Source organism: Tachypleus tridentatus, chromosome 9 (genome assembly GCF_004210375.1).
Source record: "Tachypleus tridentatus isolate NWPU-2018 chromosome 9, ASM421037v1, whole genome shotgun sequence".
Lineage (NCBI taxonomy): Eukaryota > Metazoa > Arthropoda > Merostomata > Xiphosura > Limulidae > Tachypleus > Tachypleus tridentatus.
In genome coordinates this window covers 139129147-139201235 of record NC_134833.1, presented here as the reverse complement: position 1 = coordinate 139201235, position 72089 = coordinate 139129147, and the positions used below count along the sequence as shown (strand labels likewise).

Genomic DNA, 72089 nt, shown 5'->3' with positions numbered 1-72089 from the left:
AAGTAAGACTTTAATTTTGATCAAAAACACAACATAACCATTGAAAACACTCAAATACGAAATAAACAAACGCAAATTTAGTCTTGCTTATTCAACAACTCCAAGCCCAAAATAAACTACTAAAGGAAGACCTTTATATATATACCTATCCAACATCTAAACCCTATACATTCCTATACTCGGTTACACAACCTCCTTCAAACATGTGGTCAGCTGTCGAACAGTTACCTCCTTTCTTTCTTTGAACCTGATGATGATCAAAATGTCGAAACGTTGTTCGCTCCTCTACATACAAATTTTCCCAACCCAAACCAGCCGTTTTAACATTTTTCTCTACAAGTGAGTTTTCTTGTCATCACTGATAATTAGTTTAGTAATTTCAAGATGGGTAACTCGCTGAAAACTGCGGTTGGACCTACTGCAACACAAGTTGTCCACATTCATATTCACTGTAAAGCACGAAATACGTGCTCCAGTGCTCTGTTTCAAATGCTGTTTAAATTTTGTAGGAAAAAGATGCTTTCTCACATACGTGCTACCCACAGAACGTCATTTTAAGTAAAATCCCTCGTATTTGGTTACTTTTAAGAAAGAATTAATGAATAACGTTCCTAGCTGAGCTTGAGGCGAGGAATTCGCCCACTTCTAACTAGCACAATGCCGTCTGATATTTCGTATCTGTATTAAGTGTGTGAGTAACCTGAAGCTTAGTTTCATCGCGTTTTTATGTTTTTTCGAGAAGAATTTTCGGCTTTCGCATAAATTCACCGAAATATATTTTTTAAAAAAAAAAACAAAAAAAACCGTCGGATCAGTTTGGCCTTAAATCGAGAGATGTCACTGTAAGCCGTCTTTTCTTTGTAAATTCGTCTTCAGGGTATTTAAACATTCTTTGTTCATTAAGAAATCACGAACTTAAACTAATATCAATAAGACTTGTTTTCAAAACAGTTCCATCTTGCTCCCGATGGAAACAATCTCTCCCGAGGCTTAAATCTGACCAAATATTTCTCCAATTAACCCCCAAACGAACATTTTCTGTAAAAATTAACTAAACATTTGTCAACCATTTATTCATTTATAGGGTTTTTAGCTCGTTGTGAATGTCTACTCCTTTTGTAGTTCCGTGGAATATTGTTACCTGTAACGGCTCTTCTGAAGAACAAAATCTAAGTTTTTGCTGTATTTTGTAGCTTTCACAGAAATATTAGCAACAGGCTGGTATCAGTGAAAACTGTTTCGATTTTTATTCAGCACTTTTCATTACTCGCAGTTCGAGACATTTTTATTTAATTGTCCCTCATAAAATCTCTTGTCTGAAGAAAATGATATTGTCACTTGTACACTTTGACTAGCAACTGTCGTAAACAAGTTGTATGTTCGTTTAATATTGCTTCTCAAGACTTTCACAATTAGTTAATTTTACTATATACTTGTATATATGTCTAAAATAAAAAGATGCACCTCTCTGTAAACGTATTAGATATTGTGATTTACCTCTTGTGCAAAATTCCTTAACTTGCAATAAATAACTCTGAAGGACTGGCAGAAGGTATTGCATTAGCAATGTCACGTAGACCTAATATAGTGGGAACTATTCGAAATGACACTTTGATCATTTTTTGACTATTGAAATATTGTTATCATAATAACTTTGTACAAGTGAATTGCATATACTAACGTGTTTTTATTACAATACAGTTTATGAGCATCCAATAGCGGCTCCATTAAAAACAATGGCCAGGCGGTAAAAGCCCTCGACTTGTAATCCGAAGATCACGGATTCGAATCCCCATCACACTAAATATGTTCGCAGTTTCACCCGTGGGGGCATTATAAGGGACGATCAATCCCTTATTCGTTGGTAATAGTTCAAAAGCTGGCGGTGGGTAGTGATGACTAGCTGACTTCCCTCTAACCTTACACCCCTAAATTAGGGACAACTAACGCAGATAGCCCTCGAGTAGCATTGTGCGAAATTCAAAACAGCAGAGAAAGAATTTCACGGACTCTCCTGGGTCCTCAATCACCTAAAAACCCCAGTACTTCGGTCAATTGGTGAAGGACAGGGCAGTTTTCAACTGGAAAGTTAAATTAAGGAAATTTTCAACAGCACAAGTTCCTAATGACATTGAAATAGCGTGTTATGTCTAGTTTATTTTATATTGCTAGACTATAGATTGCTTTTGGAGTTCCACCACCACTAATAGACGTAATTTTTTAAAATATCGGCCCACGTTTAACGTTAAATACTTGAGTGTGCCAGGCGCTTCTTAAACCTGCCTGTGATTCTGGCACATTTCTGACTCACTGTCCTGCTAATTTTAGAAAAACGTTTTCGCTAATTCCATTTTTGGCGCGGCATGTCTCAAAACAGCTGTTAAGAAAAACTGAAATGGAACGAATATTTTTAGAATAAATGCGTGTTTTTTGTTTTTATCAACAATTAAAATGGCAGATCCTGAGGCATGTACGACTTTCCATTGAAATGAGTTTACTATAATATTCTTGTTCGTATTACTTTGAACAGGAAATGCATTTCTGCCGTATCTGCAAATTAATAACCATGCGGTGTTTCTTTTACGTAGGTCATCCTTGGACATAAACTTGTGTACAATATAAGATATTGCTTCACGCAACTAGAAGCAAGTTAACCAACAATATTCAATATTGTTTATCTACAAACAATATCAAATGGAGGAAAATATTAAAAGCGAAGCATTTAAGTAAATATTGTTTTTGGAGTTAATTAAAACCTTGTTTAGAAACGGTCTACCATAAGATCTGTTTTAAAACTCGAAATATTCGCTTTATGAGAACTAATGGTTCAAGATCGAAACTACCAGAACAAAAATGGGTGAATTTTGAGTGAAATACAAGATGTCTGATTTCAGGTTGTTGAACTGATATTATCCAATATGCTGATGAATGTGACAATTGTTTTTACCAATAAACACGCGTATGGGAACTGCAAGACCTCCAAAACAAATATTAAGTTTAACCTAATGAGTAGAAGGTTTCTAAAGACAAACTTGTTTGGAAGGTATGGTACATCCATATTCTAGGTAGGGTATGGTTTATGACACTGGAAGTTAACAAAACGTGTGCGCACGCACGAATTCTATTCATTTTTTGTGTGAAATGTATTGACTGTGGCTTTTATGAATTTAATTGAATATTCAGAATCTCTTAATGTAATTTAATCGACCCTTTGTATTAGGCCAACAATGTCAATCTTCAACTTTATATGTTCTCAAATTTATATTAAATATTAGAACCAATATTATTAACGAAACTAACTTCAAATAAAGTTGAACTCATTACGTAAAATAATTAGTCGTTAATTTCATCAAGTGATGATCATTGTTCCAAAGATTCAATGTTCGAAGCCCAGGCAACTAGCACTCCTGGAAAGTGTAGTGGCGGGCATTCTTTGCTAGGAAATATTTAAACTCTGCTGTATTATGTAATGTATCGGAGTATTCCGGGTAAACGGTATACTGTCTTTTACGCGCGTTATTCTAAAGTTGTTTTTATAGTCCGTTAATGTTTCACGTGTATGGTAATCACGCTGTCAAACGATATACGAAATAAACGGGAATTGCATTAATGTGCAGTATGCTCTAAATACCCTTGTATACATAAGGTGAAGCGCAATTGGTGTAATTACGTGAAAGGCAGTAACGGTAGAATTTGGGACTTACGAACAAAATAGAATATCAAACTAACTCTGATTCGTATAGCTTGCGTAACACAAACCGTAAAACTAAAAGAAACGAGGTTACAGTAAAAGCTTAGTGTAAATGAAATCCAAAGTAACTTTCTCCCAGTGCCTACTATTGTTGCATATCTTAAACTATTGATTACATTAATTGTTAATAGGCGATTAATAAACACCATAAAATAATGAATTAAGTATCTCTACCGGTATCAGTCCAGGTCGTCAATTTATTGTCGTAAATGATATCAGATGTGTTGAGGATATTCCTGTCAGCCAAGATCCAAACGCTGATGTCAGTTTCGTTAGCCGTGATTGTTTTTTGAACTTTACGCAAAGCTACACGAGGGCTAACTGCGCCAGCCGTCTCTAATTTCAGTGTAAGAATAGACGGAAGGCAACTAGTCATTACCACCCACCGCGAACTCTCTTTACCAACGAATAGTGGGATTTACCGTCACATCATAGCGCCCTCACGGCTAAAAGGACGAGCATGCTTGTTACGGGGATTTGAGCCCGCGACCCTAGGGTTACGAGTCGGGTGCCCTTTCCATCTGGCCATCAGAAAAAATCGAATGAGGGATACGAATCTGAGTATTTACACCCGTAGCGTCTCAGCTTCTGCTGTTTTTCACTGTTAATAGCTAGTTTGGGAACTGTTTTTTAAGGGTAACCAGCTGCACGCGGTGAAAAGCAGTAGGATTTTTGAAACGTTGTAAATGCAAATACTTCATAATCGATTTATTTGTAATTATCGGTTGGTTAGTTTAACATCAGTATTTGAATTGTCTAGTAGATTTGATGTATCCAGTGCACTTGTGGAGCTATTACCATAGCCAAAATCCATTTGTCTTACGATGACAGATTCTAAATCCGTTTTGAATCTCAAATTAAGTGTTTCACTGCCTTCTCGACAATCTTGTTCAATTTTTTTTTTAAACTGTGGCGTAATTACCCCTCCGTAGTTGAGGGGGTGGAGGAGCAAAAGAGGGCCCCAAGGGCCTGAAAAATTTATAAATGGATTGAGCCCTATTATTGCTTGCTTATTCGCTCTCATCCTTTGTAATTACGCCAATGTCTTATCTGAAACATTAACGTTTTTCAGGTATCCTCCACAATGCCTTTCAAGCCTGTAGAACAACCTAAGTGTCCAAAATGCAGCAAGTCCGTGTACGCTGCTGAGGAAATGTTGGCAGCTGGCCAAAAGTGGCACAAGAATTGTTTCAAGTGTGGTGAGTGTTCTTTAAGGCCTCTTTTATTAGTTGAAATAAGCAATTTGACAAGATCACAACCTATCTTTGCACACGTACAGATTAACTATATGTGCATACAGGGTGGATGAAGTCTGGATCTTCCTTAAATTAAGATAGTGTACATGGAATAAATAATTGTATATTGAAATATTTCGATATCTCGTATGACACACTAAGTGAAGGTTTGATTAACAGTCTAAAATGCCGGCTTTCATTTTCGTGACACATAATGATACGTCATGTTTTAAGTGACATATCTGACATACTAGGGGGTAACCTTGGTGAAACTTGCAGTTTTTCATGGTATTAATAGTTTCCTACAGTTTCTTTGCCACAATGTGTTTTGATAAAATCTCACTAAAACGCAAACCAAATTAACATCCTCCTTATGTAAGGAGATACCATCGTTTTTGTCCCTCCTCCTGTATATCATGTATGTAATGATGAACAAAATTAGTAGTGATTCCGTGTGATTCAGGAATTCACTGGTGATTCGTGAGGGTCGTAAAGGTGGTTATCGGGTTGGTCCAAAATTTAAATCGCTGACGTGCGACGCCACAACAAAGGCCACATGATAAAGCAGTTGGGGTGACATCTACAGCTAGTTCGCCGAATCTTCTGTCCCGCCGAAATGGTTCGCGGAAGAAAACTTAATCACTAGTTTAAAAACATGACAACGGTTATTTTAATCCTGAAGAGATTAATTTGTAGCTTAGTTTAACTCTTATTACATGTAATTAAAGTCAAGAAATAGATTATCGTTGTGGCTTCGTGGGTATACACTTTACCCACGCACGTGTGATGTGTATGTAATACCGTCTTTCTTCCGTCCTCTGGTCAACGGATCAAAGCAAGCGATAGTTGTTTCTAATTTTCGAGACCTTTGGACTTTACCTCGCGAGTTAAGTTCGGAGTGATGCTACGTTACTATTTTCTCACTTTTAATAATCTGACGCAAAATGAACTTTTAACTCTTAACTATGTTTATCACCTATCATCGCATTTATTTTTATTCCTATCTGTCAATGACTTGGTATCGATATAACCTACATCTTTACAACACAAACTGATTGTTGAACATACATTTCTAAACACATACTGCCAGTTATACCATTTTACTTTTGGTTATTTATTTCTCAGTTTTTGAAGTTTTTCTTAGTTATGACATCCAAAATCTAATTGTGAAAGTAATACTCTATAAAATGTTCATTTACTTAACAGGCCTTTGCCACAAAAGTTTGGACAGTACAAATGCCACAGAACACGGAGGCGAGTTGTACTGCAAGCAGTGTTATGGCAGAAAATTTGGGCCTAAAGGATACGGTTTTGGTGGAGGAGCCGGCACTCTTAGCATGGACACAGGAGCACATCTAGGCAATACGGAAACCTCAATGAGGTAAATCTTATTAAAAACATGCCGTTTTAGAAGGTGTAGTATTTTCGTACATCACAATAATAGATTCTACAGTTAAATTATTACTTAAAAACAAATACTTAAAGAAGGTTGTCTTGAATCGGGAAACGTTCCGAAAGAAGCAGTTGTGGATTTCTTTAAGTTGTTGTATAAGAAAGGCTTCTTTAATTTTGCGTTTGTTTATGTTTGTTTCTTTATTTAGTATTTGAGTGTTTTCTATGGTTATGTTGTGTTTATTTGACTTGCAGTATAAAACCTTTATACCTATATTAAATATAATAAAATAAAGTTGTGGATTTAATAATACAACTTCCTTATTAAGTTGTACAAAATAAATAATTTAACTGATTTCCTTTACCTTGTTAAATCAAGTATTTTTAAAATGTTACAATACAGCCAGCACTACTTCTTGGTTATATTGATTGTTATTAATTTCATTTTTTAGCAACAAACCAAGCGACCCATACTACGGTTAAAACCCTGGAGTTCTTAACATTTTCTCCACTAGAGAACAACTATTCAAGTGACATCAGTAGGGTACGATTGATTGAGGGGACAATTTCTTTATTTTAAATATTTATTTAAACGTTTGTTTAATCACTTATCTCGACATGTGATAACTTGCACTTTAGGTATCGGAATGAGTTTTGGGAAAACAAAAATAATCAAATTAATCTGCCACCAGAACTACGAACCATCAATAACCTTATTCTCTTCTTTCAATTAGTGCCAGAACAGAAGCTTTGATTGTCACGCTAGAAAGCTGTTAAATCTGATTTTTGTATTTTTTCTGTCTTTCTTGCTGTATTTATTGTGTATAATACTTTATTTAACTGGATGGTGTGTCGTTCCTATTGGTTGTGCCATGGTTCAGTGACTGGAATAACCAGTGAAAGAAATATTAAATAAAACTAGTAATCTTAGTCAACTTTGTCTTCTGTTCAAAAGTTTGATTTGTTAAGTGTACAACTCTATTTATTAAATAATTGTTTACATACCTTTATCAATTTGTCCTGGTTTTTTCAGATCAACATTTCCATATTATAAGATCGTATTTATTCATCACTGAAACAAATTCTTAAAATTATTAACTAAATGACTAGGAGGTAAACATTTCTCACCTACAACTAAAACTAGTAGATATTCGAACCATGCTTAATACTAACAAGCAGTACATGAGCTAATCTTTCGCTGAAAGCGATGAGCACATAGTTACATGTATATGGGAAGTTGTATAACGTTCTTCATTTAGATGATGGTAATACTCGGTCCATAAGTAACGTGATCGTAACTTTAACATTTTCTTTTAACTTAACCCTTTGTTAATTTGTAATAAGTTTGTTTCATGTTCTTATGACTTGTAAACTACAGTACTTGGAAAACTTGTGAAGTTTCCGAACGAAACAAAAACCCATGACTGCCGTGTAATTTTATCTTCATGTTTAAATGTTTTCCGAGAAATACAAACTTTTAAACATAAATTCTCTTTCATAAAGGTTAAACAAAATATAACTAACGAAGCTAAAACTTTCTACAAATCTCTGTAGAAGAGACTGAAGTGCTGTTCTGGACTATTCATCATATTGTAAAACACGTTGTTTATTAGTTTATCCAGGAACTACACAATACATGGTGGGAATTTCTATGCGAGGTCTTAACTTTTTACCCACCTCGAGATGGAAGTGGGGGCTGTACTCGAATACTTTTTGGTTAAAGTTGACATGGCAGATATGTAGTTCACCCCCTCCCCCAAAAAAAGTTAGGAAGAGGCTAGAGAACACTGAATTTTCCCCTCAATTTTGTTCCCTCAAAATCAGTTTCCCTCTGAGCGTATCGGGCAACTTTTTTTATATATGGCGGTATCGGGCAACTTTTTTTATATATGGCGGTATCGGGCAACTTTTTTTATATATGGCGGTATCGGGCAACTTTTTTTATATATGGCGGTATCGGGCAACTTTTTTTATATATGGCGGTATCGGGCAACTGGCGCTTTTTTTTTATATATGGCGCATCCCCTCTAATAGCTGGGGAAAGGGAGCTGTATATCCACTTGTAGAACCTACTGGAGTATTGAGGATAAGTTTTCGGAGTCACTTACTCCACATCTGGCATCAGTTTTGTGTTCACTGGTATTTTGTACCATCCCAGTCATCGTGTTTGAAACTTGTATTTATACCCGTAAACTACCTGGACCGAAGGTGGAACACCTGTTTTAAGGGTTGGTTTACGGCTGCACGTATAAACCTAGTTGCTTCTTTTCTAAGCATAAACTTGTTCCAATGGATCGAATCTGGTAAATAGCAACCAACGCGTAATTCATAGTTTGTTGTGGTGACGGCTGAAAACCCGGAGAAACTACGTAACGTACAAAAAGTTCGTAAGACATTAACTTAAGACAGACATGAGTTATTCACTTTAAATTTGATAACTGTCATATTGGCTATCAATTTTGTGTATTGGTAACCGACCACTGTTGTATATCATATTACCTTTCAGCTTTTATGCGATACAGTGGCTACTAGTTTTCGTTACCCGTTTCTCTTCATACGGAGAAAAGATTCTACCATTATCAGCTAATCGTGTGACTAACTTGCTTTAACTTCGCTTTATCAGTTACTTGTACATCACAATCGCTGCATTTGCAATTTATCAGTTACACAAATGACCAGTGCCTTTTATTGAAAGTATTTACTCAGATGCTCATTCGACAAATGTTGCTTTTATTAAATGTTTTATCAACTATAGGGTTTTCTGATTTACTTTGTAGATAAGAACAGTAAACTAGTGTACAAAGTACATGATTCCACCCATCACTTTCTATGACATTTAGAAATACTGAAAAAAAATCTTTAGTTTAACGTGATAACGGTGGTAAGGTGTGGAAGTTATCATTTGTGGGTTTTCTCGCATTTTTTTCCTCTACGGTTTGAGTTTAGTTGATGCGTAAGTTGTGCTTGGCGTGCGATCTTTGCGAACAAGTGTTGACTTTACGTGAAGAGAGAAAGTTAATTTGTTTAAGCCTAGTGTTATTTTTACATATTGTTTCGTAGTTGAAGTACTCATCCTATTAGTTGATGGGAGTTAACCACTACTATAAAAATTACCACCACCCCAGTTTTATCGGACGTTATCCTGTTGAAGCCAGTTGATAATCATTGTTTATAACTTTAAGTTGGAGTTTGGCAGAAAGTGTGTTGGGTTTCTGTCAGCTGATTTATAAGGAGTAGGACCTTGCTAAGCATTTTTGTAGAAAATTCTAGCATCAGAAGTGCTTAATCAGCCTAAATTCTTTTGGCCAAAAGATGATGGTTTTTTCGTGTTACAACTACAAAGTGCTACAAGATCACATTTGAGATAAAATGTATCAAAATAACTCTACTGTTCAACTGTTATTACTCCACACATACGGGTACTTGTAGAATTGTCAGTACCAAGTGTCTTCTGTGAACAACCCTGTTTAGGAGTCTGTCTTAAAGAGCAGCGGTCTCCACTGTACCATTACCACAGCTTCTACACGTATGATCATCATATGGTTGCTACCATAGACAGCCATGGTCCATTTGTGAAGGAAACGATAGAATTGTAACTACGGATTTTTACGGAGGTAGCTAAAACCAGGCTAGCAAGTGTAACGTCTACCTTCTTACTATGGGTATCTATTAACACACTTTAATTTGATATGATTACACTCTGATACAAACACTTTGTTCGAATCGACTAGAAAGTAGTGCTGTCCAAATGTCGTTCGTTTTACCTGGGGGTAAAACCATCAGAGTTCAAAACTAGTGTGATATAAATGCATCTTATACTACAACAAACGTTAAACTAATCAGTGAAACAATGGTTATAAAATATTTCTAACTCAAGCACTTTCGAAAAGATGACTCTTCAGAAGAATAAATAGTTTAAATGTACGTTAGCATCAGTGTCTATATATTTCATTATATTCGTTAAACATAACCTCTTATCCTCCTGACAAAGAATGGTCAACTATTCGAAAGTGTTCGACTTTTGAGTCCAGTTTGAAAACGTTAGTTTTTGTATGTGATTCTATGTGCTAACGTCTGTCAGAATTTGATATATTTCAGTATACACGATTTAACAAACATTGGAAACTCCAAATTTATTTTCGAAATGACACGACGTATATACAGACTATTTCCTATAGATGACTTCAATGACTTAAACATGTTTTAATCGATTTCTATCGAAATTATTTTTCACTGCTATCATTAAAATCATGCAGCAGAATCTCGTATTTTCTCCTACGTAATGAAAATGTAACCTATTTGTTTCACAAGTTTGTAATCAGTTTGCTTTATACGTCAACATCTTTAACGTTCGGAACCAATCGTTTGCTATACTATCTTTATTTCAGAGACCAACTCCTTTTTACTTTTTATGGGTTTAAATGCACGACTTCAATGTTCGATGTCCGTGTTGCAGGATACATGTATGACAACGTACTTATGTAAATATAGTACATATGGACGTCACGGAAGTGTTATAGTTTACACTGACTACTCACAGCGTATGCTGTGCCTACAGCAGTTACTATACGTAACAGTTGCTATCAATTTCTTCATGGTACCGTCATCTGAACTTTTTAATTTATTTTCTCTGCGTCGCAAAATAAATCAACAATGGCAAAACTCGGCCGAACTGAAACTAAAGTTCATTCAACTAGGACTAGTAGTTGTGTTGTCCGCTAGAGCATCCATCAATACACATTACAACCAACTCAGACTAAATAAAATATTAAACTGTAAAATACATTTAACTCTCTTATTTTATTTTAGTATCCTAATTTATCGTATGATTTACGTAATGAGCGCACTGGAGGTCGGGTACTATTGAGTTTTGTAGATCTGTTGTGTTTTTTAATTCTAATTTTTGTTTTTTCGATGTACTGGAATCTACATTCACAGGGGCTTCTCCATTGGATCTTTACGTGATTGTGTGTATTAACTACTCTAGTACAGTGTTATATCATCCTTAATATTGTTCCATTCACATATCTTCCATGTTTTCAAAGAAATTTTTGCTACAGAGGATTATAGCTGTCTGTGTTATTTCCTTGTTTGTTCTCGGTGTTTTATATATTTTATGAAGTGTTTCGCGTGTAGTAATTTGCTCTTCCTTATTTTCATCAGTATTAGAAATGTTATTCATTCTGGAAATCAGGCGGGTTATAACACTTGCTTGTATTAGCATTGTTAATGGTTTCGATTCGTAGTCGAGGTATTTGTTAGTATCTGTGAATCGCTTATAAACTCGTGGAATATTGAGTTATACAACTTGGTAACTACCAGGTGAAGGAATGAATTTTTATCTATTGCTATGTAACCTTTCAGTAACATTAAAGGACTGCATAAAAAGATGCACCGAATTAAATATGAATATCTGACTAAACTAAACTTAGTGTAAATATGAATCTCTCTATACCTGATGTTGAAGAAAATGGTAAAATAAAATATCAAACAGTCTTTAGTTAATATAAAAACAACTAAGGTGACGAGTGGCGCGCGCGCACACACACACACACACACACAGTACAGATATTCTTCAAATGAAGCGAACTCTCTCATTTCACAAATAAACACCTACACAAAGTTTAAATAATATTGGCAGAGTACCACAACTATATATAAAACGTCATTATTCGTAGAACTAATGTATCGTGCAATTCGTTGGACATTCCAACAGCAAAAACAGTGTATAATAAGGGTGAATTGGGGATTAGAAATGGTTGGGGAATATTAGTTTTATAGTGGCCCCCCGATGAGGCTAACGGAGATTAATTCTTGAAAAACTGAGTGGCATTGATACCCAAACGCCGACGTGGTAATGGCACTCGACTCGTAATCCGAGGGTCTAGTGTTGGAATCCCCGTCGCACCAAACATGCTCGCTCTTCAAGCCGTGGAGGCATTATAATGTCACGGTCAATCCCACTATTGGTAAGAGTAGTCCAAGAGTTGGCGGGGGGTGGTGATGACTAGCTGCCTTCTCTCTAGTCTTACATTGCTAAATTAAGGATGGCTAACGCGGATAGCCCTGGTGTACCTTTGCGCGAAATTCGAAACAAATCAAACCAAACGCAAACACTGTATAGCCTATATTTTGAACTAATCTAAACAAATTACTTACGACGGATTATTGGTCCAATCCGCCGTGTGATATATCTTTTAACACCAGCCACGTAGTCAAAGTGCTACAATAACTACGTAGTATTACAAATCAATATCATTCAACAGAAGCCTCTTTCATGAGAAAGCTTTAAACGACGTCAAAAAGAGGATGAACCATAACAATAAGTAACCAAGGCAACCATACGTGTAGTCGCATATCAGAACGGATCTCTGTTGTTAAACCTATAGGTTTGCTTTTATAGGTGCGTTTGTGTACAGGTTTGAAAATGTTAGGTGAGCAGAAAATGCTTGCTAACATAAATAAAAAAGAAAACTAATATGCTAATAATGATATTCGATCCGGGCACTGTTTGTCTCATAAGTTCGTTTTTGTGTCATATACACCGAATTTAACTTTTATTAGTTTATGTACAAAACAACACATTTCTTAATTAACAATTACTTCCGACCAAAACCACCTAATCACGAAGTTCAAAACTGAACATGTTTCCTTCTAATGAACGTATCTAAGTAAGTAGTGTTCAAACTATGTTACTTATAAGAATTAGAAATCCGAGTTTCATCAGTTGGGTACATCCTGCTGGTAAAAGTATTTTGCGGTGTAAAGCCAGTAATATCTCGTAAGGTTCGACCAACCATTAGTTTTCAGGGACAACTTGATTAACATATAACGGTTTGTTTCTGAATTTCGCGCTAAGCTACACGAGGGCTATCTGCGCTAGTCGTTCCTAATTTAGCAGTGTAAGACAAGAGGGAAGACAGCTAGTCATCACCACCCACCGCCAACTCTTGGGCTACTCTTTTACCAACGAATAGTGGGATTGACCGTCACATAATAACGCCCCCACGGCTGAAAGGGCGAGCATGTTTGGTGTGACGGGGATTCGAATCTGCGACCCTCAGATTACAAGTCGAGCGCCATAAGCAGCTGGCTATGCCGGGTCTAATAGATTGCACTTATAGAGCTTCAACTAGTTTTGAATTATTGCGTGAATGTAATGTTAAGAAATTCTTAAATAAGAATGGAGGTACGATCTATTTGATAAAGAGAACAGTTTACCTCTTTTTCGAATAAACGAAAGTCTCGAAACAACAATGTGTGAAATTATCAAGTGTGCGGTCTTTACAACTTTGATAAACACACTATCTATTATAAAAGCTGCGTATCCCCCATCTTCTCAGAGTGTATCCCCACATTTAATTAAGGTTTATGTTTAAAGTAAGATCTCTGTTACAATTTCTTTATTTCATTTTGTTTTAAATCTAGAAACAGGATGCTTCCACTTGAGGAATAAAACATAATTTATAGGGTTATCTGTCCTTGTTCTAAACAAGGTTTGTTGCATCCACCAGGAGGTGGCTCTAAACAAGTGTAAAAGAGCATGAACAGTTAAAAATACTGAATAGATTGAGGGTATTACGTCACGCCTTTAATGACCATGACTTGGTTTGGGTTTTTATCAAATTAAGCACAAAGCTGCACAACGATCTATCTGTGCTCTGCCCACTACGGGTACAGAAATTCAGTTTCTAATTGTGGGGGTCTGCAGTCATACCGTTGTGTCATTGGGGGATGACCATGATTAACTCTTTCATTCATATTACTTTAAAGTCGTAAGTTAGACCAGTGACTAATAGTTTCCATATAAAAGTTAGCACACGAATTCCTAGTAGATTAGTGTCAAAACAAAATCACTTCTAATGCGCAATCCAAATTAATTATGTTTTCTCTGTTACTCAAAGTGCATCTTGTTCATGACAAGTTAATGATACCAAAACCTTTTGTCAAAATATCTCATCAGAACTTTTCAAGTGTAAATATAAGCTATTGTTTCACATTACCACAGAGTAATAAGCACCCCCTGTGTGGTCGCAATATAAGTAATGTTTAGTAAACAATTGTGTTAGTATCTAAATAAAACGAACTTGAAATATCTTTACTTTAATGTGATTTTTGTGTTTTTATTATTGAATCATCTGAATTAGTGGAGATAAATACACTTTTTAACAACATTTCTATTGGTTGTGTTTCATATGATAATATCGATGGTGTAAGTATTATACATTACGTCAAAACAAAACTAAGGTCAACCCTTTCCTCTTTCTACTGTCAAGTGGGATCTTTTGTCCAGAAATAACTTCAAAGTTACTGAACGGACATTAATTGCGATGTTTGTAGTTCACAATTTATTTTAAAACTAGATTGTTCAAAAATCACAACTAGCTTTTAAAACGTCTTTTCATGTCAGTGTATGAGGATAAGTATATTTGATAACTTTTTCTTGTGGAACAATCATGAGCAGGAAAGATTCTTTTTAAAAAAACATCATGTTGAATGTTGCTGTCTTAATTGACGAGATAAAAAACCTAATGTTCGTTTGTAGTATTATGCTACAGGGTGTTGTATAATAATAATAATTATTATATATATATATATATTTGCATATGTATTTTCTCAAAATAAATTAGAAACCTAAATGGATCAGTAAAAACATGAATCGCATATCAAAGGCCTTCAAAAGCAGATCACATATGAAAGGCCTTCAAGAGCAGAAAAGGTCAATTTGAGTATTGATTTGGATATTTGTAATAAGTATCATAAGAAAGTTACTCACAGAACCAAAGCTTTATTTGTACGCTTCAAGAGCATTAAAGAAATTTAAAAATACAGTAACGTAATTTTGTACAGTAGAAAAATTCTGATTTTAATACTTAACAGGGTTTCGATCCACAGTATCGAGTCATCATCAGGTAAGGATTACATTTAAACTTACATATTTACATGTTTTACAGTAGTTGCCTATTGTAAAAGTTGATGTTATTGTATTTTGTTAATTCATTACCCAGACCAGTGGGTTTCTTAATAATATTAAATAAACAAAATGATTAAGATATAAAGCTAGATACTTTACCAGCAGGAACATATGCTAAACAAACATATTATTGCTAAAACTGTTATCAATTATCACTGGGGTAGTTAAAAATATATCGTCTAATAATATACTGAATTAACACTTTAATTAATGAAACTTTGTAACATAAAATATTCTGTAAATTAATTACATTATGTTACTAACTTAAAAATTGATGGATTATTTTCATACAACAAAAACTACTCATTATATTGATAAACAAATATTAGTAATCGATGTGAAGTAATTATTAGTTTTCTTCTTTTTTATTGTGAGCTTTATTTTATTGAAATATTTCTCGTTATTTTGTTCCAAAAATATATTCACACGAAAGAGGTATATTAATTTTGGTTTACACCATGATAGAAGTTTCACTGTGTCGGTATTTGGGTATTGATGTTAAATACCCAGGAGGGTCAGGTACATTTGACCTCTTCCTCCCTCCCGAACGATTATAGCGTCTGTCTTTAGGGTTTTTTGTTTGTTTTTTTAGCTTTGGGCCAGAGTAAAAGTATAACATCATACTCAGGCCCATTTCAGGGCTCAGTCCATGCATGGACGAACAAGAAGTTTTTCTTTTTTCCTTTTATTATTTCTCTTGTGTTTTTTTCTTCATTTTTTATTTTTTTGTTTTTTCATATATATATTTTTTTGTATTTTTCTCCTTTTTCTTCATAGAGAGAATGCTACTACTACTTGTAGTAACACACACACACACACACACAAAGTAATAATAATAATTTTATTCAATACTTGAATAATAATTCAATAAGAGAAAAAAAAAGTAATAATGATTTAAAAAAAAGAAAAATAATAATAATAATAAAAAAGAAACAAGGACTAAGTGTCTAGTGCATAGTGGCCAGCTTGTGTTACATTTCTTAAATATATGTTAAAGGGGGAGAGGTATTTAGGACTATTTATATCATGTACGTGATATCTGTCGAGATCACACATTAAGTCATTTTTATGCCAATTCTTATTGAAATATTTTAGAGAATTATGCAAGAGTCTTTCAGATATTGTGTCTATGTTTGCATACTTGTGTATGAATGTGATTGAGGTGCTACGTGGTACTTTATATGCTGAAGTTAGTACTGAATTTTGTATACGTTGAAGTTTCTGTACATGTTTGGGTGCTATGTTAATCCAGGCAGGTGATGCATATTCTATTGTTGGTCTAATGTACGTTTTGTAGATTTTAAGTATGTTGTCTGGTGATGTTCCTTGGATTTTACCTGAAAGACTTCTTGCATAGTTTGCTCTTTTCCAGATTCGTATCAGTATATTTTTAATATGTGGTAACCACGTTAATTTTGAATCATAGGTTAGACCTAGAAATTTAGCAGAAGTAGCAGTCAGTAAAAGTGATCCATTCATACAGAGTTTTGGTGGATCTTTTTTCAGCTTATTCAGTCTGCTGAATAATATGACTTGGGTTTTTTGGAATATTGATTTTGATTCTGTATTTCTGGCAGTATTCTTCGATGTTATTTAGGACTGGTTGTGGGTTCGTTGCTGCTATTGACGGAGTGGGGGCACTTTTCCAGACTGCTACATCGTCAGCGAACTGTGATGCATAACCTAAATTTAAGTCCGACAGAGGCATATTACTCACGTACATGATAAATAATATAGGGCTAACAACCCCTCCCTGCGGGACTCCTGCTTCGGGTGAAAAGGACCCTGAGTGGGCCCCATTTACATTTACTTTACACATTCTGTTTTCCAGGAAGTTGGACAGCCAGCGAATAGTTTCCTGGGGTAATGCCATTTCAAGTAATCTATGACGTAAGCCATTATGCCACACTTTGTCAAAAGCTTTCTCAATGTCGAGAAAGCAAGCTACAGTGCATTCGTTTTTGTTGAAGCTGTCGGTAATTGATTCTGTTAGTCGAATCAGGTGATCTGTAGTTTGGCGGTTTTTTTCGAAATCCGTTTTGAATTTCTGGTAACTTTGAATTTTCTTCTAAGTAAACTGACAGACGATTACTAATTATCCTCTCTAATACTTTGCCAATACAACTGGTTAAGCTAATCGGGCGGTAGTTGTTTGGTTTATTCGCTGGCTTTCCTTCTTTCTGGAACATTAATATTATTGATTCCTTCCAAGAAACGAGGATATATCCTGCTGATAGTGATAGATTAAATAACGCTGTTAGGTCTTCATATAATCTCTGAGTGCCTTGTTTTAGGAGGATAGCTTGAATACCATCTTCTCCAGGGGCTTTGTTTTTTGTGTTGTTAATAGCAGTTACGACTTCTGTTACAGTGATATGTTTTATCAGTAGGCGTTTGCGTATTGTTGAAGTTTGAAATTTGAACAATGTGACGTAAAGGCCTACTGCTTTATTTGATTGGACTGCAGTTTCGCGTATTGAAGACTCGTCATCACAGCTTGAGCTGACAAATCAAAGAAATACAGTTAGGCCTGTTACGACAGTAATTTGTATAGAACATTAATTAGGTATCTTTGTCTTTAACAATTATCAGTAACATAATGTAAAATAGTTTATGTATTTGAATAGCTTTAAAATTGTACTGATATTTATGCCTATTCTATGAATTCAAGTTTAAAAAAAGAATATAAAATAGAATAATACTTCGACGTGTTTCGTTGTGTATTTGCTCAAAACAATTTCAGATGCCTAGATGTAATACCTATCTGAATAATTTTTATGTGTTCCATTGTAATTTACTATAAATAATTTCAAATGCCTATATTCACACCTATCTGAATGATACTTGGTGTATTCTTTTGTATATTTCCTACAAACAATTTTAGATGCCTAGATGTAACACCTATTTTAATAATACTAAGTGTGTTTCATTGTATATTTACTACAAATAATTTTAGATGCTTAGATATAAATTGTTACCCAGGGTGTGTGCCGCCCTAAGAAAATTATTAAGTTATACTATTGTAGTTACATAGAATAAATAGTTTATACATTGCTATATCACGATCCATCGTCGTATGTAGGTTCACTTTATTGTTATATTTAATGGAAATAATTTCAGCTAATTTATTTGTATAACGCATCATTGCAATTGTAGATTTACAAATTTTTAAAACATAATTACGAAGATAAAATATATTAAAAGAAAATGCGATTAAAATACTCTGGAGCAGCTATTTTTCTTTGTGGTGCATTACACATTTTGTTGACGTTACCCAAAACTAGAGGGAGATTGATGTGACATAAAATGTAAGATGATAGATCTTGTACAAACTGTATAAACAAGTGACTAAAGCCGATATAAATAAGTAACTAAAAACGATATAAATTAATTATTAATGTATTTTTTGAATACTAATCATTGTTGGTACCAAATAAAGGCGGTAATTTTGTTTTGGAACAAAGTGAATGAATGTAAATTTAACAGAAATATAGACCTTATTGAGGAAGGAGACAAAGGTGAAAAGAGATGTGAAGTTGTAGTTTCATATAACAAAAACACGTCATCAATAAAACGATACCAAAGTGTGGATGTCTGGTTGGTTTTAGTTTTCATCATGTGCGAGAAAGTTCCTCCAACAACTACATAAAAATTACAATAAAAACAACAGCTGCGTTGTTACCCATAGCAACACTCTGCGTTTGTTTACAGTTTTCAGTCGATTCGAAAATAGTTATTGCTCAGAGTATAACGCAATGTTCTCTCAATTAAAGTAATACATATATCACAAGGTTAGAATAGTAAGTGATGTTTTATTACGGCTTGTATACCTTCATAAAGACAATTGTTTGGTACGTTTTTATTGAATTTCGCACAAAGCTACTTGAAGGCTACCTGCGCTAGCTGTTCTAAATTTGAAGTGATAGAGAAGAAAGCTAGCAAGCAACACCCGCCGCTAATACTTTGGGTACTTTTTACTAACGAATGATTGGATTGACTGTCACATTATATCGCCTCTCACGGCTGTAAAGACGAACATGTTCGGTGATAAGATTGGAAACCACCACCCGAAGATTGTGAGACAAGTACCCTAAGAACCGGGACATGTCAGACCTCTCTAGGGAATAATAATTATAAAGTATGTCCAGGGTAAAAAGAGAATGGTATGTGAGAATTAACGAAGTGACTTCTTCAACTTTGAAATAAAGTCAGTATTCATATTAAGTAGTTTTATAACTCCATTTAAAAAAAGGTTTCGTATTAAAAACAGGCTTAAATCTGAACTTATTTTTCTCGTATCCAAATAAGCGATTTTCAATTGAGATTTATAAATAATTTTCACTTTAAAATTAGTCCAGGCTTCAGTTTGGGTTTACTTTCACACTGCATAATAGACAGTTTTTAATTTAGAGCAATGAAAGCCTGTAGTTTAAAGTTCTTATGTTTCATATCCTACATATAGGGTTGAACGTGTATAATAAATATGAGGTAAAATCACACGAGTCCTACTAAGTGTAGGAAACTTGAGATACTCGTTATAAAAAAATACAGTACTGTTACAGGTAATAATTATTATTTTGAATCCGTTGTTTTTAATATGTCTCGATATACATCAGAATTGAAAGGCAAATGTCGCCATTGTCACTTGCAGCATTTTATATCTATTATATCATGTTTATTTATCTTTATTCAGTGTAGCTAAAATATATATAAACACAAGCTACACTCTGGCAGCCTTAGTATCAAATTTTTAGTAGGACGTAAATAAACTACATGTAAATAATAATGAAATATTTATCAAGATTATCGAATGCATATCTATACTGTACTATGAGAAATAAAAAATATAAAGGAATAACTTGATAAATGTTCGATTATTAATCGTTTAGTAAAACATTCTGTACCATATCCTGCTTACGTTACGTCATACCGAATATAGTCTTCAAATACTGTGTTATACCAACACACTTCAATATAAAAAGGTTTTAAGAAACACTTTTAAACATTCGTCATGATATAATTTATGTTCTGTAGGAAATATTTTCTACGTACGTCACGAAACAGACTGTTATACGATGTTACATCTTTCTACATACAAGTCAATGTAATGCGGAAAAGAATTTATAGGTACTTCACGAAACACAGACTGTATTCTACAGACATTATGTCGTTTCACATGTGACCCAACGTAAGTCTGTGCTAGGTTAGTCACGAAATAGAAACTGTGCTCTATAGACATTATGTCTTTCTATGTAAGACACAACACAAGTTTGTGCTTGGTAAGTCACGAACCACAAACTGTATTCTATAGACATGATGTTTTTCTACATATGACACAAGTTTGTGCTAGGTAAGTTACGAACCACAAACTGTATTCTATAAACATGATGTTTTTCTACATATGACACAAGTCTGTGCTAGGTTAGTCACGAACCACAAACTGTATTCTATAGACATGATGTTTTTCTACCTATGACACAAGTCTGTGCTAGGTTAGTTACGAACCACAAACTGTATTCTATAGACATGATGTTTTTCTACATATGACACAAGTCTGTGCTAGGTTAGTTACGAACCACAAACTGTATTCTATAGACATGATGTTTTTCTACATATGACACAAGTCTGTGCTAGGTTAGTCACGAACCACAAACTGTATTCTATAGACATGATGTTTTTCTACATATGACACAAGTCTGTGCTAGGTTAGTTACGAACCACAAACTGCATTCTATAGACATTGTGATATCCAGTAAACTTTTTTCTGTCCGGACGATTTGTTTGTATGTTTAAGTAATTTCGCGCAAATCTACTCTAGGATTATCTTCACTGGCGGCCCCTAATTTAGAAGTAATAGACTTGAGAGAAGACAAAAGTCAACGCCACCTACCGCCAACTTTTAGCTTTGGCTACTCTCTATTAACAAATAGTGAGTTGCCGTCACGTTATAATACCTCACGACCAAAAGGAAAAACATTTTTCGGTGACAAGGTTCAATCACGCGACCCCTAGGCTGCGAGTCAAGCGCCCTAACCACTAGACCATGTCAGGACGAACAAACAATGTCCTAAAAATTCTACTTCAAATACACTACGACGAGGAACCAAAAACAATAGAAAACATTGTATATTAATATACATTAACATATATATATATATATAGAAAATATTTTTAAAATTAGTGTTACCGTGTGGCTCTAAATTTTTCATGTTGCAGTAAACCTTTCAAACCAATCATTCTTTTTTGTCTGCATTTTGTAATATTTCCTGTACTTCGCTTGTACTTATTTTCAGGTATATAGTTGTTACAATGATATGACATCATTAAGACTTTACATAAAACAAAAACACAACCAAAAATATATAAAACTGTTACAAAGGGGTACGTACGTTATATCAAAAAATTATGAATATGCAATTCAGTAACTCACGTAATAACCTTAGCCAGTATGACGTCACGATGAACAGAAATGTATCGAACGTCATAATATTGTTTTGCGGTTAGTTAGTTAGTTTGTTTGTTTTTGAATTTCGCACAAAGCTACTCGAGGGCTATCTGTGCTAGCCGTCCCTAATTTAGCAGTGTAAGACTAGAGGGAAGGCAGCTAGAAATCACCACCCACCGTCAACTCTTGAGCTACTCTTTTACCAACGAATAGTGGGATTGACCGTCACATTATAATGCCTCCACTGCTCGCCAAGCATGCTCGCCCGCGACCCTCATATTACAAGTCGCACGTCTTAACACACTTGGCCATGCCGGGCATTTGCGGTTAGTTATGATGCCACTCAAACTTAATAGATTTTAGTATTTGTTTGAAATTAAGCACAAAGCTACACAGTGAAGTAACGGTATCGAAACCCGTGTACTAACGTTGTAAGTCCGCAGACATACCGTTGTGTCACTGGAGGGCAATCAAGTTTAGTAATTTGCATAGTAACCTATCTCGACATTAATTTTTCATACACTCAGATCATAAATATGAGCTTAGCTCGGGGATTCGAAATTTACTAGACATTGATATCCCTTACACTTACTAGTATTAGAAAACTTATGGATCAAATTGGGTACCAAAGACCATTCAGAAAAGGATATTCAATAAGTCGTATTTAGGAGTTATAAGCAAAGTGTGACGTATTGTAGCAGGTGGAAAACTACGAACATAATGATCAGTGATAAAAGCTGACCACGTGCCCAGGCAACAGTACGCAAGGTAATCGAAAAGGATTTCCATCTGGAAAAGCGGCATAAGTCAAGAGTAAACATGTTGCTTCCACAACATATCGATTCAACTTTTGCATCTGTCAAGCAGCCTTAGAATGAGTCTGGTATTCCAGCTATTTCGTACGAAGACATATCGGTCATGTTGCTGGACCCAGTGCCAATGCACTTCTGTACGCTTACATTTCGAATGTTATTTGTCAAGCAAGCAGCAGATAATGTACATAGTTTGTATTATTGTCAAGCACCTGTGAAAGAGCCTTGTTATTAGTACAATAAACGTATCGCTTATAAGGGAAATATTAGGTGTATGGTTAATATTGTTAAAAGTAATGTTTGTCAATTACTTTGTTTAATTTGAATTGTTATAATAAAAGTATAACAGTATATGTAGTTAGTAGTCACATATATATGTTTAAAATGCTGCTTATGAATACGTGCCAAAGCAAATCGATGTCAGGGAGACTGACTGTATATTATTATTATTTTAAAAGTATTGTTTATATCTCATTAAGTCCTCTTCTTGCCGATAGCTTGGAGGATTTTCAGTACTTTTCTGTCTGGAGCCTGTCGTCAAGTGGTTCAAGATCAGGTTCTATTATTTCAATTCTGTCTCTATTGTCCTTCTCATGGTCACTCACTCGTTTAACAGGATTACAGTGCCGAGTCCCTCAAAGTCCTTGAAAGCGATTTTCAAAGGCCAGAAGAATATCGTTGTGTGTGAATTTGTCCGCGAACTCATGCAACAGTTTTGGAACTAGCAGGACAGGCAGTCGGTGTCAGGGTGACAGGGGTTGTCCTTATGTGTATGGTGTAGACTCCTACAAAGTAAGATAATTCATTAGGGTTGTTGATCCCGCGTCAGGTATCAGGATTTTGTGTTCCTGATTTCTCTAAGGACTTCGGAAGCTCAATGGTTAAATTATATTCGTTACTTTAGCACACCTGCTCACACACCAGAAACGGTTGTCATAAAGGGGTGTCACAGAATTAAATGAAAATAATGGAGGAGTTTCATCTCTGTTAATAATGAGAGAGTTTGAACCCTGCAAGGGTGTATTTCAAATTTGAAACAACTCAATCATTGTGAGCTAATAAACAGAACAACATGAGTAATGCATAATCTCTGTGTTGGATTTTGCAATAATTTGGAAACATTTGTTTGTTTGTTTTTGAATTTCACACAAAGCTACTCGAGGGCTATCTGCGCTAGCCGTTCCTAATTTAGTAATGTAAGACTAGAGGGAAGGCAGCTAGTCATCACCACCCACTGCCAACTCTTGGACTACTCTTTTACCAACGAATAGTGGGATTGCTCGTTACATTATAACGCCCCCACGGCTGAAAGGGCGAGCATGTTTGGCGCGACGGGGATGCGAACCCGCGACCCTGAGATTACGAGTCGCACGCCTTAACGCGCTTGGCCATGCCGGGCCTAATTTGGAAACAATTCCTATGAATTTGTTTTTCACTAACAACTGTATCCTTTCGTTATCAGTCTGGTTGGCTGAAAAAAAAATTGAATTAGCTGAAAACTTGGGCCCGGCATGGCCAGATGATTAAGGTAATCGACTCGTAATCCGATGGTTGCGGGTTCGAATCCCCGTCACACCAAATATGCTCGCCTTTCAGCTGTAGGGGCGTTATAATGTGACAATCAATCCCAGTATTCGTTGGTAAAAGAGTAGCCCAAGAATTGGCGGCGGGTGGTGGTGACTAGCTGCCTTTCCTCTAGTATTACACTGCTAAATTAGGGACGGCTAGCGCAGATAGCCCTGGTGTAGCTTTGCACGAAATTCAAAACAAATCAAACCTTTATGTAACCATCTAGTAAAACTCGAGACTTGATACAGTAAATCTATTGATGAAAACATCACAAAAATATAGTATCTGATCAAAACCAATCTACAAACATTATGTTGAAGTTTGTTATAGGTTTACCATATTTGCTCAAAACACCTGTCATTAGTGGCTTATTACGTCTTCTGTAATGAGTGTTATTTTACGATGAAAAGCCTTACTTTTGAGTTGTATTCATGGTTCGCCTCTAACGTATCATTGTTATTTCCTGACTATAACTGTAATTTGTAGATCGTGACTGGCACATATAGAAATTATTCTTAACGGTTTTCGATTTGGACGTCTGTAACGTATATTTTAATACAACTTTAGCTTACAAGCTTTCAGACTGTACCTGGTTTGTATGTTTTCTTATATCAAAGCTCCCATCGGGCTACGTGCTGAGTCCACCGAGGAGAATCGAACCCCTGATTTTAGCGTTGTAAATTCGTAGACGAATTGGTTTGTCTGTAAAGTACTTTCATTTCATCTCCCGATAGGACAGCGGCAAGTATTCGGACTTACAACGCTAAAAGGAGGGGTTCGATTTCCTCGGTAGATATAGCAGAGAGCACTTTTCAATTTGCCATTGAACGTGAGCTTAATCTTGCAGTGTATTCTGTTGTACTATATATATTTTGAAAGTACTCCTGTTCACTTACGTTTACACTAAATCCGCAAACTAAATTATTACAAAGGATAACTGCAACATCCATCATGCTTATGTTAGTGGACATAATTACATATTACTGTCCGCAACACAATTTTCATTGTAGCAAATTTCTGCTAAAGACGGTGAGACCTGTTTTAGTTCTCAAATTATGACGCGTTTTTTTTTTCAATAGATTGTCCTAGACCACGTTTAGAAAGTGGTAAACCACAGCAGCCGTGTGATACGGATGGGTTTCCAGTCTCTTAGGACATTGTTCTCATATAAACAATCCTTGATTTTGATGCATGACTGAAAGTTTATAACTATTGTGATCCATCGTCAGCTTTAAGTCCTTTACTATTATATTACTAACTTTGAAAGAACGTATGACTAGCTTCATCGCAATGTCTTTTTCGGATCGTAAGATTTGCAGCCTGTATCGAGCTGTAGTCTGAGATCCAGATCTGAACCAGAAGGTTTACAAATAATGGCTTTTCTAAGTAAGTGGACTACTTTTTTCGATAACACTGAAGACTTAGATGTCACATGTGTCTCTTGCCTCTGTATAGTTTGTATGAAATTATATTTAAAAAAAATCTTTCCATATCATTTACACACTGAGAGTACCCATAAAAGAGCTGTACTGTCGAGTGATGGGTAACTCGCTGTAAACCAGATACAGATGAACAGGCGCTAAAGACGATCGCAGGTACAGCGCACATATCACTTCGCGCATAAAAATAAGTCCTTCTTATAAAGAACAATTACTAGTTCAATTGCTGTGATTCTTCGACTATAAATTATCCTATTTGGATTATAACCGGTTCGTCTGTTAAGCAGTTTTATTATTTTTCACTATAGCAGTTTGATATTGTAGCTGGTTCGCCTTTAACTTATTACTGTTATTTTTGAACAGTTACTGTTATTTAAGGATTATAACCGGATGGTCTGTAAGGTTTTATTGCTATTTTTCGATCACAATTGCTTATTTTGGGTTGTAACCTGAAATGTTTTAAGTTCTACTTTTATTTGTGGATGATAACTAATTCGCCTGCACGGTTTTATTTTTATTGTCATACACTAACTGTTACCTCTAGACTGTAGTTCCTTTTCCTATAAAATATTGATATTTTTTGAAGATTATAACCTTTTAGCTTTTATAGCGTTATACTTGAGTTTTGTCCGTAATTATTACTTCCGGATTTTAACCGCTTCAACTATATAATATATATTATTGTTATTTTTCGATATTTTCACTTCAAGAATGTAACTGGAACTCTATATAAGTTCCCCTTTTCCGTATATATACCACAAAGCTGTTGTAACGTGTTCTATCACTTGTGTCTTTCAGCGGTTTTTTTTTTTTAGAATACTTGGTGAAAATAATGTTCGTAACAAATTATATTATTCTTTTTGTAACTTTTCGAAAGGACATGTTTACTTGAACACAGCTGCAGACCTGACAGCACAAATAACAGTTCAACATTAACACCACAACAAAAATTACGACTAATTTTAAATATAACATTTAAATATAAAATGTGAAGAAGTACGGTTGATTTACCTAATTTAGCCTTGATTAATAGACAAGTAATTAAGGAAGAAACTAAATCACAAAGCAGACGCGGTAACTCCTCATTAACGTTTGTTTGTTTGAAGTTAAGCACAAGCTGCACAATGAGCCATCTGTGTTCTTCTCACCACGGGTATCAAAACCCGATGTCTAGCGTTTTAAGTCCGAGACATGGCACTAGGGACAACGTTTAATTATATGCTTAAATTTCACACACACTGAACAAAATAAATGATCACTTGTATTTATAATTATTGTACCCTCTAGTCTCAGCCAAACTTATAAAATGTTAACCTTATGCGCCCTCTAGGAAACATCAAAATTAAAACATTGAAAATATATCTTACACTTTGTTTTTTTGTAATTAAACACAAATTACACAATAGTCTATGCGGTCTCTGACCACCACAGGTATCGAAATCCGGTTTTTGGAGTTATAAGTCCGCAGACATACCACTTATATCTTATAATACAGTCACGCATTGATATTTGTAGCATCGGTAATACATTAATTATCATAATGTAATAAAATAAACCTTTATTATATGTAATCAAATTAAGGAATTGGTTTCATAGAAACACGAGGATTTTTGGTTTATTCGGTAAGGCTGTATTGTTTATGTTACAAATATCGGGAAGGCTGTATTGTTTATGTTAGAAATATCGGGAAGGTTGTATTGTTCATGTTGCAAATATCGGAAAGTTTGTATTGTTTATGTTTCATTTGAAATTATTCATTTATAAAGATGTAAAATTTATTTTGGTGATATCACTATTTTATTTTACTGGGTTTTACACTTTCGAGAGTTGGGTATATGATTACAGTGTTTACTGCCGTAGGAAACAATTTTTGATGGTCAGACCATTGCCACATTGCCATTACTAGGAAAGTCTGGGGACATGCCCCCTAAAACATTTTTGAAAATTTAATTTTGTGAAAATGAATCTTTATCCACAAATATTGTATACACAGAGCATAATGTATTTAATAAAAAACAACAAGTGTTAATACATAATACACCGCCCTCAGATTTTCGTATAAACAAGTGTTTGATTTTTTTTATCTGTTAAGTTAGCCTTCCAGTAGCACAGTATGTCTGCAGACTCACACCGCTAAAAACCGCGTTTCAATACCAACGATGGGCAGAGCACTGATAGCCCACTGTACATTTCTGTGCTTAATTACAAAAACAAACAAACTATAACGCTGTAAACTAGAATAGTCTGCTTGTTAAATAAATATTATCCTAACTAACTGTTTGTTTTTAACGATTAAAGTTAAAAATTTCCGAAAGAGGAAAGCAGATAAAGGAAAGCACATAAAGCATTATGAGCTCATATACCTTTTAAAAAGCATCATTGAATATCCTATAAGCACGCTAACTTCAACTAAAGACGGTTTAAAGTGGTTGTTTAGGCCGATACAAAGAATATAGTAATTAACGTGACAGCTTCTCTTGTTATTCATAGAGCAAATTACGGGCAGTTGAACGTTTCCTTACTAAGCAGGACAACAGACGGATCGAACGGTTATTTCAGCTCCGCTCTAGCTGTGATAAATCCAAGGTGTACAGACTCAAAATAAACAACTAAACAGTAATTCCTCTCCTTCATAGTTTTGACCAAGGAAAAACTGTGTTTGCTGCATATTATAAAACTGACCGTGCAAGTAATGCAGATTTTCATCACCATAACAACACAGAGCAAAACAATCCACTATAACGTTTATAGCGGTTTTAGTTCAGGTGTCGCTCGAAGTAGGTGTCGTGTCGGTTCTTCGATTTTCGTTGAACTAATGTCACTTTAAAATATTTTACTAAATGTGTCTGAAACCAACGTAAACATGCATAAGAAGATATCTGAATCTACAGCGTTAGTTTTGCTTATTTGTGATTTAATAATATTGGGAGTTATATATCTTGAAGGTGCAATATAAAGGAGGTAAGTAACTTATAATTTTGTTACAGTGTTCCATCGGAATGGACCTGTAGAACTTTCGTAAATATAACTGGTATGCCAGCTGCTCAGTAGTGCTTTTGCGAATCAAAGTGTCAATCCATCTAACCCGTGGAGCTCTTCATGATTAGAGGGTAAAAACAGTTAACCTTTAGAGTTTTTCAGGTCGAAATGATACACTAGTTAACATGAAGAAGTTTTACGGGCGAAATAGTCAAACCAATTGACCTGTTGAACTTCTACAGGTCAAGGTGTTGAAACAACTTTAGTTTCCAACAATAAATTAAAGTTTAATAATTTCTAAGTTGTTTAAGTTGGAAAAATCGATAAAAAATATAATAAATAAGAAAATCATTTGTTATTATATCATGGCAAATGGAATGAAAAAAACATTTTTTTTCAAGGAATGGTGTAGCCTAGTAATAAGCCAAGAGAAAATATCTGTTATTACAACAGTTTTGTTCAACATATGCATTTTGAAGTCATATAGTATTTATTATAAAGTAAAAAATTAAAATATAAATTCTATACTATATCTATAGATAACATCAGTTATTACAGATAAGTTATTATACACAACATCTGTTATTACAGATAAGTTATTATAAATAACATCAGTTATTACAGATAAGTTATTATAAATAACATCAGTTATTACAGATAAGTTATTATAAATAACATCAGTTATTATGTATAACATCATTCTCAGTTATTTGTTGAAGTTTAGTCATACCATATTGTGATTCATTAAATGATCATGAAGTAGGAGTCTTGAATTTTATTATACGTTTTGAAATGATTTTAAAATAATATTAAGTACATATAAAGACATGAATGAAGCCTTTTGAGAAAAATTGCATCATATGTCACCCATTTTGTTATAAACCTACAAAGACGGGGTGATGTCGTGCTTTTGTAAAATATGACTCTCGTCAACAACGCTATGCCGCTGTATAAACCCACCTTCCTTCTAAATGCTGTATCCGTATATAAACATGTCTTCCTGGATAACGCTGTGACTTTGTATAAATTTAATTCGTGATAAATGCCATAATATTGTGTAAACTTGCTATCGTTAATAGTGTCATAAACCTGTCTTCATGAATAATACTGTACTACTCCTTGAAACTATCCTTGTTGATTACGTCACTTCATTATTTAAACTTGCTCTCACGGACAACAGTATGCCAGATAATATATATATATCCTCTTGCATAACGTCATGCCATGCTATAAACGTACCATCTTAGATAACCTCAAGTTATTCTTAATATCTGTTTGTTTATGTCTTGAATTTTGCGCAAAGCTACTGGAGAGCTATCTGCGCTAGCCGTCCCTAATTTAGCAGTGTAAGACTAGAGGGAAGGCAGCTAGTCATCAACACCCACCGCCAACTCTTGGGCTACTCCTTTACCAACAAGTATAGTGAGATTGACCGTCACATTATAATGACTTACGGCTGAAAGGGCGAGCATGTTTTGGTGTGACGGGGACTCGAACACGCAATCCTCAGATTACGAGTCGCACACCCAAACCACCTAGCCATGCCGAACCTTTTTATATCTATCTTAAGAGAAACGTTATGTAATTAAATAAATGTATTCTCTTTGGTAGTACGCTATCGATACTATAACTTTACTATTGTGAATGATAATGCCACGTTAACGCATCAGCCATATTTCGTAGATAATGTCATGTCATTTCATAAATTTATTTTCGTGAACAATATCATTTCATTCTATTAATCTATCTGTGTGAATAATGCCATGTTATTCTACCAGCCTACCCTCGTGAAAAATGTAGTTTTCATTATATAAACTTTTCTACGCGTCTATGTCATCACCCACATTAACTTCAATTAGTATGTCATCAGTAACTCTATATCATCACTATTTGCTGTTGTACCTGTCTTTTTTCCGTTGATTGTAAACAATTACTACTGGAAATGTATTGTTCACGTATTCTCGTGAAACAATAGTCGTCTTATATTGTTATTTATTATATATATATATATACACACCATCCCTATTGTAGTGGCAGCATAATTTAATTACTAAACATTTCTAGAAGTGTACAGAATGATTTGAATCATATAAAACAGGAGTTAGGCTGGAACTGATAGTTGTGAGAATACAACAGTAGATGATCGATTACTGATTGAGTTAACCGTTTTGATAGTCAATTGTCTGTTTTTGTTAGTGAATTCACTTTTGTTCATATTGAGTTTGCATTTCGACGAAGTGATAGAGATCAAAGGTAAATTTACAACTGGGTAATATTGTTGCATTACCTTCAACTTGGAATTTTGGCGAGTGAGCAGATAATTAAGTAGCTAAGTTGTCGAAGTGAAGACGTTTTCTATACTTATGTTTTTTTCTCATAATTCTTTTTATTAGTCAGTGGTTTCGAATCAGAAGTGTGTGAGAAACTAGGCATTTCAAATCCACTTGTTGTTCCTCATAAATCACTGTCCAGGGGACCTTTCTTTCGAAACATAAACTTTCCAACCAGATCTGTACAATATTCCGATGCATTGATAAGCAAACGTTTATATTTCTGACTTTAGCTACTAGATGTGAATTGTTTGCCGTTGTTAAGCACAAAGCTCCACAGTGCGCATTAAAACCTGTTTGTTTATTATTACAAATATTCAAACTTACGTTGGACAGTTGCAGGAAGTGGGGTATAATAGTTAGTAACTGAAATAACGTAATGTCCTGACAAGGTTTTGTAGACTTCAACTTGTCAATAACCATTATATTGACTGAATGTCGTTCAAACCATGATGGAAAGGTTGCATTTATTTCATTTAAGTAATTTTAATGTGAGTTTACTGTAAGAAAAGGCCCAGCATTGCCAGGTAGTTAAGGTACTAGACTCGTAATCCGAGGGTCGCCGGCTCGAATCGCCATCGCACCGAACATGCTCGCCCTTTCAGCCATGGGGGCGTTATATGTGACGGTCAATCCAACTATTCTTTGGTAAAAGAATAGCCCAAGAGTTGGCGGTGGGTGGTGATGACCAGCTGCCTTCCTCTAGTCTTACACTGCTAAATTAGGGACGACTAGCGCAGATAGTCCTAGTGTAGCTTTGCGCAAAATTCAAAACAAACCAAAACAAACTGTAAGTAAAACTAAAACTTGTCTATAATTTATAAAGACAAATTGAACGTTTGGTTTGTTTAGAGGTATTTATGCAGAGATTGCGTGAATTAAACACATTGAAAACATTTTTTATCTATCATAAAGCTTTTAAAAACTGATTTATGCATCAACTGTAATAATTCCCACTCTTAAATTACGCTCTAAGCAATCATTTCCTTGCTCAATTATTAACGCGACTCTTTCGTTCAATAAAACAGTATGTTTATGAAAGTTAGAGCTGAATCGAATAAAATACAAAGGGAGTAAATACTAACTGAAAGTTAAACAGTGTTTAGTTTCTTATGACTCTATAGTTTTACATAACTAATAGGCAACTTCAAAGTACAAGAAGTACCTTGAATAAAGTACCTTTCTTTAGTTGAAACCATTCATTATTGTACATAATCTGGAAATTACGAAGTGTCCTCATGTGAAATGTTAGATTTAAATCTTTAGACAATTTTTTTTCATTTAGACTATATGTTTAAATTGTGAAATATATTTTAAAGATATAATGTTATGGAATCTTCTTCCATGTTTTTTATTGTTTGCTTATACTGTGGAAACATTAAATGTGTTTCGAAACAGTAGTTTCACTACGTGCTGTGATCGAGCATGACCAGGTGGTTAGGGTGCTCGACTCTTAACCTAAGAGTCATGGGTTCTAATCCCCATTACATCAAACATGTTCGCTCTTTCAGTCGTGGGGACGTTATAATGTGACAGTCAAGCCCACTATTTGTTGGTAAAAGAGTAGGTGGCTGGTGATGACTAGCTGTCTTCCCTCTAGTCTTACACTGCTAAATTAGGGACGGCTAACCAAGATAGCCCTAGTAGTTTTGCACAAAATTAAAAAACAAACAAACAAGCCTTCTCCCTCTAGTTTTACACTGCTAAATTGGGGACAGTTAGCGTAGATATCCCTCGTGTAGATTTGCGCGAAATTCAAAACAAACATACAAACGTTACGTGTTTCTCTATAAAATTTTTAAAATGAACGGGAACTATAATGATAGCTTTGTTTGTTTGTCATTAAACACAAAGTTAACCAATATGCTACTTATGTTCTATTCACTGCTGGTGAGGCAACATGGGGCTACTAGAGTAGTATCAACTTTAAGACGATATGGGGTCGTTAATCGTAAAAAAAAAACACAGCAACTAGTGTCAACCTACAATCTCTTAACTGGCCATTTTTTATTGTTTTTGTAACTGCAGTTCACTACTTGTGTTTCTTGTTTTGTCGTGTGAAACATGTTAAGTTCACAAATTGTGAAATATTCCCACATGGAACAGATATATTCAAGCCGAAATATCGCTTTCCTTTTTCTCTTTGTTTGCTTCTGCTGTTGATTTATATGTAAAGGTAATAACAACTCATCTGAGAAATCAGGTGAAGTGTGTATCACCAGTAAAGGATTTGTTATATACGACAATACTGGAATTTCGATTATGATGTCATCTTTGAAACTTTTCGAAAGAAATAAAAAAAGAAGAAACCTAGAACTCAGTGTGTGTTTCATCACCCATCTTTGTCTATAATTAATTATGTACCCGTTATACAACATCATTATTAGGCCTATAATATTTCTTACACTAATTCTTTATCTATTCCGTTGAGGACTTCCAGGAATTAGAAGTGTATAATAACAGTATTTCAAACACACTATGTTCGCCATATTCATTACTGACGCCTCGTTTCGATCAATCCAGAGTTCGTCATGCAAGATGGTACACAACAAATACAGCAATGGTTGAAACTCTAGTTATATAGGCAAACAAATTGTTACAACAACAGTTATTATGATTTTAATGTATATTTCCAATTGGTCTCCTCGTCAATAGAGTTAGTTAAATTTTTCCGTTGACTTGTTTCCTCAGAAGCAGTACTGACGGTTGACCGACAGATAGTGCCACCAAAGTGGACATCGTGATTAAACCAGAGCTTCAAACGAATAAAACATATTTTATTTCACCTGTCGTTTAGCTAATTAATTTGTTTTTTAATTTATCGTGAAGCTACTCGAGGGCTATCTGCACTGGCCGTCCTTAATTTTGAAGTGATAAACTAGAGGAAAGACAACTAATCAACTTTTGGGCTGCTCTTCACCAACAAATTTTTATATATTTTGCTGATTTTACTTTTTACCGGCTGCTTGGCGCATATAGTTCAGGTGCTTTGTGTCAATAAACACTAAACAACCAATTAACCAATCAATGAATTGCGATGTTACTCGTCACTGTACAACATTGCGATGTGACCCGTCACTGTACAACATTGCGGTGTTACCCGTCACTGTACAACATTATCACGCGCGGACACGGTCAGTGACAGAATTCAATTCCGCAACCCACAGATTGCGAGTTGAGCGCCATAGCTACTAATGTCAGGCCAGGCCCTATTGTTTGGCACTGGTTCTTAGTTTTTCACACTAATAACTAACTACACCTCAGAAAATAAAACATGTAAAATTAAGTACAAATCCTAATAATCTCTTTATGTCACATTGTGCATCAATATGATGAATAGGTTTTGAAATTTAAATGAGTATTCCGACTATACATAATGCGATTTCATATGGTAACATGAAGTATCCGTGATCTGCTGCAGGGTTTACAGATCTGCCATAGGGACTTAAATGTAACGATCAGTTTCTTCAGTTATCCCCAGTTACTTGTATAAGTACCCCAAGATGGGTACTTCTGTGATCACCCTAAGTGGAGGTCAGTATGATAGCGGGGACATGAAACATCGTCAGACATGGCATCCCAGGAATACAAAATCAGAATCGGGTTCAGATTCACATCATGTGTAAGTGACATGTGCGCGTTGGAACCCCCTTAGTTGGGAGATTACTGTACATTATTAGAATCCACTCCCTGATCTATCTCGAGTCTTCCCTGCCAAGAGTAGAATTTCAATAACGAACTAGTATTACTGGTATCTTATTATCATAAACCAGTTTTGGGTGGTTTATATTTTAACTACAGAAGTTTCACATTTTACGTTTTAAAGAATAATTTCATGTTTGTGTCAGTTTATCCCAAACTTTAAGAAACAAGTATAAAACTTTTGTTTCATCTAGAATTTGTTAACACCAAGAATTATCTTGTTCCTGTGAAAAGTAAATAACCCCTCCCGCTCTCAAGTATAAGTGTTTGATGCTCATAAGTTGCATCTAGCAATAGTGTTACCATTTATCTTTAAGTTTTAAAATAAAGAAAAGTATACAGATTATTTTAAAATATACTTATTATAATCAAAAACATTTTAAAGGTGAAATATTCGACTTCAGCCCTATAACACTCATACGTTGTTTACAAACTTACACAAAAATCGTTGTAAAAAAAAATTACGTTAGACATACGATTCGCCACCTAGTGGTTTGAAAGGACATTTTTCAAGTATTCATCTATACTTCAAAAACGTGTGTAATGAGACGAATTGTTATGAAGAGTTTGTTTGTTTGTTTATATTTCAGCACAGAAACCGAAAGAACACTGGGATAAAGGATACTTTATCAACTAGACATTCGTAACTAAGCCTAAATGTACCTATTTGTCTTTTCCAACTTCCTAAAAGGGTAGGTATTAAATGAATGCTAATATGAAGATTTAACTCTTTTATAGATGTTGAACAAAATTTTACCAAAGCAAATACTGACTCAGGCTTCATACAGAAACGTTGCGCGTGTCACGCGGATTTTTTTAAAACCTGCTAATGACTTCGGTTTTAGTAGCCGCAAATGTAGATCCTGCCACAGCAATCAGAGGTCAAAAACGACCAAGTTACGATCGAGAGATGAACAAGGTTGGGAAAAACTGTATTCTGGTAACGAGTAAGACACTATTAGCGGTTTGTTGATACGTTTTTTATTAACGAAAAAGTGCTGTTTGCTTTTATGATGTGTTTGTAACAAACCGAACAAATGAAATGAACTGATAATTAAAATATATTTTCTATATTTAGAGAACATTTTCTTCCAATCTAACTAAATGCATCACAGGATTTATCGAGAATAAGTTACTGTGAGAAATAATGCCCAAGCCTATGCATTTAAGAGTGGGCCTTCTTTGACTAGGCCCGGCATGGCCAAGCGTGTTAAGGCGTGCGACTCGTAATCTCAAGGTCGCGGGTTCGCATCCCTGTCGCGCCAAACATGCTTGCCTATTCAGCCATGGGGGCGTTATAATGTTACGGTCAATCCCACTATTCGTTGGTAAAAGAGTAGCCCAAGAGTTGGCGGTGGGTGGTGATGACTAACTGCCTTCCCTCTAGTCTTACACTGCTAAATTAGGGACGGCTAGCACAGATAGCCCTCGTGTAGCTTTGTGTGAAATTCAAAAACAAACAAACAAATTCTTTGACTAAGTATCCTTGCGACACCAGTGAACGTATAACTGCTATAGAAGTTAACATACAACGTCTTGAACATTCGCGAATGTATTCTACACATGTATGGTTTAATCAACAGCGTGTTAGATTTAGATTTGAATGGTTCATTATTTATAAACATTCATAACAATGTTAGAACTTGTCATGGTTAAACAATGATTATGTTATTTTTCTATATTTATCTTTTTCAATTTTTTTTTTTTTAATTTGTAGGAGTTATGGGTTGTGGATCAAGTAAAAATTTCCGAACGGTGTCGCCTTTCAGCAAGGCACTAGTGCTGCTTCACTTGGCATGCGCAGGACCTAAATCTGATAATGAAGTTGCTGTATTAAGGAAAAAACATGAAGTCGTTGATCTCGGGATTCAAGTTGATCATGTGTTTGAGCTCATGGACTCTGTCACTCAAACAGATATCCCTTCGTGTCCCGGTAAAGACTTGGAGGAACCTTATTTCGAGGGTTTTCAAGGACATGATATATTTGATATGGAAACGCAGACACTGGCTGGAAAATTAAACGAGACAGATTTTGTAAAAAGTGTGAAAGTACAGACGGATCGTCCACAGGGTAAATTGTGTCACAGCTCTTCACAAACAAATGACAAAATAACCATTGATATCGGTATACAGGTAGTAGCTTCCACAATGAATCATTCTACACAAACGGTCCGCCAACTTTCATTGACACAGACCAATGGAATTATATCAAACCACACCTCAGAATACAAAACTGCCCTAGCCGTCAGACCATACAAATCAACTAATGTGGACTTTGTTCCAGACTCGTTAACAACAATCATTCACTCTTCTAATGTGACGTCACCTTTTGCTCATATAGAAAGAGAACTCGCCGAGTCGTTTTCGGCCACCACACACTACCTATCCAATAAAGTAAACATTCAAGAAAGCATTACAAGGTCACCAAGACAGTGTGAAGACACCTCTCGTTACGACACGTCACCTAAACACAGTTATGAACCTACAAAAAAAACAGAAACTGCTGTTCAGACTGTTAACGATCCAATTACAGACGAAGCTCCTGAATATGCTGCCCGCCCCCCACCTTGTAAGAAGAAGGAGATGGTCCCTAATCGTGACATATTTCTGGAGATAGACCAACATGCTTTGAGAGTAAGCTTTAATCCTATTTAGTGCTGCTAACTTCTAACGGTAACTAGACACTTTCAGTTTCCATAAAAATTCTCAATTCTCTGTAATATTAGAAACTTGATAAACAGTTTAACAGCCACGTAGGTCTCCAGAGGTCAGTTAATTTGTAAAATTAGTTATAAATCACTTGTAAGTCCAAGAGTTCTTTATTTTTCAAATTCTTTAATAATTTAGAGTTATATTTGTTTGAATTAGTTTCATGAAGTTGAATATTTTGAAATGTTACTGATTTGCTGTCACTAAAAGCCCGAACAGCTTGCATGGTCAGTCAAATACGAGAATAACATTTACTATACTTACAGGTATCTTAATATATATGTTTCAATGCTGAACGAAACGTCAAGAGTTAGACTGGAATATACGAAACGTTTTAATTTTTGAAAACGGTTTCTTCTCAAAACCGTTAACTCGAAGCTTTAAAGAGTTTCACTAGCTGTTTATACTGTCACTTTCTATTAAATTAGGATCTTGAGACAAAACTATTGAATAATAATAGTAGGAAGAGCAACTGTGCTCTCAGTTTCGCAATCGCTTTATATTGCGACGTCTTCAGAACATTATCCTAAAAATATTAATTTTTTCTTGCATCAAACTTTCTAATATAAAACATATTCTATACGTTACTATGATCATTTTCAAAAATGTATTCTATGAGTCCCCAAAACTCTAACGTTAGCACTTATGAACTAAGTAGTAAAGGAATACACTACATTTGCACACGTCACCCGGATGTGCGAATTTTTTTCTAGATTTTATGTAGAATTTGTTGCACCTACGACGGGTAGCACCTTCGAACTATGATAGCGTTCTTGGTTTGATATTTTGCAAAGGAAAACATAAGGCGGATAAACAACAACAAAGGCTGGTGGTTAAGAGGCTCGACTTGTAATCCGAAGTTTGCGGGTTCGAATCCCTGTCACATCAAACATACTCGCTCTTTCAGCTGTGGGGGCGTTATAATGTGATGTTCATTCCCACTATTCCTTGGTAAAAGAGTAGCCCAAGGGTTGGCGGTGGGTGGTGATGACTAGCTGCCTTCCCTCTAGTCTTACACTGCTAAATTAGGAACAGCTAGCGCAGATAACCTTCGTGTAGGTTTACGCGAAATTCAAAAACAACACAAACAAACAGAACAACAACAAACAATATGACTCCTGTTCTTTCAGAAAGCAGATGGATGTTCTTCATGGATGTATCGGAATTTAGTATAAAGGGTGAAAGCAATGAAGTTATTTTCACTGACATCGTGAGGCCTACCCTGAGAAACACGGGGCTGTTTAGATAAGATTTAAGTGAGAAACATAGGACTGTTTACGCTGGATTTAAATGAGAAACACGAAAGAATTTAGGTTGGATTTAAATGATAAAGACGAAACTGTTTAGGTCGGATGTTAATATGAAACATGAGAATGTTTAGGTTGGATTTAAATCAGAAACACGAGAATAATTTTCTGTGTATTCAAATATTGGAAGAAGGGAGGGGAGTATTAAGTGTAATGCAACTTGTGGACCATTCCTGTTCTGAATAGTTTGAAAACATATCTGGCATTTTAGGATTAATAACGGGGAAGTTCAGAATCTATTTAAGAATAAAATGTCTATAACTGTACACAGTGAAATACACAAAAATAATCAACTGGTTGTAATGAAGAACAGAAAATAAAAAACTAATAACAAGTAAAAAATCTGCATTCCGCATTTAGAAATGAAACAAAATATTTTACGTAACTTGGATTGTTTGTTTGTTTGAATTTCGCACAAAGCTACTCGCGGGCTATCTGTGCTAGCCGTCCCTAATTTAGCAGTGTAAGACTAGAGGAAAGGCAGCTAGTCATCACCACCCACCGCCAACTCTTGGGCTACTCTTTTACCAACGAATAGTGGGATTGACCGTCACATTATAACGCCCCCGCGGCTGAAAGGGCGTGCATGTTTGGCGCGATCCTCAAATTACGAGTCGCACGCTTGGCCATGCCAGGCCGACGTAACTTGGAAACACTGCATATAGTTGAATACATAGCTCAGAGCTAAACACAAAAACGAACATTATGTACGAGTAAAAACGAAACAAACTAATTTGTATTGTCAATTTACTGATAAAAAAATTAATTAAAGATGGGAAACCGCTAATTAAAGCCACAAGTTTCCAATTTTTATATTTATGAAATTTATCTAACTTGAAGTAGCATTCGTTCTAACATGTATTTATTGATTTAAAAGTTAATTTTTATGTCTCTGAGCGGGGATTTCCAACAGACACGGTTTTGTATGATCCGTGAAGGTCTATTGAAAAATAATCTACTTTTATAACATTTTTTTATTGTGAAGAAATGAAAAATTCTGACTTGCGAGGTAAAAATGCATGAAAGCTCCAACTGACATTCACAAATGATATTTCAAAATTTATTTTGCGTGCATCTGTATGTTTATTATTTATGCCTTTATAATTTCTCAGAAACGTGTGTGTTATCTTGTAGCAAAGCCACATCAAGCTGTCTGCTGAGCCCACCAAGGGGAATCGAACCGCTAATTTTAGGGTTGCAAATTCATAGACTTAACGATGTACTAGTGGGGGTCTGTACAGAAATGACTTGAAAGTAATGGCTTTTAAATTTTACCACATACACTTCGGCGAATTATACCATCATTCCCCCTGCTTGAAAAAGTGGACTCGCTCAGCTATACACTCCCTCCCCTCTGCTAGACAAAGTGAACTCGTAAATATATCTCATGAATCGAAAAATCACGAAACCATATACTGCTGTATACCATATATTCCCGACATCAGCAGACAAATAACCAACATTTGGCAAAAACTGGTAACAAAATATGACATTCCAGTTAATACCAAATTTATTTAAAAACCAGGCACAGAATTGAGGTCTATACTATGTAAAAACTACGCTGACAAACACCACACCAACATTATTTATAAAATACAATGTGATAACTGCCACGACTTCTATATTGGAAAAACAATTAGAAAAATGGAAACCAGATTCAAAGAACATAAAAAGTCACCTTCACACGTTTTCGAACACTGCAAGTCAAATAAACATAACATAACCATAGAAAACACTCAAATACTAAATAAAGAAACAATACATAAACAAACGCAAAATTAAAGAAGCCTTACTTATACAACAACTTAAACCCAAAATAAACCAATATAAAGGAACGCCTTTACACCTATATTAAATATGATAAAATAAAATTATATATTCAAACATCTAACACCGCCCTCTACATTCCGACACTGAGTTACACAACCCCTTCCAAACATGTGGTCAGCTTCTGGTCAGTTACCTCTTTCTTTCTTTCTGAACCTGACGATGACCGAAGAAGGTCGAAACGTTGTTCGCTATTCTACGTAAAATATTTTCTTAACCCAAACGAGCCGTTTTTGCATATATATTAAAGTGAACTCGCTCGGCTGGTGGCTGTTGCCAGTCTGTTCATTTGTTGTTGTGGAGGTTGATGTGTCGTAAATTATCACTGTTCAGTTTCGTGGTAAATATAAACATGAGCAAAATTTTTAAGAAACGTATGGTTGACAGTGAAAATGGAGTGTACCAGGAACGTTAGGAACTTGATTATTTAATTACAGACAATAATGTCAAGTTGCAATGTTTGGTTTGTATACAAATTATATCAGTACCCAAAGAATTTAATGTCAAAAAGCATTAATCAGTGATGTATGAAGAAGAATGTGAAAAATATGAAAGAGAAACTCGAAAAGTTCAGATTGTGGATTTCAGCAAGAAATTGAAACAAAAACGAGTATGTTTAGCAAGTTGTCAGAAAGCCAGACATCTGATTTGGGTGCTTCATACATCGTTTCTCTTGTACTTGCAAGAGCAGAGAAACTTTTTATTGATGGCAGTTAAGTAAAAAAATGTGCTGTTGAAATGGCAAAGGCGTTTGGGGATGCCAAAATTGCTGAGAAATTTGAATCAGTGCCACTTTCCAACCAAACCATACAAAGAAGGGTTACTGATATGGGAGAACAATTAGAAAACTCACTTGTTGGATTGGTTAAAAAAAGTGCTTATTTCTCGCTTTGTTGACGAAAATACTGATCAAGCAGATGTAAGCCAGCTGTTAATCTTTGTACGCATTATTCATGAAGATTTTTCAACGAAAGAGGAATTATAGAATGTATGTGCTCTTTGTGAGACCACGAAAGGAAAGGATATCTTCGAGGCAGTGAAAAATTCAGTTGATAAAATCGGAGGTTTCAATAAGTGCTCAGCAATAGTGACCGATGGCGCGCCTGTGATGATTGGAAAAATTAGGCTTTGTTGGTTTTCTTAGGGAAAATGAAGTAACTTATCCAACAATTCATTGTGTTATTCATCAAGGAGTTTTGTGTGGGAAATCAGTTAAACAAAACGAAGTTTTTTTAACGTGATAAGAGGAGGAAACAAAGCTGTTTTACATCGGCAGCTGAAGCAGTTTTTGGAGGATATTGAGGTAGAATATGGGGATTCGGTTCTTTACAACCATGTTAGGTGGCTCAGTGCCGGAAAGTATCTTGAACGATTCTTTGGAATAAGGAAAGAAATCCCTGCATTCCTCGATCGGTTTGTTTCATCAGATGCAACACAATTGGAAGAAGAGCTCAAAAGTAAGGACTTTTTGAAACAACTGGCTTTTCTCACAGACATCACCACTCACCTTAACGACCTCAGCCTGAAGCTCCAGAGGCAGAACTAGGTGGTATCAGATTTAATGGGAAACATAAATGGGTTTCAAAACAAGCTAAGAATTTTCAAAGTTTGTTTAGAAAACAACGACTTGGTCCACTCTTCAAGTTGTCAGCAATTAACAGAACAGTTCAAAGATGACGAGCCACTTGATTTTTCAGAATTTTTTGTAAATATTGAAGATATCATAGATCTGTTTAACGCAAGATTCGAATAATTTGAAATTTTATAAAACAGGATAGAGCTGCTCAATAATCCTCTTTGTGTTGACATAGAAAATCAACAAGTTGATGTTCAACCTGAATTATGTGAGTTGCAAGCTGATCCATTTCTGCAAACCAGACAAGAAAAAAGATCAGGTTTCTTTAAACTACTTTTAAAAAATCGATTTCCAAATCTGCGTGCTTTTGGACAGAAAATGACATCATTGTTTCGATTGTTTGTTTGTTTTGGAATTTCGCACAAAGCCACACGAGGGCTATCTGTGCTAGCCGTCCCTAATTTAGCAGTGTAAGACTAGAGGGAAGGCAGCTAGTCATCACCACCCACCGCCAACTCTTGGGCTACTCTTTTACCAACGAATAGTGGGATTAATTGCACATTATAACATCTCCACAGCTGAAAGGGAGAGAATGTTTGGTGCGAGGGGAATTCGAACCTGTGACCCTCAGAGCACGAATGGAGAACCCTAACCACTTGGCCATGTCGGGCTGAGAGGAGATAAGCGATCCAATCTTGCATAATAATTTCAAACTATTATTAGTGTATAGACATTTTATACCAAAGCTTGCCCAATTTAGGACCTAAATATTTTTTGCTAAATTTATATTCTGCATTTCATAAACAAAATCAAAGCTATCTCTATTGATATATTAATTTGTTGAAATTATTCGAGAAATCCAGTCAAACAAAAACTAAATAGCTAGTAAACTCACAATTATATGTAACTATACTAGAAATTTAGAGAAAAAAATCGTGTAATTTGATTTCACTGTTGTTGTTGTTTTCAATGTGTATTTTACAATTTAACAAATGTTATTACATCAGTCAAAATAGTTTCTCTTTGAGTTGTATAATCTAATGTATTCGATATAAATACACTATATTTGTTATCATATTTCATTATGAGTATTTTGTGATTTTGACTATAAAATCTTATGTGATTACTAATTATCAGTTAAAGCAATAACAGTAATTAGGGTTGATAACTTAATTACATTGTTGCAAATCAAATATCGTTATAATTTCTGCTAAAGTTGTAACAATTAGCTGGAATTATGATAATATTTGATTTGTAAATAACCTTAAAAATAAGTGATTGTTATAGCTGTTTGTACGTTTGATAATAGTATTTCTCTATGCCAAACTAATTTAAACGTAATATTTCGTATTTCAGACCCCGAAATCTGCAAAAACGTCAGTACAAAATCTTCTCAGTTATTTAACTCAAGGTGCCAAAACCGATTTACAGAGAGTCCGAGCTTTCTTTACGTGGATAGCCAGTAACATGACGTAAGTTTATGATGTCATATATCAGGGGTCACAAAACTTTTTTCACAGGGGGCCAGATTACTTGGGGAATGAGAAGCACGGGCCAAATGATCACTGTGTTTAATACTCATAAGCTAGAACGAAAGCTCTCTGTAAAAGACTTAACACTAAGTTTAGGATGCCACATTAGCCATGTGGGAGTAGCATGCAATACACACATATAATAAAAAACAAACAGATATACAACTGTTTTACAACATTTTTATTTACCAAAAGGTTATCAAAGAAGGTGACATTAGCAAAAACAATTGTCACATCATACATAGTGAGTACATATCTCGATTTCACTAAGCCGCAAAAAGTTAGTGAGATTTATGAAATTGGCGTTTGGCTTTCAAAATATCTTCAATGTTCGGTTTTGGATTGCTGCATCCAATCATTGGAATTGCTTTCAAATGTTCACCAGTCAACCTTGATCGATGTACCGACTTCACACACTTCATTTTTGAAAATGCTTGTTCACAGACATAAGTTGTTCCGAACACTGATGCCATGCCAGATGCGAACTGCTACAGCTTTGGAAAATCATCTTCAGGTAAGCAGCTGTAAAATTCAATAAGTTGCCCCTCTCTGTCATTTCCTTGCAAATCGATGACCTCCAGCTGAAGTTCCACTGACACGTCATCAATGACACAATCAAAAGGATTCTGAAAAAGGAGAATGTCACTTTCGATTCTCTCGAGATCCGAAAATCTCTCTAAAAATGCTTATTTAAATCACCAATAATCTTTGTCTGAAACTCCAGGTTGACATCTTCTGTGATTCCAGCATGAAACTCATTGAAACACTGAAAATGAAAGAGGTTTCCTCCTTCCAAATGTGCTTCAAACAATGACAGCTTTCTCCGAAATCCTTTAATGATTCTATAGAGATCACAGACAAGGTTATTCTTCCCCTGAAGTTTCAAGTTCAATTCCTTCATGTGGGATGTGATGTCAACCAAAAATGACAACTTTGACAACCAGGTTGGATCCGACAGAAGTGGATCGGCTCTATATTTCTCGATAAGAAATATATCTATTTCTCTTCTCAGCTTATAAAAATGAGACAAGACTTTACCGCAGCTGAGCCACCTCACCGCTGAGTGATAAGACAAGTCACAGAAATCCGAATCAATTTCTTCAAGAAACGCCTTGAACTGGCGAAGATTAAGTGTATGACCCCGAATGAAGTTCACTGCAGAAATGACTGGTTTCACTACGCAAGAAATATCTAAGTCTTTTCCACAGAGTGCTTGCTGATGTATGATGCAGTGTATGAACAAAGCGCTTGGGAGTTGAAGATCTTCCAACTGTTTCCTAATCAGCCCCACCAGACCCTTCTTTACTCCAGCCATGTTTTTTCCTCCATCAACTGTAACACCTCTAAGCTGATTCCACTGAAGGTTATAGTCTTGCAAAGTTTTATGCACTTCCATGAAAATGTCTTCTCCAGTTGTTCTTCCTTGCATGATGCAAACTGATGCCAACTCTTCCGTGATCTCAAAGTCCAAATTAACTCCACGAATGAATACGAGAAGTTGTGACGTACTCGAGAGATCAATAGACTCATCCAGTGCCAGAGAATACCATAGAAAATTTCTAGCTTTTTGGCGTATCTGTAATGCGATGTTCTCTCCAAGTTCTTCTGCTCTCCGTACAGGCCCGACATGGCCAGGTGGTTAAGACGCTCGACTTGCAATCTGAGGGTCGCGGGTTCGCGCCCGCGTCGCGCTAAACATGCTCGCCCTCCCAGCCGTGGGGGCGTATAATGTTACGGTCAATCCCACTATTCGTTGGTAAAAGAGTAGCCCAAGAGTTAGCGATGGGTGGTGATGACTAGCTGCCTTCCCTCTAGTCTTACACTGCAAAATTAGGGACGGCTAGCACAGTAGCCCTCGAGTAGCTTTGTGCGAAATTCCAAAAATAAACAAACAACAAACAAACAGCTCTCCGTACAACTGAAGTTGCTGAAAGGCTGATACTTTAAAAAAAATTGGCTTTTTCAGGACACAGCGCATTTGCTGCTTCCATCATACTCTCTTTGATGAAGTTGCCGTCAGTAAAAGGTTTTCCTCGCTCTGCCATCCCATGCACTATTTTGTAACTTGTAGGAGTGACAGATCCATTTTCAGCAAACTTTCTCGTGAAGAGATTCTTTTGAGATTCAAAAACAAGTTTCATGGATCCAAATTTCTCAGAATGCAACTTTCCTGAAAACTTCAAATATGTTGATAGATGTTTTGTTTCATAGTGACGCCGAAGATTGTACTCTTTCAAAACGGCAACGCTTTTGGTGCATATCACACAAGTAACTTTCTGGTTTTTTGTTTCCACAAATAAGTGCTTTTCTCCCCATTCATCATTGAAAGCACGACACTCAGAGTCCACTTTTTTTCTTTTAAAAGCAGCCATAACAATGAGTGAGGAAAAAAACAGGATCTGAAAATGAAAAACACAGAACGCTGTGAGAAAAGCATTGTACTGGTCCAAGAACGCACAAACAAGATATATTGAAACGTACGTACGTTTGCCGTGACACTTACCTAAGAACGAGTTACGAAAAGCGCATAACCCGACTTCTAAAAAAAATGAGCTTGCTGAAGCGGTAACCCTAGGCCGCTGAATTTACAAGACGAGTCGATAGGCCGAGGGTTAAGTCTGTACTTGTTTTCGAAATCCTAATACTTTTATAGACACGTGCCTCGATATGAATAAACGGGCAGCAAGGACGAAAGAAGAATTTTCCTATTGGTTACAAATGCGCGTGACAGCCTTGTTTCTTTTCACCATAACGTCTTGTGTTTGCCAGCTTAAAGCGACCATCGGTGTGATTTATTTTGTCATGAAAGTCGGACATTTGATGAAATGTCACTTCTTATTTCCAAGCGGCTAGCTGCTGGCGGGCCGGACAAAATGACCTCGAGGGCCGTAGTTTGGTGACCCCTGTCATATATTAACAAGAAAGGATCCTCAACGGCCGCGCTCGTAATTTGAGGGTTGCGGGTTCGAATCCCCGTCACACCAAACATGCTCGCCCTTTAGCGGTGAGGGTGTTATAATGTGACGGTCAAACCCACTATACGTTGGTAAAAGAGTAGCCCAAGAGTTGGCGGTGGTGGTGATGACTAGCTGCCTTTTCCTCTACTCTTACACTGCTAAATTAGGGACGGCTAACGCAGATAGCCCTCGTGTAGCTTTGTGATAAATTAAAACAAACAAACAAACAATCAACGACCACGGCATTTAAAATTATTTTATTTTTTCTTCCTTTTCATTAGCTATATTTTTATGCGCCAGTAACACCAAGCGTAGGTTGTACATATACCCGAATTGATCTTATTACTCATCAGAATCTTTACTAACCTACCCTCAAATTGAAATTATTTTAGTCAGGATTAGATTAAATTAATCTGTAGATCTTGGGCGTGGTCAAATATGTCAATCGGAAGGGTTCAACTACTAAATTCAAAAATACAATTAAATATCAAGTCGATCAAGAAATGAGATATGAGCTAAATGTTTTCACTTGTAAAGAGCACAAGAAACTCAGAACCATTCTACGAGCGAAAAATGATGACATATTTATAAAACATATTGTTTAAAAACTAATTTAGGCTGAGAAATCCTTGTTTTGAAGTAAATGCTCAGTATAATTTATTTCATATATCCTTTCCAGAACGAACGAATTTAATATACGTATTACTGTTTTATTTCTCGGTAAAGTCATTTTAAACATTTTATACAAAAATTTAACAAACTTTAGGGATTCATTCGTCGTACTTTGAAATCACAGTCGTTTGAAAAAAAAAAGGCTTATAATTAAATAAATGTTATTAGATTTTAATAAATATAAATAAATAAGGTTGTTTCTTCGTTTACACAAAGCCGATAAAAGGACTATCTTTGTTTTGTCCACAGTAGGGCTCGAACATTTAATTTTAACCATACAAATCGTCAGGCTTATAGTTGGGAAACTATGGATGGGCAAAATAGACAAGCGTTAGCAGCACTGTTATTTGTAAAACTGTAACTTAGTTTATGTAATTCAGTTTAAATCTTACGAACAAAACGATCACAGCTGTATTAACTGTACATTTGCTTAATGTCCCTAAAGTAAATGTTTTTTATAAACATGTTCCCGTATAATATTTTACTTCATTATTTTAAAACATCGCCTCTTACAACTTTGAGTTGAGTCCCCCCATCCACCGTGGCCTAATGGCCACTTATTTCTTTGTTTCTTTTAGAGAATAGCCACGTTAGATTACCTGCCATCCAAATCGCAGGAAATCGAGCCTCGTACCTTAGCATTATAATTCCGTAAACTTACCATTGTTCTTCGGAAGATTTACCGATAACTTTGAACATTTGTAACACTAAAACTCGGGGATTCGATACCTACGATAACTAATGTGCAGAGCAGCGACACAAGAATCTTCGAACAAAAATGACATTAACTGGTTGATATACACTGCTGGCCAATATCTTAAGGCCAATAAACATAAAGAAAAAATATGCATTTTGCGTTGTTACACTCAACTACTTATTTAAGTAGAGCTTCGAAAGATGAAAATAAGAAAAGGGAAAATAAAAATAAAAAAAACTTTGCCAGCATTTAATAGGGAAAATGTGAACACTATGAAATTAGCCTAAATACTAGCTGGTCAAAAGTTTAAGATCATACTGAAACGAATTGTTAATCGGTAAACACGTAACGAAATTTATTCATTTTTGTTCAAGCATCAGCGTTGTCAACACCTCCCGTTGACATCTCCTGTGTTACATTGGGTAAAAACATGGCAAAGGCTAAAAAGCTGACAGAGTTTGAACGCGGCAGAATTGTCGAGCTGCTAAAGCAAGGTTTCTCTCAACGTGCCATCGCTGGTGAGATTGGGAGTAGTAAAACTGCTGTTGCAAATTTCTTGAAAGACCCTAATGGATACGGAACGAGAATTTCAAGTGGTCGGCCCAAGATAATTTTGCCGGCGTTGAGCAGGAGGATTCTACGGGTTGTCCGGCAAGACACCAGCCGATCGTCGAACCAGGTTAAGGTCCTTACGGACGCATAATGCAGCTCAAGAACAATAAGACGGTGTCTGCGAGAGAAAGGCTTCAAAGGCCACACCTCCTTCCACACCACGAAACAGCTCGGTTAAACTTTGCTGAGAAGCACCAAACACGAGACATAGAATAGTGGACGAAGGTTTTGTTCTCTGATGAGAAAAATTTTAACCTGGATGGTCCAGATGACTTCCAACATTACTGGTACAATAACAATATCCCACTGGAGACATTTTCTACACGACACAGTGGAGGAGGTTTCCTCATGACCTGGAGTGCTTTCTCCTTCCATGGAACAATGGAGCTTCAGGTTATACAGGGGCGTCAAACAGCAGCTAGCTACATTGACATGTTGGAGAGAGCATCCTAATTGACTGAAGGCCCTAGCTTGTGTAGAAATGATTGGATCCTTCAGCAGGACAACGCTGCAATCCACGATGCCCGTTGGACAAAGGACTTTTTCATGGCGAATAACGTGATTCTTTTGGCCCATCCAGCGTGTTCGCCCGAACTGAACCCCATTGGAAATGTTTGGGGGTGGATGGCAAGGAAAGTCTATAGAAATAAACGTCAATTCTAAACAGTGCATGATCTTCGTGAAGCCATCTTCACCACTTGGAATAACATTTCAGCCAGCCTTCTGCAAACGCTTATATCGACCATGCCAAAGCGATGTTTGAAGTTATTCGCAATGACGGCCGTACAACTCACTACTGAGCCCTCTTGTTGGGCATTTCCTACCCTGTTTAGGACTTCTTTTTGGTATGGTCTTAAACTTTTGACCAGCTAGTATTTAGGCTAATTTCATAGTGTTGACATTTTCCCTATTAAATGCTAAAAAAAATTTTATTTTATCTTTTCTTATCTTCATCTTTCGAAGCTCTACTCTAATAAAAGGTTGAGTCTTGTGTGTGTTTTTTTATAGCAAAGCCACAGAGGGCTATCTACTCAGCCCACCGAGGGGAATCGAACCCATCATTTTAGCGTTGTAAATCCGGAGACATACCGCTGTACTAGCGGGGGGCAGGTTGAGTCTACCAACGCAAAATGCATATTTTTTCTTTATGTTCATTGGCCTTAAGATTTTGGCCAGCAGTGTATATGATTCGTTTTTGTGTTTTTACTCTCAACGTCGTGTAATTGAATAATGAATATTCGTGATTACGGTAAATATAAATTTAATTTGTTTTTATCTACAGATATGACTGGAAATATATGGATGTACGATTAAACCCCGAAGACGTTCTACATGTGTGTGAGGGAGTCAGTAAAGATTACTGTACTTTGTTTAGTGAGTTATGCAGGTGAGAAGACAATTCAGTACTCATTGCAACATATCTGTAGTTCATAGTTTTTATTGTTGATGGCACACGGATATCTTTTATTATTAGAAATGAACATTACTTTAGTACCTAGTTTCTATTGTTCATGGCACACAGATATCTTGTATTCACAGGAATAAACATTGTTGTAGCTTCTTGTTTTTATTGTTGATAGCACACGGATATCTTTTATTATTAGGAATGATTATTGCTTTAGTTTCTAGTGTTGGTGGCACACAGATATCTTGTATTATTAGGAATGAACATTGCTTTATTTTCTAGTTTCTAGTGTTGATGGCACACAGATATCTTGTATTCACAGGAATGAACATTGTTGTAGTTTCTTCTTTTTATTGTAGATAGCATACGGATATCTGTTATTATTAGGAATGAACATTGCTTTAGTTTCTAGTGTTGATGGCACACAGATATCTTGTATTCACAGAAACGAACATTGTTGTAGTTTCTAGTGTTTATTCATGATGACTTACGGTTATTAACTTTTCATTTCCATTTATTTTACGCAAATGATAATCAGGGCCCAAAACTTATAGCAATTTGTACATTTTTTGCTGAGCTGATTTTTCTATATATTTTGTTTCGGTTTTTATGTTGTTGTTGTTTTGCCAAGTTTAATAAAAAAAAAGTGGGATAACATTTTACAATTTATAAAATGTCTAGAGTTCATGATAAACTATGGAACTGGTTATTGTTTGCACTTGAGTCAAAATTCAACCTTAAAGACACTGACTGTACTTTATCAAATTATATGTCATACCTTTCATGTTTTGAATTTAGTTTTAGGATTCTATACAGCGATCTGCAGATGCTAATAATCACGCCAAGACTGAACGAACTTTACACATCAAGAAAACTAAAAGTGCTAAATTATATATGCACAATAGTCAAATTGCTACTTCAGAAACCTCTGTGGTTTGGGTGTAAGCCGACTGTATATGTTAAACTGTGGACCAAAAGAATCGCAACCAGTCAGAATCAGTTATCGCTTTATCTGTCTACTTTTAAACGAACTGGCACTTTGTATTTTCAATATGGCTGGTATGGTTAGATTTTGTTTACCTGAAGATGACCTAAGAAGAGCAATACGTTGTTCTGTACTTTATTATAATTAAAGGCTTAATACCCTTACCAGCCATCTTGAGGATACGTTTTTACTTCAAGTTGGTTTCTCGTCATCACGAATAGGGGGTTTGACTTTCACTCTTATAAGACATTCGCAGTTGAAAATGCGAATAGGTTTTGCTAGCGTTATGTCTTGAACCTGAGATTCTCGGTTTTTCAGTGTAATACACTAGCGAGTAAACCAAACTTAGGCTTCTTAAATAAATTTAAAGCAACTGTAGAAGAAATATATATATACGATTTTCTCCCACTTGGGGCCCTTTTCAGTGCATTAGAATTTTCACAATATAGTTTTGGCATTCGTTTCTCGGTTTGTTGCTAATTTTTTCTATAATTGTGTTTCAGGCTCGCTAATATACGTGTTAAAACGTTACAAGGGTTTGTTAAGGGCCATGACTGTCGGCCTGGTCATAACTTCAATCCTGGAGAAGATCTGATGCATGCGTGGAATGCAGTCTTCATCTTTGGGGCATGGCGTTTAATTGATACGACATGGGGAACAGGTATGGTCCTCTTACTTCTCAACTCAGTCTTCACTCTAACCAATCCCACGATAACGATTGGTTTACGGATTTCGATGCCGAAAGAGTGTAGATAGCTTATTTTGCAGCGTGGTACGAAAATAAACAAGCAGACAAGCACTCAAACCAGCACTTTTATAACATTCTTTATTGTTAATACTAACAGTTCATGAAAAATGTAAAGACAAGGTGGACTTTTTTTAAAACTTAAACGTTAATTAGCATCGTTATATATGCTTTACTTATGTGTTATTGGTCGTAGACCAGTCAATTAACCTTAACTATAATAATGAAAGGATAATGCTCAATTACGTTAAATATTGTACTTGGTGAAAATACTCCAATAAAAATACATTAAAGGTCACAACGGCTCAAATAAAAAGTTAAGTGAAAGTATTCGTAAAGCTATAAAAGGTACGAACTCACTGAAAGTTTAAGGTAAAGTTGTCTTAGAAAAGTTCTTAAAACTCCTGAAAAACGTACTAGCTGTAGTCTTAAATGGACAGCCCGACTTTATATTTAACAACCACAATACACTGATAAAGCTAAATTTGTACATGGGTGCACTTTCGTGATCTGTGTTCACTGGGAGTTGAGCTCTATGTGTATGTCACGTGCTACTTTCCCTGAAAGAATGTCGTTGCCACGTGCTATCTTCCTTGAAAGAAAGTCTGCGTTATGTATTATCTTCCTTGAAATAAAGTTTGTGTTACGTGCTGTCCTCCTTGAAAGAAAGTCTGTGTTACGTGCTATCTTCCTTGAAAGAAAGTCTGTGTTACGTGCTATCTTTCTTGAAAGAAAGTTTGTGCTACATGTTATCTTCCTTGAAAGAAAGTTTGTGTCAGTTCTATCTTCATTGAAAGAAAGTCTGTGTTACGTGCTATCTTCCTTGAAAGAAAGTTTGTGTTAGTTCTATCTTCATTGAAAGATAGTCTGTGTTACGTGCTATCTTCCTTGAAAGAAAGTCTGTGTTACGTGCTATCTTCATTGAAAGAAAGTCTGTGTTACGTGCTATCTTCCTTGAAAGAAAGTTTGTGTTAGTTCTATCTTCATTGAAAGATAGTCTGTGTTACGTGCTATCTTCCTTGAAAGAAAGTCTGTGTTACGTGCTATCTTCATTGAAAGAAAGTCTGTGTTACGTGCTATCTTCCTTGAAAGAAAGTTTGTGTTACGTACCATCTTCATTGAAAGAAAGTCTGTGTTACGTGCTATCTTCCTTGAAAGAAAGTTTGTGTTACGTACTATCTTCCTTGAAAGAAAGTTTGTGTTAGTTCTATCTTCATTGAAAGAAAGTCTGTGTTGCGTTCTATCTTCTGTGAAAGATAGTTTGTGTTTCATATTGTCTCCCCTGCAAAAAAATCAGTTAGCTTCCAATTAAAAGTAACTTCACATCCTGTAGACTCTCTAAACAGGGAAAGTTAATCTGATAGTTGAGAGACTCTCTGCGTCCATACTGAGAAATTTTAAGCATAGCCATTTTGATGAAAACATTAATCTTAATTACCATTGGAAGCAGACACAAAGTAATTAACTGTACTATACTTATATGGATAGCGAGCGAGCTTACACAAGAACATCGTGTTCAGCAAGAGTTAATAAGGCAAAATAAAATACGGTTTACCTTATATCCCCATCCATTGACAGAGTATAAATCTAATCAAAGTGACTCTTAACAACTAGCTTTCGACAAGTGTAATTATCATGATATGTTAGATAACACAACAAATAAGGGAGTTACGCGGAATTTTATCTTCTTTTTGCAGATATAAATAATCATCATTCGTTTGTGATTCTTTACGTCATGTATTCGCTGATGACCTTAATACAGCTAATGATCATTTATGGCTCTTAATTTAATAAATAAATATCTTAAGTTTTGAGAATATACAAATTATTCAGCCACTGAATAAAGTTCTACATAAAAGGTTTGAATAGACAACTTAAGAGTAAACCTAGTTTTGGCACGTATAAACAGAATTCAAGAGGTGTGTATTACAATGTTATGCAAAAACTATGGTGTGACCAATATACGCTGAAACTTTCAGGTACGGTGGAATATCATGCGTTAAAACCGATAGAATTTCATACAGAAACTTGAGTATGTAAAGGTTTGAAGCATGTTAGATAGCGTTTTAATAAATACCAGAATGTTATCTAGGTTAGAAGTAGTAGTAATCTATTGATGATCGTCGTAAGTCCATTAGATATAAATTTACAAATGATTGTCGTGGTTAGTAGTTTATATTATATTATCATGTAATAATTAATTATTAGCTCATGTATGTGTGTGTGTATGTATATATATATATATATCAAAACACATTTGATCACTCAAATTTCATGAGCATACGGGATGGCCGGGTGGGCTAAGACGTTCGACTCGTAATCCGAGGGTCGCGGGTTCGAATCCCCGTCACACCAAACATGCTCGCCCTTTCAACTGTGGGAGCGTTATAATGTTACGATCAATTCCACTATTCGTTGGTAAAAGAGTAGCCCAAGAGATAGCGGTGGGTGGTGATGAATAGCTCTAGGCTTACACTTCTAAATTAGGGACGGCGAGCGCAGATAGCTCTCGTGTGCTTTGCGCGAAATTAAAAAAACAAACAAACCAATACTCTTCTTTCTACCGGAAGTTTTGAGAACTTTCTATTTTAGTAAATAGGAAGTTTTCTTCATGGAAAGTCTGGTCCAATCGATTGAGGTCTCCTAAATTTAAAACTTAAATCAACTAACCATCTGACAGACTTTGAGAGGGGGTATCCAAGTTTAGCTGACTTCTGTGCAGGATGTAACGAGTGTGTTGTCAGTTAGGTGGACGTATAAGACGTCATTCATCTTTCTTCTCATGTGTACCGCACATGCTGTTGATTTAGTAATACGGTCTTCTCCCTAGTACGGTGGACTATTACAGATGGAATACTGGAAGATATGTTAGGTAGATCAGAGATAAGGATCTCTCTTTATCCACCCTTACACACTACTGTAATACAATGAAGGTTATGTTTTTTGGTTTATTCGCTTAGAAAAGGTGTTACAGAGCTGTTGCTTAAAGTGTTTTAGTTAATCCAATTAAAATTTGTAGGGATAGTTGTTATATTGATTGAGTTATGTAGCGATATGTATTTTTACCAGGAAGCGGAGGTAGTAATTAGGGGCGAAAATCGAAAAGAAGTTACGTTTAAAAGTTGTTATTTTTTTACAAAAGTCTGAGTTTGAAATACATTATTCAACTACAAGAATGTCACTATATGTTTTTAATTAGTATTCGAAAGTTGTTGGTTTTTTTTAGAACAAAGCTACATTTAGCTATTTTAGGTGTCCGCCCCAGGGAAATGAACTCCAAATTTTAGTGTCTAGGTACGTCCCACTCGTGAATATAAATCGAAAAGCGATATCCTATTCTCTACTTTATTACATAAATAAACTGAAATACTGCACGTTATCATGTAAATTTATTTTAAGTGAGGCCTTAGGTAAACAAGGTTAATGAGTGTCACTGAGTGGGAATTATAACCCTTAGCATTTCCTACTATTTTTCGAAGGTAACTTATCTTGTTGACAATGCTACGTAATTCCATTCGGGTGTTAGACGTTATGCCCATAAATGTAATTGTTTTAGTGATAGTATTAATTGTATATGAGGTAAATGTCTTATTAATGTTTTGTGAAAAGTGGTTGCGCATGTCTTGTAGGATTAAATCCTTCTCTCTGGGTATTTCAAGGTGGTGACGTGATCAAGAGAATTCTTTGTGAAGCAATGAAAGGTCACATGACATACTTCAGGCAACCATATGGTCAGCACATTGAGTCGCATATCGTGATTACAGTGATTCATCAAGAAAGGGGTGTATTTTGTTTTGATTTGTTGAGTAATTCTTGCTGTTATCTGATTAACTTCAATATATTGTTATTTCTGCTATTAATGAAAGGCTTAAGTGAAAGGTTGTGAGTAACTATAAAAAGGTGGCGCACGTGTCGTTTGTGTGTGTGTAAATGAGGTTGTGAATTTCCGATGTTGACGGACGTGCTAAAAGCCGTAACTCTAGTCTAAGGTCTGTAGTATAAGACGTTATACTACAGGTAGAGACGTAAACAGTAATTCATTATGTTATTAGCCTAAGGACTCTAATTCTGTTTTGCCAAATTTTGCGCAAAGCAACTCGAGAGTTATCAACTCTTGTCGCCCCTAACTTCGAAGTGATAGAATTTAAAGAAAGCAACTAGTCAACTCTTGAACTACTCTTTACCAACGAACAGTGGGATTGACTGCACATTATAAAGCCCAGATGGCTGAAAACGCAAGCATGTTTAGTGGTGGGATTCGAATTCGTGACCTAAAGGTTTTGAGGCGAGTGGCCTAACTATCTGGTCATGGCATTTAAATGGTAAACTGCAACAACATTACAAAACAAAACGTAGGTTTAAAAGTTGCAACTTCTACTTAATATCAATGCATATTTTTTCATATCAGATACGTTGAATAAAATTGAAACCTAGATCTTGGGCCGTTAAATTTTTCTTCGAGCTCCGCTTCTAAAGCTTGAAAAATACATAATAATATTATAAAGTAAACATTGTATTTTGTGTATATAATAGTTCGTTCATAACTCTACTATGGATATTTATTTATGAGATAGTTTTAAGAAAAATCGAAAACTTTCTCTTGTTTATAAACAAGGCATAACGTGAAATAAAATCAACAAAATAAAATGTGTGAACTTGTTTTGAAGGTGCATTGAAAAGAAGATTCTAGGGTTACATTAATTATGAGTCATAACGTTTTGGAAAAAAATGATGTTTGTGTATAATACTATAACGCCTTCATCTAAAAACCTTAGCTTGTTGTTACTTCCCTTGTTTGTTTTAACAAATTCATCTAATTATCGTTAATAATATGTTTAGTAATTAGCAAAATATCTAAAAAGAAAGATTTGAGCTTTTAATTAATTTTTCTTTAGTTATGAGCTTTGTAGTATACACCTTTGCTACTTTATCAATAAATTGTAGTATACACCTTTGCTACTTTATCAATAAATTGTAGTATACACCTTTGCTACTTTATCAATAAATTGTAGTATACACCTTTGTTACTTTATCAATAAATTGTAGTATACACCTTTGCTACTTTATCAATAAATTGTGGTATACACCTTTGCTACTTTATCAATAAATTGTGGTATACACCTTTGCTACTTCATCAATAAATTGTGGTATACACCTTTGTTACTTTATCAATAAATTGTAGTATACACCTTTGCTACTTTATCAATAAATTGTAGTATACACCTTTGCTACTTTATCAATAAATTGTAGTATACACCTTTGCTACTTTATCAATAAATTGTAGTATACACCTTTGCTACTTTATCAATAAATTGTAGTATACACCTTTGCTACTTTATCAATAAATTGTAGTATACACCTTTGTTACTTTATTAATAAATTGTAGTATACACCTTTGTTACTTTATTAATAAATTAGAACCTTTGTAAATGCGGTGTTTGTCAGCACAGATAGCCCTTTTATACTTACTAACAAAAGCAGAAATGTCGCTCTTTAAACAGCTCCTGGTGACACAGCGATATGTTTGCAAGCTTAAAACACTAGAAACCTGGTTTCGATACCCATGGTTGGCAAAGCACAGATAGTATGTTGTGCAGATTTGTGCCTAACTATAAACAAACAAAAATAACCTTTCATTAAACTCGTCATTTGTGCAAGAGATAGATGTGACGTTGGTTTCTGTTTAACTGTTTACAGGCGCAATTTCACTATAGTAAGATCGATATTTTTTTTTTTTTGTCTTGTTACATTTACTATCACAATTTTTCAAAATAGAGTAGTGGTAATTTTGCTGTATATAAAAACAAAATAAACGAATAATAGCTTTTTTCTTTTTTTTCTATGCTATCTAATATACTGCTAACACTACTTAGCAAAACTAATGCTGCGTGTCTGATATACATTAACTGGAATGCATCCGCCCGTTTATAATGAGATTCTACAAACAAGGTTTTCATGAAAGGATACTGAATGTATGCCGACTGAACGTAGTAGGTCTGAGAATAATTAGACTGAATACAAAATATAAAACAATCTTTATGTACATAAATACTAACCACAGTGTATGTGTGTGTTTCGGTAAACAATTCGACAATCGTGTCCACTACATACGTACATTGGAATTTACGTTTCATTCTCTCGGGGTGAATTCCCGAAGAACTAAACAGTGGAGAACAGTTGGATTGTGCTACCACGTGATCAGTCACTCACAGTCGTAATGTTCATCGACAGAGACATGTAGATATCACCCAGTCGGCCAGTGGAGGGATGCTTCTACAGTTTGACTGACATGAAAGTAGGTAGAGACAAATTTAAAACTACCAGGCAACATTACTTTTGGGAAAACTTAATGATTTTTTTGGACCACCTGTTTTATTCCAAACTGATACTTCCTCAGAAATAATAATAAATTCAAAATAAATATACATTCCACTGGAAGGAAAAATCTCAGGTATAATTTTATACCACATGTGTAAAAAATTCTCTCAAATGTTAAGTTAACCTAATATGTTTAATGGCTTTAATGGTTACTAGAAATTGCCTGTAAGTTATATGAAATTTATTGTGTGTGATGTCCTGGCACAGTGAATCAATGACGGTACGTGAGATATACTGCTAAAATTATGTGTCTTATAAATAAAGATACATTTCATTTTGTCTTTTAGCAGTAACAGCAATGGTTAAAATAAATATATACTTGTATATATAAACAAGTTTCTTTTTTACTACAGTGTACATAGTACATTTAGTAATAAATAGAACACACAGTTTCATTCATTAGATATATTTCCCTTTATATGTAGTTCCTGGTTCCTGTTTGTTTTTACAAGCATTTTAAATTCTTCTCTACTTGTAGGTTCATTTCACTCATTCTTTGTATGTGTTGCTTGTTTCTTGACGTTTTAAATGAAATAACACTTTTCTTAAAACTGTTGATGTGACATTTAAGTATTAACATTCTAAATACACTTAAGGTTATGTTGGATCCACCACTAGGTGGTTACCAGTTTGTATAAAATAACATACAAATTAAAAATGCACATCATTTTCAGGCAACAAGAAATATGATATGAATAAGTGTAACAGATCTATATGTATAGTGAAAGTGTTAATCCGTAGGCTTAACTCGATAACGTATAAGAAAAAGAGACTCATTTACTTATTATTAACTTTCCAAGTGTTAGCCGTAATTTCCAAAACTTATTCTGCATTATTAGCTTAGTATATGACTTAGGACTAACCTCAATTTTCAAGACTGGCTAAAATATTACAAGAGCTACTGCAGACCGTTGAATTAATACATTATAATTGTTGTGGGTCAGGCGTATTGAAGTGCATTATTTATTTCGTGCTTGTTGGCCTTTAATCAGTCGTAATTATAATAGTATTTGGTAACTATTATGCTTTCAGATTTATTCTGTTTTCGATAAACATTTGGCGACATGATGTCTTTCGATCATTCATGCTTCAAAATAATTTTATTGAATGTGGTTATTTTGTCGTGTAACATTTATCTTATTTGCAGGTTATTTTGTCGTGTAACATTTATAAATTATCTTATTTGCAGGTAATTTTGTCTTATAACAGTTTAGTACCCCCCCCCCACATCTTTAGTCTACGAATTTACAAAGCTGCAATCAGGACTTCGATTTCCCTTGATGGGCACAGCAGGTGGCCAGATGTAGTCTTGTTTTGAAAACGCATGTACTCATAACACTTGTTAACTACCCTATTCTCAGGCTGTTCTATTATTAATTTCCAACATGTAAGGTTTATGAAGCAGGATTTGTATGGATTTGTATCTTCTGTGGGATTATATCACCAGAAGATTAATAATAACTTGTAACAATTCTTTCTTTGCTGGTATTTTCCAGAAAGACAAATCTCGAATAACACACTTCCGAAATTTCTATAGGTAAAGTTTGTTAACATTCACCTCCAGACCTTAACCTGATTTCCAGTAAACGAGAATTGCAAAGTCATTTCAGCATAATGCTACGTTAGTTACCATCAACAGTGAAATCAATCATCTATTGTCTAGATTTTATCCGATAATCTTATTTATATTTCCTGTATATTTAATAATACTGTAAACATGCAAGTACAACTCAATAGATAGAACAAACAATTATCACAATACTTCAGCTCAGCATCTTACTGACCAATATGGAAAGTGAAGGATATAACACCTTTCTTGTATTTGAGTCTATTAACCAAGCAACTGCTCTAACTTCTTTATAAACGATTAGTCATCACAAGTCGTTCTGTAAAGATCTTACTGGTAATCTCCACTCGACAGCTTGGAAAATAGGAAAAACACCAATTTCTTTCAGTGGTTGAAGTTTTAAACAACAGACCATCGTAACTATCAGTCAAAAGGTTTATCTCTTCTATAACAATTAGAAAAAATGTCCAATATCTCAGGTCAGTTTCGTAAGGTTTGTATTCTTCCCAGTCAGTTTCTTCATGTATCAAAAACTGAACAAATAAGCATTTGCAGTCTACACTGGCCGTTCAGCCAAACTGTCATGTTGAGGATGATATTGTAAAGAGTGCATTGCAAATATACTCAATACCTGACATACGACTGACCACTGAGGTGCAAGTTGGAATACTGATCTGTGTTAGTCTTTCCAATTGGGATAAATCATGCCTCCATTTTTCAGACAGAATGAGCTGACGAATGGATAAACTTTGGCTCATTTTCCAGACTTATGGAGACGATTAGCAATATTTAAGTTGATTCTTTCTATACGTTGTTGTAAAGCCTTCAGTTCTCTACAAGGGATTTCCCTGATTTGTTAGGTTAGTTTCTCTTGGTATTATATAGCATACACCATATTTCAATATATTTATATGAATGTAAACAGGAGGACCACTTCCACACATTTCAATTGTGTATCACTCCATTTGCCTTTTTATGTCAGTCGTTCTTCCTTTTCTACATTCAAAGTAATGTCCCAGTGAAACTTAACAGATGACAGAGTTCTTATTCTCGTGTAAGGCCAGTTCTTGACTATTGTGATCTTTCTAAGATCATTAATCAAGAAACTCCATTTCTATGTGCATGAGTGCACAATTTCCTGAATTCAGTTTAAAGCATGCATTTTATTATGTGCTGAAATTACATTATCAGACTCTTAGTTTACCCTGAAACGTGTGACAGCAGTATGTCAATACCAGGGAAGACGCACCTTTTTTCTAATTGTTTAGTTTCATCAGCCTCTCAAAACTGGCAGATGTTTCACACTGAATGGTGTGATAACTAATATAGTGTTTCCCATTTGCTGAAATTACACTCTCTAGGCAAATCACTGGGTTCACGTATCTATACTGTGGTTAATAAGCTGTGTTTTATTAACATGAAAAAGTGGATACAATACTGTATCATTTCCGCCTCCATCATCCTGCTGGCTGTCGCCCCTGCTTGAAGCTGAATTATTAAATAACCATCATTATATCGCATCATCAAGCACACAATACCATCACTAGTACAATAACTGTTTGATAAAATGCAGCTTGCTTTTTAGATAGAATAAAAAAGTGTAGTGTGCATTAGTTTTATCGCTATAGTAGGCAGCAACAGCAATCCAAAACTGCACTTGTAGTATACAATGAAGGGTTTTACACATTTTACTGCACCAATTATTTATTCCATTGTAGAGTTTTCTGCGTGCACAGAAATTATATTACCCGAATAATGTAGAAGCATTCGTTATCATGCCAAAAAAATGTAAACACAAAATTAACGTCACAAAATATGTATCCGTGTAAACATAAATAATAATGTACATATTTTGTATACAGTAACATTTTTACAGCATCTTATTATATCATGATGTTTTCCAGCAAGCTATTCAATTACTATATTATTCAATTTTATTATTAATCAAATTTAGTGCAATAATTCATTGGTTCACTGTGATTCTTTAAAATAAACTCGTTCACTGTGTTAGAAAATGTTTTGTTTTGAGAACATAATTATTTGCTGGAAGGAAAAAGCACCATCAGTCACAAACGTTCGTTCTTGATTCAAAATACGGTATCTCTAAGTCCTTGCTACGCCCTCTGATCACGTCTTCATCTCCTTTGTAGCTTGTTACTCAATGTTACGAAGTCTCCATGTTGGGCATAATTTATACATCTAACAAGAGCACAGTTGGATAGAAACAGAAACACAATAAAAATAAATTATATTGAAAAATAAACCATTGACTTAAGCACTAAAAATATAATTTAATAACTTGGTCCACTGTTTTACGGTACACTGACTTCCAAGAGAAAAGTCTTAAGTATCCGCAATACACAATAAATTCTAATACAGATTAAGTAGCTAATAAATGGAACTTGCACAGCAAAGAAATGAAAATCAAATACAAGTGTACAAATATTTCAAAATCCTTATTCATGCAACACACACCTCATTGCTCATGTCTTCATGTAAACTGGTCAGCTTCTATCTTACCTAAAGAAAGACATTGAATTGTTGGATAAGGGTCATAGAAAGGTTACTAAAATAGTCCCTGGGCTGGAGGGTCTGATATACGAGGAGAATATGAAATATGTTAAATTGCAAAAAAAAAAAAAAAGAGTTAAGGGAACTGATTGAAGATTCTAGAAGAAATTGATAGTAGTGACGTATCACCTTTTTTTTCATACTTAACAGTGAGAATAGTAGAACTAGAGGACATAAGTATAAATTTTGGAAGGGTAGAAATTACCTTCAGCTAAGACTGTTTTATTTTTCTAAAAGGGTGTTTGGCCTTTCGAATAGATTGCTTTCTTACACTATGGAGAAAGTGAATTTAACTGAGTTTAAGAGAAAAATTGATAAACAAATAAAAGAAAGAGACTGACGTTGAGCTGTTTATTTATTTATTAATAATTTTAATTTAGTTTAGGAGATAGAACAGCAAAAATTGATCAGTAAGTCCCACGTTGTTCTAAAATACTGCGTTAAGTCCGAATGCAAGAATACCGTGCGATATCCCACGATGCAAAGTTGCCTAAGTCAAAGATTGTTCGTACATTATATTCTATAGAAGAATGCTTTTTCCAACCCCAAATTAATTATAGTATTTTCTTTCAGCCTACTCTTTTTGTTGAGTAAACACTGTTCTTTCGGTGTTTAAAAATGCTTTTCAAAATCGTTACAGGTACCCCCCTCATAACCTTATTGCTTATTCTGTAATCACTTCACAGTAATTTAAGCATTATTGTAATTTTTACGTGTCTGTTCCATATATAAAAAACATAATAACTAGACTTTCCCCTTCAAAGTAAGGGATGCTGCAAATTTGCACAATGGGTAGAAGAGAGTATTTGAAAACAAATGAAGGTTGAAAGTTAGTTTTACCATTTCATTTACATCTACAACTATTTTAACAAATTTTATATGTAGTAGTAACAGTAAACTTTGTTTTTCATTAATTATGTGTAGTTATATTTGTCAACTTCGTATAAACTGACTTCAGAGTCCGAGGTTTATTCCAGGACAACGTGAAAATAATTTAGATATATTGTCTAGGTAAAAAGACTGAATAGTAGTACTTGAATGTATGCTATGTAATAGTTTATCCATTTCAACCAGTATTTGTAGCTTAGTAACATTTTTACACAGATCTCGAGTATAAATTCCAGAATAAATACTTGTATGTTTACTCCGTATAGCATTCCAAATGATTGAGGATCAAAGTATTCGATAAAAACGTATTCCCAAAACGGCTGGTATAGATATTAGAACTTTAATTAGAATAAAGTGCAGAACAACGTTTCGACCTTCCTAGGTCATCTTTAAGTTGTGGTCATCATGAAAGGTATTCGACAGTTTTAATAAAATTGCTCTAATAGTATTTCAAGAATTAAGTAAGTGAACAAACTGGTTCTTACATTTTAAGACATTATTGTTACAGAAAAAGGCAGTGGCTGTGAGTATTTACCGACTTTCAATAAACAGGAGATTATTCGATAAACAAATTTAGAAAACTGATGTGGCCGTGATTCTTGGTTTTGTCTGTAGTATAATATCCGATCGTTACGTTGTGTTCTTTTAAAATTTGCTTACTAGGAAGGAGGAAAGTATCTCCTATAAAACTATTAATTACAGTTTGTTTGTTTGTTATTAAGCAAAACGCTAAAGAATGGGTCGTCTGTGCTTTACCGATTGCGAATATCGAAAACCTAACTGTTAGTGTTATAAGCCTCTCAAACTTACCGCTAAGCTATTGAGGGACATTAATTACAATATTCATTGCAATTGTCAATTTCTCTGGTCAAAATATTACAGAAAGTCTAGAGAAATTATGATAGGAGTTTGTTTGTTTTTAATGTCGCGCAAAGCTACACAAGGGCTATCTACGCTAGCCGTCCGTAATTTAGCAGTGTAAGACTAGAGTGAAGGCAGCTAGTCATCACCACCCGCCGCCAACTCTTGGGGTACTCTTTTACCAACGAATAGTGGGATTGACCGTAACATTATAACGTCCTCACACTGAAAGGGCGAGAACGTTTAGTGCGATGGGAATTCGACTCGCGACCCTCAGATTGCAAGTCGAGCGCCTTAACCACCTGGCCATGCCGGGTCATGATAGGAGCTCTCCTGAAAATTGATTTTTTTCTTTTTAGTGGTTATCACACACGCACGAGTTTAAGAACTATTCTTCATATTTATCATACTTAAAGCCTTTTTCCATATTTTCATACATCAGCCGTATTGTAATACGTACATCATGTGTGCAGCGAGTGTAGGATGCGTTTCTTGTTGCAAGTTTATCTAAGGAAGTAGTTGGAAAATAACGAAAGCGATTGTTTCACTAATTGAACGTTTTTGATATGTTTCTGATTTTCTTCCCTCTTCATCAAAATTTTGCTGTAATAATACTTCAAAATTCTTTCGAAGTTTGTACAACTTGTCTACCGAAATATCGTATTAAGCATTTCTAGATCAGTCTGTTCAGAGGCTCGGCATGGCCAGGTGATTAAGGCACTCGACTCGTAATTCGAGGATCGCAGGCTCGAATCCCCATCAGACCCAAAATGCTCGCCCTTTCAGCCGTGGGGCGTACAACGTGACGGTCAATCCCACTATTCGTTGGTAAAAAAATAGCCCAAGAGTTTGCGGTGGTGGTGATGACCAGCTGCCTTCCCTCTAGTCTTACACTGCTAAATTAGGGATGGCTAGCGCAGATAGCCCTCATGTAGCTTTGCGCGAAATTCAAAACAAACCAAACCAAACCTAACTGTTAAGTTAGACCCAACACAATTTTATGTCAAAGTCATTAAACGAGTGTTGTATTTAAAGCCTCCCTATGAATTTCACAATTATTCTGCTATACTTCAAGGCTACCCACACACTTCTCTAATTCCAGGTGTCTCTAAGACTGATTTATTTGAAAATATTGCAAATACTGTGTTATTTCAAAACCAATCTAAGACAATAATATGTCGAATTCACCCTGAGCCTAATATATTTCAAGATCACCCCTAACACTGTTATAGTTCCAGGTCTCTCTAAGACTGATGGTTTAAGATAGCCTTAATACTACTGAATTCTCTGTAAGTGGTCCCACTTAAAACTGATGTATTTCAGTGCCAGCTCAGGTTGTTCCAAGAACCTAAAATCTTAAGATCTCTTGAAATTCAATTCATATTGGCTTAAGGCAATTATATTTTTAAGCCACTTTATGATCGAACATTTTCAAGCTTATACTAAAGCCGTTGTATTAATAGAAAATTGTATAGATATTTTTAAATCACAACAGTTATGTTAGTCATATTTATTATTCCAAATAAATCGAAGAGACACATTTCGTTCGGTTGTAATCAGATTATATGGCACGTTTTACAAAACTTACCTACAAATTAAGGTGTTGAGTTACATAGCTAAAAGAGCGTGATGTTTAATAGCAATACGTGAATTGTATTACATTACAATAAGATTTTTAATTACTTAAATCACATCATTAGTCATTGACCAATTTTTTAGAGAAACTGACAAGTTAATTTTCACACTTTTGTCCTATTTTTTCTCAATTTTGTTTTAGGACTAAAATGTAGCTCTTGGCACTTGTCCAACCAACCTTAATTATTGTGCTGGTTGAAACAATATGCTAGTTACTTATTCTTGACATTAAGGAGTTTGAATATTATCTCTTATTAGTTCGCAAAGTCCTTGGGAATCTTTTAACGAGCTAGAATATTTCCTTTTTCAGGATATCTTGACCACACGGGGAAATTTCAAAGAAAAATGGATGAATATTTCTTTCTAACGGATCCAGAAGACTTAATCTGGTCGCACTTCCCACACAGTGAAATGGAAAATAACTATAGCAGGTAACCAGTCTATCTTCTGTGTAATCCCAACATCATATTTAGTTCTAATAGCACCACAATAAGGTGGAAAATAACTATAGCAGGTAGCCAGTCTATCTTCTGTGTAATCCCAACATCATATTTAGTTCTAATAACACCACAATAAGGTGGAAAATAACTACAGCAAGTAGCCAGTCTATCTTCTGTGTAATCCCAACATCATATTTAGTTCCAATAGCACCACAATAAGGTGGAAAATAACTACAGCAAGTAGCCAGTCTATCTTCTGTGTAATCCCAACATCATATTTAGTTCTAATAACACCACAATAAGGTGGAAAATAACTACAGCAAGTAGCCAGTCTATCTTCTGTGTAATCCCAACATCATATTTAGTTCTAATAACACCACAATAAGGTGGAAAATAACTACAGCAAGTAGCCAGTCTATCTTCTGTGTAATCCCAACATCATATTTAGTTCCAATAGCACCACAATAAGGTGGAAAATAACTACAGCAAGTAGCCAGTCTATCTTCTGTGTAATCCCAACATCATATTTAGTTCTAATAACACCACAATAAGGTGGAAAATAACTACAGCAAGTAGCCAGTCTATCTTCTGTGTAATCCCAACATCATATTTAGTTCTAATAACACCACAATAAGGTGGAAAATAACTACAGCAAGTAGCCAGTCTATCTTCTGTGTAATCCCAACATCATATTTAGTTCCAATAGCACCACAATAAGGTGGAAAATAACTACAGCAAGTAGCCAGTCTATCTTCTCTGTAATTCCATCATCAGTTTTAGTTCTAGCACTGCTGTCTTGATTTTAAAATTAAAACATATGTTAGGTAACAACGGCTTAATTAAAACATGAGAACATTTCCTCTATGACATCACCTACTGGGCTTAATGTAAACAAAAAATGTCCATAAACAACCCAAACATGAAAGTATTAACTGGTTTCTTAAAGCATAATTTTTTTTCTAAATTTCGCGCAAAACTAAACGAGGGCTATTTGCGCTAGCCGTATCTAATTTAGATGTTTAAGACTAGAGAAAAGGCAGCTAGTCATCACCACCCACCGCAAACTCTTGGGTTACTCTTTTACCAACGAATAGTGGGATTGACCGTCACATAATAACGTCCCCACAGCTGAAAGAGCGAGCATGTTTGGAATTCGAACCCGCGACCCTCAAACATAAAAATATTTACTGCGTGAAAGCACGTGTCCGTTTACTTCAAGCATAGAAATGTTTTACTGATAAACCTAGACATGGAAATATTTTTATCCTTATTGATATCATTCATTTAGTTACCGCATTATCAAACATTTATCTTGTTACTATTAATAAAAAAAATATTAACTGTTTTCTTGAAAACTGAAACATTTACTGAATTTTCTCAAATATGAGATGTATAATAACTCCATAGGTTAAAAACTGTCTTTAGATTTCTTCTAACATGTATTCCTACGCAACATACATTGGTGTTTCTTACGTGTAAAAGTATGCATATCTATTTTGCGATCATTTTGAAAACATTTGCTTTGATTCATATGTTTAACACTTAAAAAACTCGATTAATAGTTGTATACAACTTTTAAAATGTTAAAAATAAATTCGAATTTATATTTTTCAGATGGCAACTGTTAGACAAGCCTATTACTCTGGAACAATTTAATACTTTGCCTAAGGTGACGCCATTTTTCTTACAGTACAATTTGAAAATACGATCCTGTGTGCAAAACCCAATATTTTGCAAAGTGCAAACCGAGATCAAGCTCGGAGCTCATGAACCTGTTCGGTACAAGTTTAAAATGTATCCTGCGGAAGATCTGGAGAACTCTTCGTTCAACAAATACGTTTTCTGTCAACTCAAAGAAGACCGCTTGGTGGGCTCATTCATCATCATTCCGCCTATAGAGGGCAGATACCACCTCAAGATATACGCTAAGCCAGAAAAAGATGCAGTTGAAGATGCTAGCCTTCATGCTGTCGTGATATTTCTTATAGAGTGTGTGCGAGCAAAAAAGTTCATTCAACCCTATCCCTTAAACGACGTTCCTTGGGGCCCTACACAGACTTTCTTTAATTTTAACATGAAATTAGTCAACCAACCAGGACCAATCATCGTAACGTGGGGCGGTCGACGGAAGTTGACGCTAGAACTGGACACGCCAATGCTCATAACACCCCAAATGTTCGATGCGAATGGTATGGAACTAGACTTGAAGGGAGTTCTCGTCCAAGAGGATCATGACAATCGAATTACGTTCACTGTTCTGCCATACCGCGTTGGTCTGTACAAGTTAATCATCTTTGGAATACCTAAACCTAAACAGAAGGGAAAATGGAAACTCCCTCTCTTGGCTTCGTTCCTCGTGGATTGCAAACTAACAAAAGAAAAACGAATCTTCAATACAAGCTAAAGGAATGTGGTCACCAACCCCTAAGTGTGAGAAAAAAATGAGAGCGAAATGTATGTGTTCGTTAAAGAACGGTAGATAAGGATTATAAGCATAATATGTGATACACATTTCAAGAAAAGGCTTCCAAAGAAGAGGCACAGTGCTTCTATTCCTAGCTGAAAGTCCAAATGAAGAAATCATACTGGTTATGTATTTAAAACCTTACATCATTCAAATTTACAGCTGAGCTGTGAATAAAAAGCTTTTGTCATTCATTACTGATAAGTGTGAAACAATGTTGTATTTTAGCTAACTTTTAACACTTTAATGTCTACGATGAATTATTCTACATTTTCATGTTTCTTTATTGAGTTTACACATAACCGAATATTAGGGTTCAGAGTTACTCATATAATACATACATAACTGAAACAACAAAACGTTTTTTAGTTTTGATTGTTTGTTGGTTTGTTTGTGTGTGTTTGTTGTTGTTTTTTTTGTGCCACGTCTCAAACTCGTTACCCGCAGACCTTGCAGGTAACTTTATCATTGTCAATCACTGTTTACCATGACTACATCAATATAATGAAAAGTTAAACAGGGTCAATGTACCATAAATAATGTCATCATTACCATACCATCAACTGTTTACCATACCTTCAACATGTTTCACCATTTTCACTGTTTAGTGAAAAAGTTTCCATTACTCTTTGCACAGTAATAACATGTTACTAATACCCAGAATAATAATGTTTTTGTATACGTGAAGTGATGACCTTTTGAATGCGTATCCTCAACTCAACTTTAAATATTTAATTACAAAATATAAGTCTCTTCGAACTTCAACAATTCAATAACTGTCTCGCAAGTTCGACAGTTCAATAATTCTGTCCCTCGTAACTTCAACAGTTTGATAACTATCTTTTATCTTCAACGATTCCCTCTCAATAATGCAATAACGTTTTATATATAATGCTTCTATAGTTTATTTCATGAATAAACATTTGAAATTATTCAATTTTCTATTTTTCTGGAATCCTTGACTATCTGATCTGTAAACATCGTTCATTTAAATAGTTTTATTATTATTATCATTCTCACAAAATTATAAAATTATTTTTCCGTTAATTTTTTCAATATTTTTGATTAGCTTGCGACTGAATTAAACCACGAGGGAGAAAAGTTTCATCAATTGGTCAAGGGCCCCACTAGAAATAATGCTGTTTCAGATTTATTGTTAATTTCTAATATAGAAATTGTTGATAGCGTGGAGATTGAGGAACACATAGGTACAAGTGATAATTGATGAATTAGGTTTGATGTTCTGCTGCAAATGAAAATCAGGAATAATGATATTTTGATTCGAATTTCAAAAAAGCCATCCTTAATTTAGCAGTGTAAGACTAGAAGAAATGCAACTAGTCATCACCACCCACCGCCACCTCTTGGGATACTCTTTTACCAACGAACAGCGGGATTAACTGTCACATTAAAACGGCCCCACGGCTGAAAGAGACAAACATGTTTGGCGCGACGGGGATGCGGAACCCGCGACCCACAAATTACGAATCGCACGCCTTAACCCACCTGGCCATGCCGGGCCTGCAAGAATGTTGAACGATATTAAGGATTAAATATGTGAATTAGTTGGTACTATTTCTTGTCGGTATTTGAATAATGAGCAGATGCCAAAGTATTGAAAATTGACTAATGTTACTCTTTTTTTCAAGGGAGATGATAAAATTGTCCCAGTAATTATGAGTCTGTTAATTTTACATCAGTTGTAAGAACGGTTTTTGAAAGTATAATAAAAGACGCTTTTTAAAGTCATTTAACAAAGTTTAGAATTTTATTGGATAGCCAACATGTTTGACTGAGGTAAAATCTTGCTTTAGAAATCTTTTAACGTTCTTTGGAAACGTTATTGATTATACGGATGAAGTTAAGAGTGTAGATTTATTTTATTTGGGTTTTTACAAAGCATTTGACAAGGTATCACATGAAACTTTTATGAGAAAAATTATTTCCATAGGTGCGGGGGATAAGTTGGTTAATTATATAAAAGAGTGGCCTAATGGAAGAAAGCAGGGTGTTGTTATACATGAAGTTCAGTCAAATTGGATTAATGTTTCAAGTGCTGTGCTTCAGAGTCATTAGAACCATTGGCCTGTTTTATTTATGTTAATGACATAGATGAATGAATCGTCAATAACTCACTTAAGTTTACAGATAATGTCAAGGTCTTGGATGTTGCTGGCTGTGAAAATAATGTTGTTGACTTAAATAGGATTTAGATCATTTAGAGAATTGGACAAATAAATGGCAAATGGGTTTTAGCTGTGATAAAAGCAAGATAATGCATGTGGGTTATCATAATTTTAGTTATAAGTATAATTTGGATGGTAATAACTTTAACAGTGTCATGGAAGAAAAGGATCTTGCTGTAACAGTTGATCAGTCTCTTAAGTCATTCAAGCAGTGTGATGTTGCTAGTAGTAGTGCAAATAGGACTTTAGTTGTATCTTCAGAAATACTGAATACAAGTCTAAAGAAGTTAGATTATTTGGATTATTGCATTCACTATTGAGCTCCTTACCTTAGGAAAGACATTAACATTGTTGGAAAAGGTCAAGAGGTCGGCTACAAGAATGACATCCGGGTTGAGGAGGTTGTCATACGAGAAAAGATTGACATCCTTAAAATTGTATAGGACTAAGGGACACAAATATAGGTTTAGATAAGGTAGAAGTCGTCTTCGGTTTAGACATTTTTATTTTTCAAATAATGTGGTTAGCTTATGGAAGGGGTTGCCTTTTGATGTTGTGGAGATAGTAAATTTGAGAGAGTTTAAAATAAAGCTTGATAAATATATGAATGACAAGAACAGGCTTTGAATCATCTAATGTAGTTTGAGTTTGACTACGAGGACGGAATACCAGAAATGGACCAACCGGTCCCTTGTTGTTCTCAAACATTTTGTTATGTTGTTTTGTTTCTACACTTTCTGTTTATATTGATTGAATTCCTTCTTGTTGGTCGTATCGCTCATAGAATTATCAGGACTTTTGGATTGTTTTGTTTTGAATTTCTCGCAAAGCTACACGAGGGCTATCTACGCTAGCCGTCCGTGATTTATAATGTAAGACTAGAGTGAAGGCAGCTATTCATCACTACCCGCCGCCAACTCTTGGGGTACTCTTTTACAAATGAATAGTGGGATTTACCTTCACTTTATAACGCCCCCACAGCTGAAAGAGCGAGCATGTTTGATGTGACAGCAATTTGAACTCGCGACCTTGGGATTAAGAGTCGAGTGCCTTAACCATCTGGCTATGCCGGGCATATTAAGACCTTAAATAATTGTACAGTGCGTTATGTTAAAATAATTGGAATATACTAATAAGCAAATTACGTAACTACTACCGTAATAAAGTTGCATTGGAATGACACGTGGTAGAACTACGTTTTTAAATTTCTTAGTGTCGCATGGGTTATAGAGTGCTACTGCAAAATAATCAGTTTTAGACACACAGTATTCTTAAATTGGGATCATAAAAATATCTTCAAATCAGGGGTTAAGAATTTTTAAGATGTGGAAATCTCTTTTATTTATCTATATTAGAAACTAAAGAAATATGGATGAGTTTAAGATATAATGATCCCCGAGAAAGATATCTTCAAGAAGTTGTAGCCCAGTTGCGATAAATAAAGTGC

General features: G+C 35.2%; 2 protein-coding genes across 2 annotated transcripts in view; both read left to right on the top strand.

The window, feature by feature from the left end:
* Positions 1 to 7388, top strand: part of LOC143226507 (muscle LIM protein 1-like) — an 11778-nt gene extending 4390 nt beyond the window's left edge. Inside the window, exons 2-4 of the mRNA XM_076457534.1 lie at positions 4824 to 4950; positions 6193 to 6367; positions 6831 to 7388. Of these exons, the coding sequence (XP_076313649.1) occupies positions 4836 to 4950; positions 6193 to 6367; positions 6831 to 6861 (321 nt within the window). The 5' untranslated portion in view covers positions 4824 to 4835 and the 3' untranslated portion in view covers positions 6862 to 7388. The remainder of the gene's footprint in view (positions 1 to 4823; positions 4951 to 6192; positions 6368 to 6830) is intronic.
* Positions 7389 to 19139: 11751 nt separating this feature from the next.
* On the top strand, positions 19140 to 68712 carry LOC143226506 (kyphoscoliosis peptidase-like). The gene is made up of 7 exons (XM_076457533.1): positions 19140 to 19515; positions 36346 to 37262; positions 43404 to 43519; positions 49800 to 49904; positions 51411 to 51568; positions 65863 to 65983; positions 67607 to 68712. Exons 2-7 carry the CDS (start codon positions 36351 to 36353, stop codon positions 68394 to 68396), a joined length of 2202 nt encoding a protein of 733 aa, XP_076313648.1. The 5' UTR covers positions 19140 to 19515; positions 36346 to 36350; the 3' UTR covers positions 68397 to 68712.
* Positions 68713 to 72089: the final 3377 nt, after the last annotated feature.

What these genes read in the sequence shown, in the direction of transcription:
- LOC143226506 (XM_076457533.1), top strand. Translation starts at nt 36,351, where the DNA reads ATGGGTTGTGGATCAAGTAAAAATTTCCGAACGGTGTCGCCTTTCAGC. An exon ending in TAGACCAACATGCTTTGAGA is followed by an intron (nt 37,263 to 43,403) that starts GTAAGCTTTAAT and finishes TTCGTATTTCAG; the next exon opens with ACCCCGAAATCTGCAAAAAC. An exon ending in ATGGAAAATAACTATAGCAG is followed by an intron (nt 65,984 to 67,606) that starts GTAACCAGTCTA and finishes TATATTTTTCAG; the next exon opens with ATGGCAACTGTTAGACAAGC.